The 62,937-nt window shown below is 47.0% G+C and overlaps 1 protein-coding gene across 1 annotated transcript; it reads left to right on the forward strand.

Annotated features, from left to right (window-relative positions):
- The first annotated feature begins 5,572 nt into the window (after nucleotides 1-5,572).
- Nucleotides 5,573-48,862, forward strand: LOC137212559 (myosin-13-like). The gene is given in 36 exon segments (XM_067716057.1): nucleotides 5,573-5,833; nucleotides 7,877-8,020; nucleotides 8,106-8,262; nucleotides 10,071-10,098; nucleotides 10,853-10,964; nucleotides 11,997-12,089; nucleotides 13,509-13,572; nucleotides 13,664-13,762; nucleotides 13,867-13,970; nucleotides 16,667-16,805; nucleotides 19,517-19,635; nucleotides 20,334-20,483; nucleotides 20,602-20,772; nucleotides 22,714-23,023; nucleotides 26,589-26,662; nucleotides 26,758-26,836; nucleotides 30,241-30,307; nucleotides 30,392-30,651; nucleotides 32,485-32,653; nucleotides 32,655-32,721; nucleotides 34,764-34,940; nucleotides 35,868-35,994; nucleotides 36,084-36,202; nucleotides 37,898-38,108; nucleotides 38,443-38,627; nucleotides 39,016-39,181; nucleotides 40,386-40,467; nucleotides 40,469-40,508; nucleotides 41,394-41,696; nucleotides 41,777-41,980; nucleotides 43,813-43,938; nucleotides 44,239-44,409; nucleotides 46,507-46,605; nucleotides 46,700-46,795; nucleotides 48,234-48,368; nucleotides 48,770-48,862. Coding segments are annotated over 36 exon segments (4,923 nt in total). The 3' UTR covers nucleotides 48,785-48,862.
- The last annotated feature ends 14,075 nt before the right edge of the window (nucleotides 48,863-62,937 follow it).

Below are 62,937 nucleotides of genomic sequence, written 5' to 3' on the forward strand. Positions count from 1 at the left end.
CATGTGGCCTGGATGTCACACTTAAGAGATTAACAGGAGTGAGCTCACTGTGATGGTAAAGGAGATGCAGAAGCATATCATGGAAGAAACAGATGAAGACAGCACTGGGGCTACTTAGCTGGAAAAGAAAAAGCTAAGGAGGGACTTCCCTGGAGGTCCAGTGGTTAAGAGTTCGCCTTCCAGGCTCAATCCCTGGTCGGGGAGCTAAGAACCTACATGCCTTGCAGCCAAAAAACCAAAACGTAAAACAGAAGCAATACTGTAACAAATTCAATAAAGACTTTAAAAATGGTCCACATTGGGCTTCCCTGGTGGCGCAGTGGCTGAGAGTCTGCCTGCCGATGCAGGGGACACGGGTTCGTGCCCCGGTCCGGGAAGATCCCACATGCCGTGGAGCGGCTGGGCCCGTGAGCCATGGCCACTGAGCCTGCGCGTCCGGAGCCTGTGCTCTGCAGAGGGAGAGGCCACAACAGTGAGAGGCCCGCGTACCGGAAAAAAAAAAAAACAGCTAAGGAGAACCCAGAGGAGCCATCAAATGGGTGAAGAGTTGTCTTGTGGGGAGAAGGTTTGAACTCTTTCTGTTGTTACCAAGAGCCGAAAGGAGGATCAAACATCCTGAATCACAGAGAGCCAGATCTCAGTTTCAAGCAGGAAGTATCTTTGGCCTCCAGAAACTACCCCAAATGATTTTCCAAAATTTCCGAAAGGGAAAAAAGTCACCTTGAAGGCATCTGAGTAGGCTGGACAACACTTTTGCAAGAATATCGCTGAGACAACTCAGGCATCATCTAGGCAGTAAAACTAGGAGATACTGGATTCTGAGTCATGGTGAGAGCTGTGGGTGGAAGAAGAAAAATCTCCACCTCAACACACGCAGTGACTTGAATCCCAGACGGAAAGTCTTGTTTTTCTAAGAGACCTAAAGGTATAGTTTGACCGTGAGTCACTGTAGGCTTTCCCCAACTTCAGACTTCATTCTTACACTACTACCACAAATTTTGCAATACCCATTTAAGACCAGTACTGCTAATTCACTTAATAGTTTGATTTACCTTGATTCCTTTTTCTTCTTAGATGTGTTTTTCAAAGTTACCCTATATGTTTGCTACGAAAGTCTGGACCGTCTATCTCAGCATCAGCGGAGACATTTAGATATTCAAAATCTCAAACTCTACTCCAGATCTGCTGAATCAGAATATCTATTTCAACAAGATTCCCAGCTAGATTCCCTATATCCACCAAAGTTTGAGAAACACTGCTTTATATCACCACTATAAACAGATATTTCACTGTCTCTAAGTGGTTAGCACATATTATTCTATTTTATTCTAACTTTCTTCACATTTTCACAAAATATTATCTCTAAACTTGGGATGCATCTTATAATCAATGAAAGGAGTATTGTAATTAGCAGGGTGTTTTCCTTTATTAGTGGGACACAAAATAGTTTATCTTACAATTGATGGCATCTTACATTTTGCTAAAATAAGGTAATAGACTTTAATATAACTATCAAAATTAAGAAATAGTTGCCTATAATCATTTTGTATTTGACCATTGGGACCACGCCACGGTTTTGGAAAAAGTGGCTTTATGAAAGCAAATTAATGCTCCCAAACATCACTGTGTTTGAGGCCCTTGAGAACAATTCAGTTTCCTCAGTCCCAACCACAGAGATTCTGTTGCAGATGATTTTGATGTGGGTCAACTTTCAACACATTGGGTAGCAGGCTGAACACTAAGTCAAGCTAAATGACATCAGATCGTAAACTTGCGGCCTGACGAGATTCCCTCACACTATAGTGCAACCATTCTCAAACTGTGGCCCGTGGATCCTTGGAGATTCTTAAGAACTTTTCAAGAGGTACATGAGGTCAAAACAATTTTCATAATAATACCCAGATGCCATGTGCTTTCTTCACTGTGTTAACTTAATGATGCAAAAGCAAGGATGGATAGGAGTTCTGTAATAAAGTTCACTTTATTACAAATCAAGACATGACACCAAGCTGTACTAGTAGTCATAGTATTCTTCACAGCCATACACTGACAGTGAAAAAACATTTTTTTTAGTTTAAAAAGCCAGCTTCGGGACTTCCCTGGTGGCACAGTGGCTAAGAATCCACCTGCCAATGCAGGGGACAAGGGTTCGAGCCCTGGTCCGGGAAGATCCCACATGCTGCGGAGCAACTAAGCCCGTGTGCCACAACTACTGAGCCTGCGCTCTAGAGCCCGTGAGCCACAACCACTGAGCCCGTGTGCCACAACTACTGAAGCCCGCACGCCTAGAGCCCATGCTCCACGACAAGAGAAGCCACCGCAATTAGAAGCCCGCGCACCGCAACGAAGAGTAGCGCTCGCCGCAACTAGAGGAAGCCCGCACACAGCAACGAAGACCCAATGCAGCCAAAAATAAATATAAATAAATAAATAAATTTTTTAAAAAACCAGATTCATTGAAAAATGACCTAAAATTTGCAGCAGTGGAAAGTATTAATTTCATTACATCTCAATTTTATCCACATCTTTATAATATTCTACATGATCAAACAGGAAGTCCATGAAAATCACTCCCTCTGCACACTGGACTTTGACATTTCTCTCAAGGAAAAACACATGTGCAGTTGTCTGAGCTGCAAGATGAACCAGCCACTTGATTCATGAAGCACCATTTTTACTTGAAAGAACGACGAGCGGACAAACTATTGCTTCTCAGACTTGGATAGCTGCCAGACAGTTTCTCAAAAAGCAGTGAAGTGTGTTTATCCTTTCAAGGAAAACTACTGACAGTATCTTTTACTAATGATATAGTTGAGTTTTCAAGCAAAAATTAAAATTTTGGAAGACTTGTATCTACTATCATTAGCTTGACAACTTCCTAATATTTGAATTTTCTAATGAGATCAGTACTTATATTAATGATTGTGATTTTTTTATACTGTATAATGAAACGTGCCAATATTTGGAAGTTCCGTATAATTCAGTGAACAATATTTTCCAAATGATCAATGTATGATGTTTACACATGGGTAAAAGTTTCATTCAAAGTTCAACACAGACCAACAGATCATAATGTTTGCTGATATGGTTTCAGATTCCACATTGCAACTAGCCTTTAAGGAACTACCACAGAAACTACCACGTGTCAAGATTTGGTATAGTATCTTAAAAGAATATCTGCAATTATTTGAAAGGGCAATTAAAATACTCTTTCCTTTTCTAAATTATATATCTGTGAAAGATTTTCTATATCTACTTTAACCAAAAAACAAAAAAAAAAACAAAAAAACCATACAGCAACAGACTGAATACAGAAGCAGGCATGAAAATCCATCCATCTTCTACTCAGCAGACATTAAAGTGAGTTGCAAAAATGAAAAACAATGGTACTCTTGCCACTAATTTTTTTGTTTTGGAAAATATACTCATTTTCATAAAAATATGTCATTAATGTTAACAGGCAATGAAGTTGATAGGAATTTTAAATGAATTAGATTTTCGCAATTTTGACTTCTAATATCATAAATATTGGTAGATATGACCTGCATAAACCAAACTCACTGGGTTCTCAATGATTTTTAAGAGTGTGAAGGGGTTCTGAGAGAACAAAGTTTGAGAACTGCTACTGTCGTAAAACTCACTTAAGCCACAAAAGAAGGGACTATCTTCACAGATGAGGAAACAATATGGATGAATTCTTCCTCTCCACCATGAAGCCTGCAAGCCAGAGGTCCTCTTTGTGGTGCTATATTGAGCTCCAATCTCTTAACTATGAAAACTTAACCACGAGCACACAGATGGTTCAGCAGCAGATGAGGAAACAATATGGATGAATTCTTCCTCTCCACCATGAAGCCTGCAAGCCAGAGGTCCTCTTTGTGGTGCTATATTGAGCTCCAATCTCTTAACTATGAAAACTTAACCACGAGCACACAGATGGTTCAGCAGAGCCGCTGGCCAAAGTAAAATCGAAATGCAACTTATCCTGAATAAGATCCAGAGGGAAGCAGTTGCTCCTCTTTCTGTAGGACTAGATCCCCCCAGAATCTCAAGGAGGGATATTGAAACAACAGTCAGTTACCAATGAAGAGTAATTTCATAAAGTGTAAGATTGGGGGCAGGGGAAGTTCCAAGAGACAACTATCAAATGTTCAATTTTCCCACTTTTAATAGGAAACATAAAAGGCCTTATTCAAAACATATGAACTACTTCTTAAGAGAGATATGGGGATACATGTGTGTAATTGAACTCCATTTTATGGTCACTTACAGAAGAATGTATGTAAAAGAAAAAGCAGAGAAAGAAAGGGAGAAGGGGGAGAGTTGTGGGGAAAAGAAGTAGAGGGTCAGGAAGGATGCGGGAAGAGGCCCAGAGGGAACAGGAAAAGCAAATGCAGATGAGGAAAAGGAACCAGAAAGGTCACACAACCTGCAGGGGCCTTAGAAATGAGCTAGGCTTGCTTCTTCATTTTAAGTGAAATTAGTGGCCCAAAGAAGGTAAGTGGTTTGACCAAGTTCAGTGCCGGGACTTTAAGCCAAAATTTCTAGCTTCTAAGCAAGGAAAACACATAAAGAGAAGGTCTGTGAAAGGGGATGGTTTGGAAAGAAGTGATGGGAGGGATGAGCGGGAGGGTGGACAGAGAGAGAGAGGCAGAAAGATACATAAATACACGCACATGCACACACACACACACACTCACACACACACGCTAAGCAGTGAGTTCTAAAGCAGGTGTTTAATTAAACACTGTTTGTCACACCCTGACACTGCTACACATAACTAAAGTTTGGAGACCCCTGCCTTAAGCCCAGGATTTCTCAACTCTACGGTGCCTAGAAATCACCTGGGGATCTTGTTAAAGTGCAGATTCTGGTTTTGTAATGCGGGGTGGTTCTGAGATTCTGAATGTCTAACAACTCCTCCGTGATGCTGATGCAACATGTTCAAGGATCACAAGGACCACACACAAGTTCCATTGCCTAGGAACGTGCTAGAAATGCATATTCTCAGGCAACATCCCATACCTACTGAATCAGAAGCTCTGGGGGTGAGGCCCAGAAATCTGTGTTTAAACAAGCTCTCCAGGTAATTCTGCTGCATATTAAAGTTTGGAACCATTGCACTAGGCCATAATGTCTCCTATCACCTTGTTGCCTGTAATTGGCTAAACAAGTGTGGCAGTACTTTATGTTCAAGTCATTACTTTTCACTGGGCTATCTGAACTTTCTACTAGGAATTATCAACATTCCAATCATTCTTTTCAGACACCCTTAAGATTTGGGAATGCCACCGAGCTCATGAGGCTCACATGTGATGTGTGATTAAGGAAGTATTTTCTGAGGCCTCCTTTATTAGGCTCAGCTTGGCTTCCTCTAATTGGTTTAGACTTCCACACCTGGAGCTGGACTAAGCGCTGTCCCCTCAAACCTTTTTCTTGGAGTAAAATATCCCCTTTAGCTCACCCCCACTTGCCCACTCTAGGCCCCTATACCAGGTCTTGGATTCCTCAGAACGTAGGTTAACCCCAGGAACTTTTGAATCTGGCCCCCTGTCTGAATGGAAATAACAGGATGGAGCTCCCCAAAGCTCCAGACTCAGCAGCCCTGGTCTTCCCAGCCCCTGCAGTCACGAGCTCTGATGCGGAGATGGTCATTTTTGGAGAAGCAGCTCCCTACCCGCGGAAATCAGAGAAGGAGAGAATCGAGGCTCAAAATCGCCCATTTGATTCTAAGAAGGCTTGCTTTGCAGTGGATGATAAGGAATTTTATGTGAAAGGTATGATCCAGAGCAAGGAAGATGACAAAGTCACAGTCAAGACCCTTGACGACCGGGTAAGTGTTGATCTCAGATGTCCTTGCTAACATGGGCATCCTTCTTTTCCTTTGGAGTAGAATAGTAGAAATTGCACGCTGGTCCACAGGAATCTGAAGATAGCACAAGCCTCACTGACCTCCTCTGAGTGAAGCCGCAGGTAAAAACTGCCATGGCACGTACCTCTGCTCTGGCTCTTTCCTTCGAGGACTTGGGCTTTGAGAGTTTTTATGATGTTTGCTTTGGAGAAAGGGGAAGGTGGTGGTGGAAGCGTTTGGACTGTTTAAGGGAGAGACTGATACAGGTTGCTGCTGGATGGGCGAATATACCGAATAGAACTCTCTAGGCTGCAGAGGGACTTACAGAGGGAGCTCCAGAGGCAATGCCTAATTTAATGCAGAGAATTACAGAGCACCATTCAATTCAACACTTACTGGACACCCATCATGTCTAGGTCACCGTGTCTATCACTTTGCAAATGTGAGCACATCTCAGTCCTGCTTCCCCAAAGTTTATCATCTAGTGTAGGAATCAAGAGTACACGGTGGGTATGGGGACTTCCCTGGTGGCACAGAGGTTAAGAATCTGCCTGCCGATGCAGGGGACATGGGGTCAATCCCTGGGCCCAGAAGATCCCACATGCCGCGGAGCGACTAAGCCCGTGCGCCACAACTACTGAGCCTGCGCTCTAGAGCCTGTGCTCTGCAACAAGAGAAGCCATGACAATGAGAAGACCGCGCACCGCTCACCACAACTGGAGAAAAGCCCGTGCGCAGCGAGGAAGACCCAACGCAGCCAAAAATAAATTAATAAAATAGTTTTTAAAAAAAAGAGTACATGGTGGGTATGAATCGCAGTTCACAAATTCAAGCATACGAGACAGATGATGATGATGATGATGATGATGATGATGATGATGATGATGACGATGATGATTGTTATTATTAAACTTAACCTCTGGTGTCAGCCCCTTTTCACAGGGCCGGAAATAAATTTTCTGGAGTTACTATTGGAGTCCCCTCCCCAGAGCCATGCCACGTTTTCAGTAATACCACATGGGGTGTCACTGCCCCCCTGAAGGATGTACTAAGAAACAAGCCCCATTTTCTGAATCTTCAGGACACACAGTTCCATCTCCCTTATGCTATTTTGGGTGTTTCTCTCTCTCTCTCTAGTTTAGGGCAGTGGGGCAGAAGGGCTTCCTTTCCTCAAGAGATTTGGTCCATATCAACAAATCTCCCTTTTATCTTTTCGGTAAAACCCTCAAAGCTCTCCTAAGGATTTGGGCTTTTGGAAAACAAACGCTAGAAAGGCTTACAGGCTTTCTTACTTTTATGCCTTATTTTCTACCTTTCCTGAGTAATGGAGTGCCAGTTGTATGCTTAAAGGGAAGGGAAAGCAGAGAGGGGGAAATTAGGTAATAGTCTCAAAATACTGTTCAGCCATGGACCGTGCTTCAAGTCCAAGTGTTTTAACTATTAGAGCAGCGGTGCAAGGAATTCTGGAAGCCTTGAAAAGACAGGGGAGAGCAGAAACAGGTCATGGAAGAGGTGGCACTTAAGAAGAGCTTTGAAGGTTGCTAGATGTAATTTCAATGTAGATATATTCCAGACAAAGGGACCCACATGAGCAGAGGTATTGAGGTGGAGATGCACAGAATACACTGGAAGAGTTTTTTCCAATATTCCAAGCTTGAGCTCATTGCAGCACTCATAGCAAATGGGGTTAACACAGGCAAGCTGCCGTGGCCTTGGCCATGCTGAGTTCCACCGGCCACCCTGAGGCTGAAGGGCTCTCAACGTTGCACACCTCTAACCCGCTTCTGGCACACAGAATGGCACGCTGACGTGGGGGCATCAGACCAGAATTGGTTACACACTTTGACCAGACTTAGATTTATCAGGAACAGTTATTTACGGATCATCTCTGGGCACAGAAATGATCCATAAAGTTAACCACAGTAATGGGGTAATCTCACCACAATATCTCACCGTTTTCACCACACTGGTAGCTCACCACATCGGCTCTCCCACTCATCACGTGATTTTCCTCTCAATATCCAGACACTCACTCTGAACAGTGAACAGGTGTTCCCCATGAACCCTCCCAAATTTGACAAGATCGAGGACATGGTCATGATGACCCACCTGCACGAGCCAGCAGTGCTGTACAACCTCAAAGAGCGTTACGCAGCCTGGATGATCTATGTGAGCGCCTTTCAACATCTCTTTATTCCACCTATCTCTCCAAGTAAAAACAAATCCCACATGTTGAATATTCTGATTTTCTCAGACCTACTCGGGCCTCTTCTGCGTCACCGTCAACCCCTACAAGCGGCTGCTGGTGTACAACCCCGAGGTGGTGATGGCCTACAGAGGCAAAAAGCGCCAGGAGGCCCCGCCCCACCTCTTCTCCATCTCTGACAACGCCTATCAGTTCATGCTGACTGGTGAGTCATTTCTTTAATGCATATTAAAAAGAATAGTTTTAGTGAAGTATTCAAGTCCTTTACCTGTACTGGTTCTTAGTTCATTACTCGAGCCCGTCACAGGCTTTGGTCATCCAAATGGTGCCATGACCAAAGTGACCTCAGGAGATTCAGAGGATGTCAGGATGGAAAGCCAGGGGCGCAGCATCTTCCATTACCAGTCACGGTTCTTGAAGCCACGCTAAGTACATGCTTCTCTGGGGGTGGATGTGGAGCACAAGGACATGCGCTGCCCCCACCTCCAAAGAAACCCCCAACATGAACACACTTGGAAGAGAGACTATATTAGTAGCCACTTAGGAAAGCAAAGTTGGAGAAACGGGCACAGCAACTTCCCTTCACCTGTTTTCTCAGGCTCCCTCTTTCTCCTCCTTAAATTCCCAGAATAGCAGATGAAATAGCAGAGATGTGGTAATACCGTCACCCTGTCATGCCTAACATCACTTCAGTCTGTTCAACTCTCACCTGATTTGACTTGGTGCAGAGAGAAGAAGTAGAAGCAATCATCTGAGATCTGAAGATGCTTAAAAGTCATCCAGGACAATGTTGCCCAAACTTCAGCCATGCCAATTTCACATTCGCGATCCTGGCCATTTCTGCATATTTAAAATCTTTCCTTATAGTGACTGAAGTTCCGTCCATTTCAAAAAGGAAGAATAGGGACTTCCCTGGCGGTCCAATGGTTAAGACTCTGTGCTTCCACTGCAGGGGACACGGATTCGATACCTGCTCAGGGAACTAAGACCCCCCTTGCCACACGGCGTGGCCAAAAATAAAAATAAAATAGGAACCGAACAAATCTGCCTTTTGATCCGGAGGAAAACTATTTTTTTAAAAAAAGGAAGAATAATATCACTATTAGTATTAGTTTCTTAGGACTGCCGTAACCAAGTACTACACACTGGGTGGCCTAAGCAACAGAAATGCATTGTGACAACAGCTCTGGAGCCTGGGAGTCTGAGATTAAGGTGTCAGCAGGGTTGGTTCCTTCTGAGGGCCGAGAGGGAGAATGTGTTCCAGGCCACGCTCCCAGTTTCCAACGGTTTGCTGGCCAGCTTTGGCATCCCTTGGCTTATAAAATCATCACCTTGATCTGCAATTTCATCTTCACATTGTGTTCTCACCTGTCTCCAAATTTGTCTTTTTATAAGGACACCAGTCATATTGGATTAGGGGCCCACCTACCCCAGTGTGACCTCATCTTAACTAATTACATCTGCCATGACCCTATTTCCAAATAAGGTCACATTTTGAGGTACTGGGGGTTAGTTAGGGCCTCAACATATTAATTTGTTGGGGGGAACACAATTCAACCTATAACACTCTTGTCAATGGAAAACCGCGGTCACTATCCACAAGTAGAAAGTAAAGGTGACAGAAAAATGCAATGACAACAAACCAGTGTCCAGAAATTCTAATTAGAAGCTGTGGCTTCTTACAAGTTCTAAGTCTGAGACTTGCTTTCTTTGTTGAAAAGGGAGATAAGAAAGTGCTAGAGAGGAGGTAAAGATCTGTGAACGTGAATAACTTTCACACTGTGGGACTCACCGTTCACTTCCCATGCTGCCCACGTTACACATCCAGCATTTGGGAAATCTGCCCAAATTGTCTCAGAGAAGACTAGACATGACCAAATCATCACACCACTAGTTAATGGTGAAGCCAGAACTAGAACTCATGGGCTCTGTCTACCCCCAATGTTGCCTGATTTGTATATCCTGCCTATATGTTGTTTATTTACTCCATCCTGCTTCCTTCTGCTTTTCTAGATCGAGACAACGAGTCCATCCTCGTCACGTGAGTAAACTGTTTTTGCCATGATGACTTGGAAGGGGCTGTCCATTCCTTCTGCTCTCCTTTACCTCACTTACTTTTTAAAAAAAAAATATTTTATTGAAGTATAGCTGGTTTACAATGCTGTATTAGTTTCTGCTGTACAGCAAAGTGATTCAGTTATACATATATATTCCTTTTCATATTCTTTTCCATTACGTTTTATCACAAGGTATTGAATATAGTTCCCTGTGCAATGCAGTAGGACCTTGGTGGCTATGCATTCTATATATAATAGTTTGCATCTACTAATCCTAAACTCTCAATCCATTTGTCCTCCATTCCCCCTTTCCTTGGTCCCCTTGGCAATTACAAGTCTGTTCCCTATGTTTGTGTATCTCACTTTATTTTATTTTACTTTATTTTATTTATTTTTGGGTGCGTCGGGTCTTAGTTGCAGCACTCGGGATCTTTTGTTGGGGCACGTGGGCTCTTCGTTGTGGCGCACAGGCTTCTCTCTAGTTGTGGCGTGCGGGTTTCCTCTTCTCTAGTTGTGGCACGCAGGCTCCAGAGTGCGTGGGCTCTGTAGTTGTGGCACGTGGGCTCTAATTGAGGCGCGCAAGCTCAGTAGTTATGGCGTGCGGGCTTGGTTGCCCCACGGCATGTGGGATCTTAGTTCCCTGACCAGGGATCGAACCCGCGTCCCTTGCATTGCAAGCCGGATTCTTTACCGCTGGACCACCAGGGAAGTCCCTCTCACTTACTTTTAAATCAACAGCGGAAAATCCGGGGCTGGGAAGACAGTGAACACCCAGCGTGTCGTCCAGTACTTTGCAACAATTGCGGTCACTGGGGAGAAGAGGAAGGAGCAGCGGCCGGGCAAGATGCAGGTGAGCAGCTTCCTGCACCTGGAAGGCTTGCTGGAATAAGTATACCTTAACTCCCAGGTGAGCACCAAGTGTTTGCAGGGCTTTGTGCCCAGCAGAGATGCACAGCACGAGGTCCTGCCCCAGGGGGTGTTTACGGGGCAAGGCGGGAAATGGCTCCACCTCGTGGACTCAGGCTCTAGCACCAGCTCCATCAACAACAGCCGAGTGACCTTGAGCAACTCCACATCCTCCTTTGGAGAAGGAATGGTTTAGGCCAGTGGTTCTCAAGCTGGAGTGCACATCAGAATCACCAGGAGGGCTCGTTAACAACCGATTGCTGGTCCCCAGGCCCAGAATTTCTGACTGAAATTCCTATCTCATGTTCAAAATCCTGGCATGTTGCATTTCTGTCGTGTTCCCATTGTTCATGCTGCCGGTCCAGGGATCACACTTCGAGAACCACTGGGCTGGACAGCTCTGACGTCAGAAAGGCAAGCACTCGTGTGGGGAAGGGGGGGAAGGTGAAAACTCTGCTTGCTATAAGTGGATTTCTACGTAATAATTTTCACAAAATATTTTATGCAACTTAAAAATTTTTTTGAGAACCACTGTTTCTATCATATGGGTCACTTTCATTGCTCACAGTCTATTTCTACTTCTGAACCCGAATATCTATATAAATGGGTCCTGGTGCGTGCAGGAACAGAGGTCTATATTTTACAAATCCATGATTTATAATAAAATGTTATCAGAGAAGAAAGGCCGTCTGGGAGATTGAGATGTAGCAGGTAGTGCTCCAACCTGGAATCTGGTGTGGCCAGAAGCCACTTTGATGCTGTGCTAAGACCCCTTCTACGATGGGACCTTGAAACCTCCTTGGGTGGGGTGGGGATGGGCCTGTGGGTACTCAGCACAACTGCACCTGCCACCAGCCTGAGCAGGGCGACATCCCTCCCTGGGTCCTTCCCAGAGCATCCACACTTTTGAGTCACTGGGAAGTTACTTCAGAAGACGTCCAAAGTCCTCTCTTTTCCTCTTCTCACTTTTTATTAGGGAACCCTGGAAGACCAGATCATGCAGGCCAACCCCCTCCTGGAGGCCTTTAGAAAGGCCAAGACCGTGAGGAACGACAACTCCTCGAGATTCGTAAGACTCGGTCCAATTGTCAATGACCCCCAGAAAGAAAACGCTCTCCTCCAATGCTGCATATGAAAAATGGCCACAAAAACTAGGATATACCTGGCCTTAGTCTACCCCCAAGTAGACTGACTATACCGCGATATTCTGATAACCCTTCAAAGAACATTTTGTCTTGTTCCCAGCCGAAGGAAGATTTAGCGGTCCTTCCCTAACTAATCCGCATCGCCTCAGAGCATCCTGAAGGTACAATGATTCCAGATTCAAATTCCACAAGTACAAAATGACTTCTCTGTGCTAAAATTGGTCTCTTCAGGTGGAAGCATTTTAAAATACCTAAGTCTGTTGAAAGGTATCCACTGACTTATTAGCCATGAAAGACATAGTGTGAAGTTAGTTAGCAGATCTGACCTTCTCCAGGTCAGGGGGTGCTGGGAGGAGGGAAAACCTGGTGGAGGCAGCAGAGCTCAAAAACTGGGAAGAAGTTGATACTAGAGATATTGAAGGATACGTCCCATCCTTCAACGTTTCACTTGGGTTTAGCTCAACCAAAGAGGCCTTTACTTCCGACACTGGCAAATAAACAAGTATCCAGCCTCCTATCTAATTTCACCGGCCAGTAGAGCAGGTACCCAGAGGCATTTCCATTCAGCAGCTAGAACTCCTGAAGAGCGAACACATAATTCACATCAACCTCCACTGGTCCTTCGTTAATTCTTCATTAATTCTTCTTAGGTTTCATTCAGAAAATACTGAGAAAACTACTGAGTACGTACTACATTCCAGGGTCTGTGGGTGAACAAGCAAGGCAATATTTTTGCCCTCATATTGGCTCACAGGGTGGTAGCGACCAATTAAGCAGGTGATGTAAGAAGGGAGTATACACACACACACATATGCTATATATAATTTCACCTCTCACTCCCCAAGACTGGGGGAACCCAAGGGCTGAGTGGGTCTTTTGGGAGCCAGGAGGCCTGGCCTGGGAGCTAGGTTTGCATGTAGTAAGTAGTAAGGAAAACTGAGGCAAGAAATCTCAGAAGTAACATTCAGAGGCAAAAAAAAAAAGTCAGATAGTCCAACCAGGTTATCAGTTCAAAGGTGTTATAAAGAGTTTGAGCGGGATAAAGACCAAGGAGACAGTCAGGTGTGAGGTAGTCCCGAACAGAGACCTGAGAGGGAGCCTGCAGGCATCCTCAGAGCTGTAGGAACAGGGCCAGGTGCTTTGGGCAGAGCTACCTGAGTCTTAGCTAAGCCGGCGTGGGGACCAGATGCCAAGCAAACAGAGAGGAGGAAAGACCTCATGCTTCTGGCATCACCTTCTCCGTGACCCAACACATCCCACCCATCCTCAGTAGTACCTAACAGAAGCTGGCTACAGTACCACATAAAGAAAATAACTGTGTTTTTCAATCTGTCTTTGGACGGGGGAAGCTCATTCGCATTCACTTTGGGGCCACAGGAAAGCTGGCATCAGTGGACATTGAAACCTGTGAGTCCAAACACTCTATCTGGCACCTTGGACTTGGCCACAGAGGCATCTCCTGGGGACCCTAAAATCACATCGTTTTTTGTTATCTCAGATCTCTTAGAAAAATCCAGGGTGACATTTCAGTTATCCCGTGAGAGAAACTATCATATTTTTTACCAAATCATGTCAAACAAGAAGCCGGAACTTATCGGTAAGTTCCTTGGTTATCATTCTCATCTTCCAAATCGATCACATTGGAAAAAAACGTAGAGTCAGTTGTGCATAAGATGCTGAAGGGATCCTTCTGCTTCACAGACCTGCTTCTCATTTCAACCTACCCCTTTGACGTCCCCTTTGTGAGCCAAGGAGAGGTCACCGTGGCCACTATTGACGACAGTGAGGAACTGTTGGCCACTGATGTATTTTGTGTCTTTATTTACTTAAGTAAGGAATTGTTGAATTTATGAACCGAGAGGTACCCATGATCTCAGGAGGCAGCTGGGATGCAGGGATGCTCAGCGATTAGACCCAAGAGCTCAGAGAATTAGTACAGATCACACCCCTCCCCCACTTGGTTCCATTTCAGAAGATTCCAGAAATGGGAATACAGAAAGTTCTCCAAAATAGGCCTTCAGTTCCACTCGCCAGCTTTTTAGAGTAAATGTTTGCATGGATAAGGTCTTTAAAGGTTTTGTTGGAAGGTTTCAGGGCGCAAAACCATCTACATGGCTCTTTAAGAAAATCTGGAAAATACAGGAAAGTCTAACGCAGGAGAAAAAGAGTCCCGCCCTGCAGCAGCCGTTCCATTCCTCCGGCTACCTGCCACCTCGGGCTCACACACCTGTCAGGCCTCTGGCCTTTAGCTTTGGGGAGTATCTCCAGGGTCAATAACTATAATATTAACTAAGTGCGTTGAGCACTTACGCGCGCTGGGAACTGAGAAAAGAGCTTTGCCTCAACGAAACCTCTGGCATCAGCACCACTGTTACACCCGTTTCATAAAGGTAGAAGTTGAGTCTTAGGAAAAAAACATACAACTTGCTCGAAGACAGTTTGTAAACGACAGTCGGAACCCAGATCTGCCCAACCCCAGAACTTGCATTTTTAACTAAAATACACCATCTCAGTGCAATTAATCTCTACCCCTGCTGGCTCTGCCCTCACGGAAGCTCTAAAAGCTTTTGGAAAGCAGTCTCGCCCAACACCCCAGGGGCTCCTGCCCAGGGCCCAGCTCCCTGGCCTTCATTCTGTGACATTTCCAGGTGATGCTAATTGTTTTAAGGCAAGGAGAAAATGTTCATGGTCAAACAAACTTCATTTTACATTAGTCTGGCTATTATATATTCTTAACCAGCTTTCCCCAGTCTTTACCAGCTGGGGAGGAGGGTTAGTGACGGATACAAGGCCTCCAGCCACCCTCCCCCACCCCCCCGAAAGGCCCTCCTAAGGAATTCTCAAAGTCCCCAGAGTATCTCAGGTCCTCACCAGAGATCCCTGCCGTCAGGGCTTCTGTTGCTCCTTCCTCCCACGGAGCTTCTCCAGGGTGATGGTTTACGGCCAGATGGAGGGGGATTGTTGCCTCCGAGTGACTGCGTTCTCCAGAAGGCTCCCACGCAGTCGCGCTCTCACCTGCTTCCTTTCAGCACTTAGCGAAAGAAAGTTCTTTCTCTAGTTTCCCGCAGCCGCCCGTTCCTAGGACACAGATATGCATCAGCTGGGATGGGATACAATTCAGGGCCTCAGAATCTCTCCTCCCCTCTGTCAGCTCCTGGAGTGGACTCTCCCTCCCCCACAAGGGGGCGCCACCCCAAGAGTGCCTCACGTTTCAATACCACGGTCTGTCCCACCAGCTTACCCGACACATCCAGACATGTTTCAACTCCACCCCTGGGCATTGCTTAGGCTTGGGCTGCAAACCCTGCTACACAATCATATGTATACCCCAGAGAAGGATTTTCCAGTTTAAAACCATTGTGGCAGAACAAGAGGTTATAAAATCAAATCAGCATCAGCTATAGGCTTTGAAGTGACCCAGTGCTGCTCCCATCCCCTTTTTATCACATCCTCCCTGCAGGGAGGTCCCTCAGAACCTCAGTTCTTCACCCAGAAATTTGGAAAAAATTTGCACACCTATAACGTTCTCATAGGGACTTAATGAGATAACATAGGGATGGTGCTGTCGACTTTAAAAATATTCACAACCTAAAGGTTGAGAGTTATGTTTTATTTGGTGGGAATTTTTAGGACTTCCAAGCTCAGGAGGCAGCATCTCAAGTAACCCTGAGAGAAGTGCCCCGAGGAGGTGAGGGGGGAGCCAGGTTATACAGAAGTTTTGCCACAAAGGGCAGGTAGTCTGAACATCAAAAGGTTACTGTTCGTTAAAGAAAACCAGCAATCCCAAGTTAAGGAATTTAGCACTTTTCTGTGTGTGGGAAGATGCAAGAGTCTGAGCTCACCGAAATCACTCCTTCGATATGCACCTCAGCCATCTGGGGCCAGTGTCCCGTGTTTTCACATCCTGAGTTTCCTCAGGGCTCACCGGGAGAGCGGCTGCCGTCTGATGGCTACTAGGTGGCACCATCGTTGGAGGGCTGCAATCGCTGATGACTGTGACATCCTCTGTTTACTGATATGGCAGGAAATATTCCATTTCTCAGGGCCTAGCCCCCTACCTAGCTCCTTTCCCATTTGAAAACTATCTTCCCTTCCAGTTCTAATAGTCTACGGCGCTATATTATCTCCATGCTGAACTACACTGTAATTCCTGGGGTGCAATGCAGAGTTCGCAAGCTCTGGTATGGGGCCGTGAAAGTACATCCTCCCAGCATCACACAATGTTTCCCAGTGTTCTCATCCAGGAAACAGTGCCCACATCTATGCACAGTGGGAAAGGATTAAAATCAGATTATTCACATTTTCTTCCCATAATCTTCACCCACCCACACAAACATGTTCAATTAAGACACGGTTTTTAAGCCCTAACTTGTCATACCCCACCTGTCATCCACTTACTGGGGTAAATGCTGTCTCACGTGCTATACAAAATGCCGGGGAAAAGCAGCATTTGGGTCCCTGAGGCCTGCTGTGACGGCTGTCCTTTTCTTCTAACTCCCAGAATGACACTGACATCCTGGGCCTCAGCTCAGAGGAGGAAGTTGGGATCTACAAGCTCACAGGCGCCATGATGCACTGCGGGAACGTGAAATTCAAGCAGAAACAGCGGGAAGTGCAGGCAGAGCCAGACGGCACCGAAGGTACCACATCTGGGAACGGGACAGAGGTTTGCCTCTCCCCCTGCGTTCACATGTGGACTGGGCCACAGGAGATAAACCTTGTGTTCATCTCAAGAGCTGCTCTTGGAAAACCATACAAACTGAATTTGGGTTGTCCACAGCTTTTTGAACATGTGCTGGGGAAGTCCATTGACTTGGTCAAGGAATCATTTAGTGGAGATTCCTTAGCAAACAAGAGCATCATCTCATAAGTAAATAATCTCTGTCCACTATCTCTCACCGTCAGTTTACCTGTTATTTTAGGGTGGACATTTATGATGGTTGAGTGAATTTCACTTTCTTTCTGTGCTTACATATCATTATTAATATCCAGAATATCGTCCTACTCACTAAGCCTAAAATAAGAACCTTGGTTAGGCAGCCATTAATTCAGGTTAATAAATTAATTAACCTGAATTAATTAGCTGCCAGTTTAGGTGGCAGATAAATTTCTCCCTCCTATCACTGTCTCTTCCGCCTCCTACATCTGTTGAACTGACCCTGAAACAAGGACTGGTGAACAAATCTTCCTCCCCACGACTCTCACCTGAATGACCTCACCACCTGCCTCTGCCTTCATCCCAAACAGGCCTGGAAACAGAGTAGAGGGCAGTGTAGGGGCCGACGGCCAGACCCATCGCCATATACCCTGCATGCCACATGCCTCTAGCACTTCATCTTACAAGCTCCCAGAGTCAAAGGCTGGTTCATCCCTAATAATTCTACCTTTTGATAACATCCCCACACTGCATGAAGCAGTGCGTCTGGCACCCCAGCTGATAAAAAGGAATGATAGCCATGAGTTAAAGGCCAGGAAAATATACATGACTTTATCACTGTCCATAAAGGCTCTCCTGATCCGCTTAGGTTTGTCCAGGATGGTCTCCCTTGTTATGAACTCAAAGTCAACTGATTAGTAACCTCATCCTGGGAGTGATATCTCATTACATTCACAGGTTCCACCCACACTCAAGTGAAGGGGATTATACAGGAAATGTACACCCACGGGTGCATTGTCCTCCCAATGGTGCATGGGAAGTAACAGGAGAAAAATTCAACGTGTTCAGAGCAGGGAGCCCTTCTGATTGGGGTAGTCAGGGAAGGCTTCCTGGGGGAGGTGGGGTCATTGACTTGGACTTTGAAAGATGGGTAGGATCCTAAAAGGTGGGGGGGCAGGCAGTCTAAGCAGAAGAAATGATGAGCAAGGGGGCTAAGGAAGGGATGTGATGGGGACAGAGAAGCAGAGAGCGGTCCACTTTGGCTATAGAAGACGATATGTGTAGTGGATTTGTAAGAGATGGGAATTAAAAAGCGATTATTTTGGCCTCAGTTTGGAAAGGCCTTGAGTGCCAGGATAAATGGTTTAGAATGTATGTGATAGACACCAGAAGCCGCTGGCACTCCAAGCAGCAGCGGAGTATGTGTGACAGCCTGGAATCAATCCATCTGTAGTCATGCTCACCCAGAGTGTGGAATATAGGGAAAAAATGCCTCAGGCTCCTCAGCGCAGGCGGACCATATGGATATGTATCACGGCAAGGTCCCACACCCTCTTCCAGCCCTGGCAGCCACGTGTGCAGTGTTGAGAAGCAGAAAGAGCCTGGCAAAGGGGAAAACGGTGGCTGTAACCGGGGCCTGAGCTCCTCTGATGATGCTACCCACCCAAGTCAGAGTTTGCTGAGTGCTTACTGTATACCAGGACTGCTTCACAGCCACCCGGTAACATAAGTACTGTCACTGTCCCCCATTTGACAGATGGCAAGACTGAGGCATAAAGGAGCAAAGCCTAAATTTGAACCCAGGCTCTTTGCCACTTTACTATTCTACAGTCTTAGAAACCATAGAGATGCAAGCTGTTTTTAAGGTGAAATGAACAGGACCTAGATGCCTCTCTCAACACTGCATGTCGGGGGTGAAAAAGAAGGATGGACCACCCCAAGCTTTCAAGTTTAAGTAACCAGAAGAATAATGGTAAATGGGCAAAGTAGGAAGAAGGGGTGGTTTGAGCAAAGAGTAAAACACACAACTGGTCTCTTACTAAGTCCTTAACAAACACTGCCCTGGATTTTTATTATCTTGGCTCCCGAACCAGCAATGAGGCGACGGTCCCAACCAAGGAGGAGCTGTCCTTGGGAAGCAGCATTTCTTTACCTTTTCTATGAGCTCAGTGCAGGCAGCCCGGTCCATCCCAAAGTCAACTGAACTCCTAGTGAACTATATGAAATTGCCCACATTCAACTGAGCTTGACCATCTCCAAATACTTGCAGGTGGGGTGAAGGTTTCGTACTTCTCTCTCAGCTATTAGCAGGGCACTTTGCAGAAATTAGGAAGGTGCTGAACTTATATTAACTGTCCAAATGGTACTTCCTTTACTCATATACCATGTTGCTGTATTATCAGACTCCAACAATACTACATAACAATATGTTTTTTAATGAAATTTAAATATCAGTAAGTCAAGATCAACCTATTTCTAAAGATTGTATCTAGAAGGCAAAGTGAAAGTTCTCGAAAACCCAGGACCCTGGATTATGGGGTCGAAACTCCATTAGTCAAGTCCAGGCCTGGGGCGTGTAGGAAAACATAAAAACATCCCAAAGGATTATAGAAAATACTTCTAGGAGGACCCAGGGCCTAATTGGCTGTTTTAGCAGCTGCTGTCTGTGTGACACCATTTCTCCTCCTCCTTCAGTGGCTGACAAAGCTGGGTACCTGATGGGTCTGAATTCTGCAGAAATGCTGAAAGGCCTGTGCTGTCCAAGGGTGAAGGTTGGGAACGAATATGTCACTAAAGGGCAAAATGTCCAGCAGGTAATGGAGATGCTCTGAATCCGAATGACTCATGTATTTTGCTATTTTAACCACCATCCTAAAGTTCTTTCGGTCGCAGGAATCAGAAACACATATGAAACTGGCCTCACCATGAAGGGGGGATTCATTCTCAGGCCTCAGGGGTAACTCAAGGAGTGCCTTGGGTGCCATGAGGGTCTGGAGCCAGGAAGTGAAGAGCCCTCTGGAGCCAGGCAGCCTCTCTGGCAAGACAGCTCCAGGCTGTCTTCTCTCTCCTGCTCTGTTGTGTTCTCACTAGGTGGGTAAGCTTTCTCCACCTCTCCTGCCCGTGGCCACCCCAGAACTCCCAAGTTTACATCTCCGTGGTTCCAGCCTCACCCTGAGACTGAGACCAGCATCTTTTGATCCCAATTCCAAATTCTCAGGAGAGACACTCTGTTTAGCCCAACTTGGACCAAATGTCCACCTCTGGTTCAATGAGGTGTGGCCGGGGATAGAGTCACGTGTTATAACCAAGGTTGGTAGAAAACGATCTTTGTAAATGGGATAGACCTCATGGAACGGAGCAGATGTCTCAAGACAGATGTAATATTAGACTGAAATATATGAAATTGCCAATCTCCAGCTGCTTTTGACTTTCAAGATGTGAACTTTGTCTGTTTCAACTTAATACAACCATAAAAACATTCGAGGGTTGAGTGGATGTTCGTTTTTTCAAGGTGACCAATTCGGTGGGCGCTCTGGCCAAAGCCGTCTACAAGAAGATGTTCCTGTGGGTGGTCACCTGCATCAACCAGCAGCTGGACACCAAGCAACCCAGGCAGTACTTCACTGGGGTCTTGGACATCACTGGCTTTGAGATCTTTGACGCGAGTTGTTTGCATCAATGACAAGCCTCAAAGCACCCTTCCGCTTTGTGTCTGCTTTGCTGAGTCTCCATTGGATTTTCCAAACTCACTCAAAGTCTTTAGTATTCGAAATACCCAGTTCAACAGCCTGGAGCAGCTGTGCATCAACTTCATCAATGAGAAGCTGCAGCAGTTCTTCAACCACCACATGTTCGTGCTGGAGCAGGAGGAGGACAAGAAGGAGGGCATCGAGTGGGAGTTCATCGACTTCCGGATGGACCCGGCCGCCTGCATGGAGCTCCTCGAGAAGGTAAAGAAACGCTGCTCTCCAGGGACAGCTCCGCCTTGGTTGGACGACCACCTCTCTGCTCTAACTCTTTTCTGCTAATGGATTGGCTCCCCTAAACCCACTCCCCCAGGCTCTGAGCCTTCAGATAGCTGAATTCCCTGTGCAGAAAGGGTAAATGTTTGGAAGGCACACAGAATCTGTTCAGACGCTTAAAGAGGTGTGTGGGTGATTAACATCCCAGGGCTCAGTTACCCCTGAGAATGTGCATGGAGCCCAGGGGTGACTGGGCATTTCATACATACCTGACTTGTCCAAAGACCCCAGGAGGAGGACCATGGAGCAGTGGGCTTCCTGGAGGAATGTTACTATGAAAAAAGCAAGGGCTTCCCTGGTGGCACAGTGGTTAAGAATCCACCTGCCAATGCAGGGGACATGGGTTCGAGCCCTGGTCCGGGAAGATCCCACATGCGGCGAAGCAACTAAGCCCGTGCGCCACAACTACTGAGCCTGAGCTCTAGAGCCCGCGTGCCACAACTACAGAAGCCCGCGTGCCTAGAGCCCATGCCCCACAACAAGAGAAGCCCACGCACGGCCACAAAGAGTAGCCCCCGCTCGCCGCAACTAGAGAAAGCCCATGCGCAGCAACGAAGACCCAATGCAGCCAAAAAAAAAAAAAAAAAAGCAGATGACATACATTTTTAAAAAGGAATTCCCATCACATTTTGAGCACTGGTCATGTTGGAAGCCTATCTTCCTAAGGTGGCTACTGAGAAACCCAGATTTTATTGCTTAAACTATTACTCATGTGATTTTATGTCTAAGTATCCAACTTTACATTTTTGGTAAATCTATTGCTAAAAGTGAGTAAGTTGGGGAAACCTCAGCTTTTTTCCTTCCTACGTAGGGAAAAACCCAGTTCTTTCCTACTGCGTGTTTCTTTCCTGTGAACTTCCTTTACCACTCACATAGACGCTTCGTTTTCGATACTTCTGGTCACCAAATGTGTGGAGGTTTTTCCTCACAACGACAAGCAATTCTCTGCAACACCAGCTGGGCGTCCTACAATTTAAGTCAATTCGGACACTATCTACCCAGAGATGCCAAGTGCAAGCAGTAGGTCCCTGGTGCCCTACAACCTCTGACCTACTGGGCTACAAATCGAACGTTCCCACAACCCCGTCCTCAGGTTTAATTAATTTGCTAAAGGGGCTCAGAATTCAGGAAAACACTCACGTTTACCAGTTTATTAAAGGATATGATAAAGGATACAGATGAACAGCCAGATGAAGAGATACAGGGGGCAAGGGAGGGTCCCAAGTGCAGGAGCTTCCGTTCCCATCGGGCTGGCGTGTGTCACCCTATCGGTATGTGGATGTGTTCTCCAACCCGGAAGCTCTCAGAACCACCTACGATCGGGATTTTATGGAGGCTTCCCATGTAGGCACGATCGATCATTAACTCCATTTCCAGCCCCTCTCCCCTCTCTGGAGGATGAGAGGAGAGGACTGAAAATCCCAAGCTTCTAATCGTGGCTTGGTCTTTCTGGTGACCAGCCCCCATCCAGGAGCGCACCCAGAGTCACCTCAACAGAACAACAGATGCTCCTAGTACGCTTATCACTAAGGAAAATTACAAAGGCTTTAGAAGTTCTGTGCCAGGAAACAGGGACAGAGACCAATATATATATTTTCTATTACCTCACAATGAGCTACATTTATATACATGCAATTTCATTCCATGCTCTTTTGTTCAACAAATACTAAATTAGCACCTACCATATGTCGAGCACTGTTCTGTCATCGCACCAAACAGACCAACAGCCTTGTTCTCACAGTACTTACATCCCAGCGTTCCTAGTAACAGAGTGACAGCACCAAAGAAGTTGTCCTTGACTCCTACAGATGACAGAGTCATTGGGATGTACTAGTAAACACTGAGGATAATCTGTTATCCTCCTTCCAGCCACTGGGCATCTTCTCCATCCTGGAAAAGGAGTGCATGTTCCCCAAGGCCACAGACACCTCCTTCAAGAACAAGCTGTATGACCAGGACTTGGGCAAGTCCAACAACTTCCAGAAGCCCAAGCCTGCCAAAGGCAAGGCTGAGGCCCACTTCTCCCTGATCCACTACGCAGGCACTGTGGACTACAACGTTGCCGGGTGGCTGGACCAGAACAAGGAACCCCTGAACGAGACGGTGGTCGGCCTGTACCAGAAGTCTTCGCTGAAGCTGCTGTCCTTCCTTTTTTCCAACTATGCTGGTGCAGAAGCAGGTGAATTTTTTTTTTAATTCCCCCTGTGGAAACTCTGTGTAATTACTCATAACTCATGAAGAACCAGTAGCTGGACATGAGCTTCAAGTTGAGCTTGATTTATTTGTCTGTCTCTGATCTCTGTTTTTCTTTCTCCTACTTCTATTCTTCCTCTTCCTTAAGAGATCAAGCTCTAACCATATGACCCAGCATTTCCACTCCTGGGTATATATCCAAAAAAAAACAAAAACACTAATTGGAAAAGATACATGCACTCCAATATTCATAGCAGCATTATTTACAATTGCCAAGGTATGGAAGCAACCTAAGTGTCCATCACCAGATAAATGGATAAATAAGATGGGATATATATACATATAATGGAATATTACTCAGCCATAGAAAAGAATGAAATTCTGCCATTTGCAGCAACATGGATGGACTTGGAGGGCATTATGCTAAGTGAAATAAGTCAGACAGAGAAAGATAAATACTGTATGATATCACTTACATGTGGAATCTAAAAAATACAACCAACTGGTGAATAAAACAAATAAGAAGCAGACTCACAGATACAGAGAACAAACTAGTGGTTACCAGTGGAGAGGGAAGAGGGAGCGGCAATACAAGGGTGGGAGGGAAAAAGGGTTATTATGGGATTATATGAAATCACGTTGTGAAACTTGTGAAAATTGTAAAGCACTGTAGAATTTAAAGGAATTTTCATTCAATAAAAAATAAATTAATGTTTTTAAGTCGAAAAAAAAATTTTTTTAAAGAGATTAGGTTCTATGGAGGTGAACAGGGCCTCCCAGTGGACACAATAGCCAATACCACATTCTTTAATAGGTTTTCTTTTTACTGAGATATAATTCATATAGCATAAAATTCACCCTTTAAAAAATTCAGTGGTGGGACTTCCCTGGTGGCGCAGTGGTTAAGAATCCGCCTGCCAATGCAGGCGACACGGGTTTGAACCCTGGTCCGGGAAGATCCCACATGCCGCGGAGCGACTAAGCCCCTGCGCCACAGCTACTGAGCCTGCACTCTAGAGCCCATGCTCCGCAAGGAGAGAAGCCACCGCAATGAGAAGCCCACGCACCACCATGAAGGGGAGCCCCCGCTCACCACAGCTAGTGAAAGCCCGTGCACAGCAACGAAGACCCAACAGAGCCAAAAATAAAATAAATAAATAAATTTATCAAAAAAAAAAATTCAGCGGTTTTTGGTATATTTATGGGTTGTGCAACCATTACCACTACGTAATTGCAGAACATTTTCATCACACCAGTAACACTTTAGCAGTCACTTTCCACCTGCCTCCTTCCCAGCTTGTGGCAGTGGCCAAACTACTTTCTGTCTCTACGAATTTGCCCATGCTGGATGTTTCATGTAAGTGGAATCATACACTGTATGGTCTTTTGTGTCTGGCTTCTTTCACTTAGCTTAACGTTCTTCAGCTGTCCACGCTGCGGCAAGTGTCAGCAATTCATTTCTTTCTATAGGTGAATAATATTCCACTGCGTGGATCTTAACACAGTTTTGTCTATCCACTCATCAGTTGATGGACCTTTATGTTTTCTCTACTTTTGGGTACTATGAATACTGCTGCTATGAACATTTTATAGAAGTTTCTATGTGGACATTGTTAATGCTTTGGGGTACATACCTGGGGATGGAACTACTGAATCATATGGTAACTCTGTGTTTAACTTTTGGAGGAACTTCCAGACCATTTTCCCAAATGGCTGCACAAGCCAGTATCACTTGTTAAGATTACCTATATATTTTTAAAGTAATTTCCAGAATAAGGTTTAAAAATTATGGACTATTTTAAATGCATTAATTTAACAAATTAATGCTTTTAATTCATGCAATATAATCATTCATTAGATAATTTTTTACAATTAATGTCTAGTGTATTGGGCGGTATAATATAAACATGGGCATAACTTTAAACTTGAATGATGAACACCATCGTCTTCAAATCTAATTAGGGCATCTCTATAACTGTATTGCATAACCTGACTTAGCAATGATGCCAGGACTCTAAACGTAAGTTCCTGTGTAGGCATGAACCTGGGGAAGTGGCTCTCCTGCCTCTCCTCCCCACCCAAACACATGGTCATGCTAGACCCTGGGGACAAAAGGGTGGAGTGAGAGGAGGGTGGGGGAAATGAGACATGAAATTTCCCCAAGGGCTGAATCTTGATTACATATCAGAAGATAAATCTGAAATTGAGCCATTCAGAAAAAGTAGACCCAATATCACTGATGCCTCATTAAGTTGGGCTGTTCCTTTTAGACAAGAAAAAAAATTGACTTGTAGAATATTCTGAGAAACTTCAGTTGTTATTACTTTCAGTTACTTCCTCAGGAAGAGATAAACAGGGACTCAAGAATTTTTAAAAGGGACACTCATGAAAGAAACCACACTCACCAAGAGGAACATCTCAATCTTGCCAACTATTCAGTTGGATTTCATGTCTGAGGTCTAAAGGAAAAGATTCTCCTTGGATACAGAGAGTCTAAATTATACTCCCAGTTAAATGCCACCCATATCCCACCCCACTCCGTTCCCACAGTGATAAAAATCAGTGTTCCCAAATCTGAGTAGTTTGGAGGAATTTTAAGAAGCAGAATACAGAAATGAACAAACCAAAAAACCCTCAGCTCTCCTATGTCAAAAGAAAACCAAACTCTCACTTCAGGGTTTGGAGGAAGTGGTTTAGAAAGGCCACCACTGACAAAACGGCGCACTGTTAGTGGAGATGTAAATTTGTGAAGCCACTACAGAAAACAGTATGGAGATTCCTTTAAAAATTAAAAATAGAACTACCATATGATCCAGCAACTCCACTTCTGGGTATATACCCAGAGGAAATGAAATGACTATCCCAAAGAGATACCCCCATGTGCACTGCAGCATTATTTAGAATAGCCAAGACATGGAAATGATCTAAGTGTCCATTGATGGATAAATGGATAAAGAAAAGGTCATATATAATGGAATATTATTCAGCCATAGAAAAGAATGAAATCTTGCCATTGGCAACAATGGACCTTGAGGGCATTATGCTATGTGAAATAAATCAGACACAGAAAGACAGATCCTGTATAATCTCATGTATATGTGGAATCTTAAAAAACCAAACTCATAGAAACAGAGATCAGATCTGTGGTTGCCAGAGGTGGCGGGTGAGAGGTGGGAGAACTGGGTGAAAGGGGTTAAAAGGTACAAACTTCCAGTTATGACATAAATAAGTTCTGCGGTTGTAAAGTACAGCATGGTAACTGTAGTTAATTACACTGTGCTGTATATTTGAAAGTTGCTAAGAGAGTAGAGCTTAAAAGCTCTCATCATAAGAAAAAGAAACTGTAAGTGAAGGGATAGATGTTAAGTAGACTTAATGCTGTGATCATTCTGCAATATATACATATATCAAATCATTATGTTATACACCTTAAACATATACAGTGTTCTATGTCAGTTACATCTCAATAAAACTGGTGGGGCAGGTGGGTAGGAAAGGCCACCACTATGTCCTCAGGACTCACCGGACACACCCTCTGTGTCCGTCTCCAGGCGACGCCAGGGTGAGCGAGAAGGGCGGGAAGAAGAAGGGCTCCTCTTTCCAGACCGTGTCCGCTGTGTTCAGGGTTTGTTTTTTGGCGACTTCCACATTCGGTTGTATTTCTACCCAGTGCAACGGCGTTTGCTAAGGTAAATGTGCTTCTTCTGGTTTGTGTCCCAGGAAAATTTAAACAAATTGATGGCCAATTTAAGAAGCACCCGTCCTCACTTTGTGCGATGTCTGATTCCCAAGACTCCTGGTGAGTGAGAATCCCTCAGAGCAGGACTCCCTGAAATGTATGCAAAATTCTGTGGGTGTGGGTATGGGTGTACATGTGTCTGTGTGCACGCGCGTGTGTGTTTCCCTGGGGACAGGATCATGATAGCCTTTATCACTTCTCAGTCTATGAAACAGGGCCGCCAGATTTAGCAAATTAAAACCACGAGACGCCCCATTAAATTCGAATTTCAGATGAGACAGTGAAAAATTTCTTAGTATAAATATGACCCATGCAATATTTGGGATATACTTATACTAAAAAAAAAAAGTATTTACTGTTTCTCTGAAATTCAAATTCAACTGGGCAGCCTGGGCATATTTTATCTGGCATCCCTACTACGAAATTATATCCAAAATGTTATGTACATATATAGGTGCATTAAATCCATACCTTTCATAAGATTCTCAAAAACCTTTCCCCCCAAAGTGAAGAGCCACTATATTTGGCAAATAATCAGCTTAGGTGTTCCATAATAAAAACAGCGTCAATAACAACTGTTTTCTGAGCCTAGTGCAGTCCCATTATTATGTTATCTCTACTGTTTACAGCAGTTCACTGCAAGAAAAACATAATCATCTCCATTTTATAAATGAGAAAACTGAGAGTCAGAGACCAGATATATAGACATAGAACACCATGTGGTACAGCAGACCTTTAACCATCAACAATCCTGGATGCACAGATATGGCTGAGTTTCAGGGCCATTTGTCACAAAGGAAAGAACAAACCGTCACACAGACTGTGGCTACGAGGCAGCTCTCTCATCAGCCAAGCTGTTGAATCCCAAAGGCTGGGCTTCTGGCATCAAGGTCCTGCTTCAGCAATGTTACAGGAGAGCAGAGGAATTAGATGATCAAAGAAAAGATCCCAGCTCCACCTACTACTGCCCAAGGGACCACAGCTGAGTTCTGGTCTATAAAAGGAGGATTAAAATGGCATTTTCTTTAGGCATTCGCTTAGTTATTAATTCATTTATTTATTGAGTGAGCGCTTATAAAGTGTTGACTCATTTTGTAAATATTAAGACATTTAACCCGCCTTAGAGGGCTGTTGTGAGGATTAAATAAGCCAGTACACGTAAAGCATTTGAAACAGGTCCCATCACAGGAACAAAACAATTGTAACTATGTATGTGGACGGACGTTAACCAGACTTATTTTGGTGATCATCTCACAATATATACAAATATCGAATCAATACGTTGTACAGCTGAAACTAGTAAAATGTTACATGCCAATTACACCTCAATGTTTTTTAAATGCTGGTAGACAGCACTACAACAATAGCTGTAGGTGAATTTAAATAAACTCTGTCAGTTCATGATTAAAGAGGTAGACCAAAATATATAAGAGTGGGGGCTTCCCTGGTGGCTCAGTAGTTGAGAGTCCGCCTGCCGATGCAGGGGACACGTGCCCCGGTCTGGGAAGATCCCACATGCCGCGGAGCGGCTGGGCCCGTGAGCCATGGCCGCTGAGCCTGCGCGTCCGGAGCCTGTGCTCCGCAACAGGAGAGACCACAACAGTGAGAGGCCCACGTACCGCAAAAATAAAAAAAATAAAAAAAAAAAGATTATGAAGAGGAGGTGACGCAGACTCTCACCTCCCCACCCTCTTCCTTGGAGCTGACTATGGCTTCCTGCTCTTGTCTGGGGATATTAATTTACTCGGTCACCCCTTTAACCCACATTTACTGAGCTGCAGTTCTGTGCTAGGGCCTCTGCTTGGCACTGGGGATGCAGAAATGAGCCCTGGCCTCCAGGAACCCGTAGAGGAGCAGAAAGCAGACACGTGCGTGGCTAGCTTTAACGCCTATGACAAGCGCAACGTCAGTTATATTCGGGGCGGGGGGGACTCGTTGGGGTTGGCGTGAAAGGGTCAGCAAGAAAGAACTTTCTGAAGGAGGCTTTGCATGGCCTGAGAAAAGGTGGCCTGGGGGGAAGGAGACCGACAAGCAGGTCACATGCCTGGGGTGAGGCGTGGAGGTCCCCACATGCCACATTAAAGAGCCCAGGTTAAATCTTCTAGTTGATGAGGAGCCATGGAGGAGACGAGTGAGAGGATCAGGTTTATAGCTCAGAGCAGTCACTCTGGGGGACTTCCCTGGTGGTCCAGTGGTTAAGACTCCACGCTTCCACGGCAGGGACCATGGGTTCGATCCCTGGTCGGGGAACTAAGATCCCGTGTGCTGCACGGCACAGCCAAACACACACACACACACACACACAGACACACACACACACACACACTGAGAGGTTGCTCTGGCAGCTACAAGAAGAGCAGGCCTGAGAGCACAAGAGGGGCCAAGACCAGGCTGTAACAGAAGTCCAAATAAAAGATGACAAGGACCTGAATTAGGAAACAGATCATGGGGGAGAGAAGGGGAGGCACTGAAAAAAGCTTGAAGGGCCTTAGGCCTTCAGTAATTCAACAGGAGGAACAGCAGCTCTGATGGCTGGTCCTGTGTGGGAATGTCAGGGAGAGGGGAATTTGATGGAAGCACCTTGTCCCGATTCCCCGACATCCCATACGGCTCTACCGTTGTCATCGCCATAACACGCCACCATTACATATTAGTCAAGAATACCTCCCGGGCATCTGTCCCGGCGAAGGGAAAGGAAGCCAGCATGGAAACGAAAAAAATCTCAGAGAAGGGACCAGTTTAATGGAAAGAAAAGCGAGTTTTCAGGTTCACGTGAGTTCGATACGAAGCTGTGGAGGATGAAGATTAGGAAACAGTGTCTGTGTCACTGGGACGTAGGCTACAGTCTAAGTTCGGAAAAAAGATCAGTCCTAGAAAGGCAAGAGTCTGGGAGGTGACCAGTGGGCTGGAGACAGGTCCTAGGTGGACACCAACACTTCAGCAGGAAGCAGGAGCCCATATGGCAAAACACAGTGAAACAAGAAAACTGTCTTATCAGGGAATCAAGGGCAAAAGGATTGGGATTGACATATACACACTACTATATATTATAAAATAGATAATAAGAACCTACTATATAGCATGGGGAACTCTACTCAGTGCTCTGTCATGACCTATATGGGAAAAGAATCTAAAAAAGAGTGGATATATGTATATGCATAACTGATTCACTTTGCTGTACAGCAGAAACTAACACAACATTGTAAATCAACTATATTCCAATAAAAATTCATAAAAAAAAAAAGGTGAGAGTTAACAACTCAAATGTGGGAGAAAGACCCAATAAAATGGGAATGAAAGAAGCTCATCACATTGTAATTGGAGGCCACTGACCACCTTACGCTGAGCATTTTCAGTAGGGTAGTGGGGATGGAGGCCAGGTGGATGGGAGACCCTCAGTGGCCCTGGACCCTCGCTCCCCTCCCAGATTTGCATGTGCTGTTTCCTCTGCTTTTCATTTGCAGAAGGGACTCTGGAGTCCATAGAAGCTGCACAGCTTGGCTGTACCTCCTTCCCACCTGGACGGGAAAGGTGAAGGTCATGGGGCCTGGGGGGCAGGTGAGCGGAGACTGGGCCTTGCTATGGCCCATTAACCCCAGTCCTAACGATGCACAGGGACTCCATCTTCTGCATCCAGCACAACATCTGATGTTTTATGAACGTCAAGCACTGGCCCTGGATGAACCTGTTCTTCGAGATCAAGCCCCTGCTGAAGAGTGCAGAGGCCGAGAAGGAGATGGCCACCATGAAGGAAGAATCTGAGAGAGCCAACGAAGAACTGGCCACAGCTGAGGCTCATCGGAAGGAACTGGAGGAGAAAATGGTGTCCCTGCGGCAGGAAAATAATGACCTCCAGCTGCACGTCCAGTCTGTGAGTATCTCCCTGAGACCAGGAGGCCCCACCAGTGTCTATTCAAGAGACAGCAGTGCCACTCAGTGGGCCTACAGCGTATTGCATGACTACCCTGCCAGGGAAGGAGGCCAGCCCTCAGATCACCCTGGAAAACACATCTGCAAAGAGAATTTCTGCTCGCTCTGATTTCTCCCTGTCTTCCATAGCGGAGCAAGATGTATTTTGCTGTGGGCATTAGGGGGATGTGTCTGTCATCAGAATAAAAAGCTGTCAGGAATGCACCAGGTCTTTTTAAAAACTGTAAATAAAAAGACATCACTGGAAGTTCCCTGGTTGCCTAGTGGTTAGGATTCCGGGCTTGCACTGCCGTGGCCTGGGTTCAATCACTGGTCAGGGAACTGCGATCCTGCAAGCCGCACAGCGCGGCAATAAATAAACAAATGTTTAAAATTAAATCATTCAATTCAATGTAGAAACAGTAACTTTCTATACGTGATTTTCAAGAAAATAATTATACTCTAAAAATGCTTTATATATACGTAATTCATAAATTACTGTTCATTTCCTTTACAACAAATATAAAATAAAATAAAAATGCTTTAAAGATATGCATTTTTTATCAAAGAAATAGGGAAAATGAAACCATACAACCAGTAGGTAACACTCTGGCAGCATAATGGTCTCTTTTCACAGAGTTAAGACATTGATCGTTTGCCCTTTTTAATAAACCCCCAACATTTTACTGCTCCCCTTTTCACTTTCCCAGTCAGTACGTGCAGCTGTTAGGAACCCTTTCCCAAGCACAGCGGGCAGAACAAGGTTTGGAATCAGATCTCTTGGTTTACATCCCAGATCCCCCACTTGGGAGCTGTGTGACCTTCGGCAGGTGACATCCTTTTTGTGCCTCAGTCTTCTGTAAAATGGGCACAGCAAGAGTAGCCACCTCGCAGGGTTGCTGGGAAGATCAGGTGAGTTCGTGCTTGTACAATGCCAGCACACAGCACACGTTCAACAAACACAGAGGCTATTCCCGCCAGACTCTTTTCATCCTTTACCTCGAAATGTGTGTCCAGTTCTTACAATACTCTGGTAGGAGAAGACACAGTCTCATTACGTTTAAGAGCATAATTAGCTAACCCTGGCCACTCCAAGAGACTCAATACAGAGTCTTCTGGGACATGTATGTATTAAGCGATGACACAATCACTCATTTTTGTCTATTTGGAGTTTTCAGTTCCGTGGCTTGAGGAGGCAGGGCTGAGGAGACACAGGGTGCACTTTTCTGTGGAGACTCTAAAAAGGTAGTCATGGTTGGGAACTATTAGTTAGCTTGTGAAAGCACAGAGGAGATGAGTTGTTTTTCAACTCCTGGTAGAAGGAAGAGTAAAATGGCTGGGGGTCCAAACGTGGCAAATTTGCAGAGGCTCTATGAATGCCATGAACGCCTTTGCTTGAGATTAGCTTAGGTGATTTTCTATTCAGTAGATGACATCCTTAGTGGTTAATAAAAAAAGGACTTGGATGATATATATGTGCGAGTGTGTGCGTGGCCATGACTCACTCCTTGACTTGGGCCCAGGTAATGGCCTTTTGGAGGGCAAAGCCCTTCCCTTCTGGGGTTGGTCAAGAGGCTGATCCAAAAATAACAATCTGTAAACAACAAGACGCTACTGTAGAGCACAGGGAACTCTATTCAATATCTGGTAATAAACCATAATGGAAAAGAATATGAAAAAGAATATACATGTATAACTGAATCACTTTGCCGTAGAGCAGACACTCACATGACACTGTAAATCAACTATACTTCAATAAATTCAATTTTTTAAAAGACATCACGATCTGGTTCTTTCAGGAAACAGCCTGATGGATGCCGAGGAACGGTGCGAGGGGCTCATCAAAAGGAAGATTCAGCTGGAGGCCAAAGTGAAGGAGCTAAATGAGAGGCTGGAAGAGGAGGGGGGGATGAATTCTGAACTGGTTGTCAAGAAGAGGAACCTGGAAGATAAATGCTCCTCCCTCAAGAGACACTGACGACCTGGCGCTGACCCTTACCGAGGTGGAGAAGGAGAAGCACGCCACGGAGAACAAGGTGAGCACGCCCAGCCCCCGCCAGGAGGAGAGAGGCGGGGAAGGAGCCCGTTCACCCAACATTGTCCAGAAGTGAGAGGGGAGCCAGTGGACGGGCAGTTACATCCCAGCGAGTCCGCCTCTGCCCTGTTCTAGACCCCATGGGCTCTTCCCCCGCTCCGGCTGCCTGCCTGGTTGCACCACAAACTTCTAGCCCTAACCCTTCCTCCACAAGCCAAGAGATGCTTCAGGAGAAGCATGTGGCACAGGGGGAGCCGACAAATGTGCCTACAGGGCCAGGCAGATGATGAGGGAAGGAGGTGATGAAGAAGGCAGAAAGTGGACCACACCAGGGATTGGCAGGGAGGTTAGAGGCACAGGGACCCTCGTGCATTACTGGTAGAATGTAGACTGATGCGGCCTTCGGGAATGCCATCTGGAAATTCTTAGTCGAATGAAGAATCCACACATCCGGACTTCCCTGGTGGCGCAGTGGTTACGAAGCCACCTGCTGATGCAGGGGACACGGGTTTGAGCCCTGGTCTGGGAAGCTCCCACAGGCCGTGGAGCAACTAAGCCCGTGCGCCACAACTACTGAGCCTGCGCTCTACAGCCCGCGAGCCACAACTACTGCAGCCCGCGTGCCACAACTACTGTGCCCCTGCGCCTAGAGTCCGTGCTCTGCAACAAAGAGAAGCCACCGCAATGAGAAGCCCATGCACTGCAACGAAGAGTAGCCCCTGCTCGCCACAACTAGAGAAAGCCCGTGCACAGCAACGAAGACCCGACACAGCCAAAAATAAATTAATTAATTAATTAAAAAAAAAACGAATCCTTCAACCCAGTGATTCTGCTCCTGGGTATACAGACCAGGGAATTCTTCTGCCAGGTCCACGAGGGGACATGTATGAGGATGTTCATGGCAGTGTGGCTTGTGGTGGGGGGTGCTGGAGGCAAGATTGGGGTCCACCCTGGAGGGATGGAGAGGTACGGGGCAGAGGACGCATGGCAGGGTATACTACACAGCCATCAGGGCAACAAGATGGATGCAAAAGAGGACAAAGGAAGAAAGAGAAATATACAGCATGGTACCATTTATGTAGACTAAAATCACACGCACACAAAATCACATACACTTTACAAAAGTAAATGAAAAACACAATCCATGATTCACACCATAATGGTTGCCAGTGAGACAGAGGCAAGGATGAGGTTGGCCAGGTGTGAGATGACCCGCGTCAGTGTGGGACAGACAACCGGGCGTTGATAGGGAGGTGATAGGGAGGGGTGGGGACTGCGGCGAACTGGAGAGCACTTGCCCTGCCCCCAGGTGGCAGCCAGGGCCCAGCGCCAGCCAGCTGGTGCCCGGTAGCCATGTGAGTCCAGCACTGCCAGAGCTTCCAATTTTCCTTGAGAAACCAGACATCCCAGATTTTAAGTGAAATCTCATGTTTTTTCAACTTTTATTCAAAAGTTGTAAACTATTATGTGGCCAGATTCGGCCCATAGGTCAGGAATTACCAACCTCTGAGCTGGCAGAGCGTCATACATGGAAAAAAGTTCAATTTAACGCCTTAAAATCTCTGCGGTTGGTGCCGCTGTCCTGCTTCCTGACACCCAGGACTCCTGTTCTGGATTTTCCTGCGTAGCACCTCATGCCTGTCCTTCTTCCCCTTCCTGCCTCATTCTAAACCCCGGGTCAGCTAATAAACAATTCCACTGGATGTATTGCGATGAATATAGACTGTTGTGTTCCTTCCAGCGGCGGCATATTTGCATTTATCCGTGTCCTTCCTTGTACCATATAACACCCTCTTTAAAGGAATCAGCCTTTAGGGGAGGGTTTGAGGCTCTGTGATAGGCCAGTGAGGACTGAAAAAACCCAGAGGCTGCCAATTTCAGGATGATGCAGCCAACACTGTGAGCACCTGCTGCGGAGGCAAAGAAGCAGTAGCCAAAAAACAAAAAAGTCACAGAAAAGGGAAAAAAAAAGAATCAACAGCCTTTGCCAGAAGCTTCTGGTTTAATTGTCTGAACTTTCAATTGGTGTTGATACTCTCTTAGGTAAAGAATCTTTCAGAAGAAATGACAGCGCTTGAAGAAAACATTTCCAAACTGACCAAAGAGAAGAAATCTCTGCAGGAAGCCCATCAGCAAACATTGGAGGATCTTCAGGTTGAAGAAGACAAAGCCCGTGGTCTCACCAAAATAAAAGTCAGGCTGGAGCAGCAAGCAGACGACGTGAGGATATTTTATTACTACGCCCTAACATTGATTACTTGTGGAAGCGCAGGCAGGATGGGGTCTACACAGGACGCAGGGGTTGAGAGTTCCGACTCTAGAGCCAGAATCCCTGAGTTCAGATCTCAGCCCATTCCAAATGAATCTAGAATGCTGAGTGAGCCACTTAACTCATGAAGCCTCAGTCCCCACCTTGTGAAATGGAGATACAATTAGCTCTACCTCGGAGGGTTTGCATGGAAAGCTCTACCTCGGAGGGTATGCGTGGAAAGCTCAGCACGTAGAGGGTGTTCAGTAAAATGTTAGCTGCTAGTGTCATCATCATCACTAGCACCCACTTGAATGTAGCTCTTTGGGTTCCGAAAGCTCCAATCCTGTTCTAATTTTGTTAAAAGTGAGTTCCAGGGCTTCCCTGGTGGCGCAGTGGTTGAGAGTCCGCCTGCTGATGCAGGGGACACGGGTTCGTGCCCCGGTCCGGGAAGATCCCACAGGCCGCGGAGCGGCTGGGCCCGTGAGCCATGGCCGCTGAGCCTGCGCATCCGGAGCCTGTGCTCCGCAACGGGAGAGGCCACAACAGTGAGAGGCCCGCGTACCGCAAAAAAAAAAAAAAAAAAAAAAAAATTACTATACTTTAAGAAGATCCCATGGTTCCTTTGAGTGTCATCTTCTCAAAAGTTTGTTTACAAACCAGTAAATACTTATCTATTAAAAGCTGATGGTCTAAGATATTGGTGATTAAGCAGCAATCACACATAAAAATAAAGAAAACCTGAAATGACCAATTTTTTAAACTGACCTTTATGTGTTCTGTATTTTTATTCTTATTTTACCTAATGAGAAGCTAAACTGTCAAACGGTTCAATACTGGGCACCAGGGACCCATGTTTCCCATTCATGTTGGCTTTTTCTTTTCTTTTCTTTTTAAAGAGTAACGTGGAAAGAACGTGCCGGACTGTGGAAGACCAATTTAATGAAGTCAAAGCCAAGGATGACCAACAGACACAGTTAATCCATGATCTGAACATGCAGAAGGCGAGGCTGCAGACCCAAAATGGTGAGGACGGGCAGGGCCCGGTGGTGGGACCACTGGGCCGTGGGAGAGGGTGGTCCAAACTCTGACGTGGGGCCACATCTGTTTGCCAGGGGAGCTGAGCCACCAAGTGGAAGACAAGAAGGCTCTGATTTCACAGCTAACCGAAAGCAAGCAGGCCCTCACCCAGCAGCTGGAGGAGCTTAAGAGGCAGCTAGAAGAAGAAACCAAGGTAAGGGTGGTTGCCTCTGTTCAGGAAGGCAGAGTCAGGTGGAACCTGAGAAGTCACCAGGCCGGCTGGGGGCACTGCTGCCTCATGAAGCGTGATGTTCCTCTTCCTTGTAGTAGAAGGAACCTGTTCTTGGAGGTTACAGGACCTTGGCATTGGATCTCCTTCTTCAGAGCTAGAAAACTCTACCAGGGTGCTCCATCCTCAGAGCTCCTCTGTGCCCCCCTGGAGGGGCTGATAAACGCCCCTCCCCAGCCAGGGGCATCCCCTCCCCATCACTGTACTAGCTTGGGCATCTCTGCCTCTGTGCATTCTTTGTGCATTCTTTCACTCTGCCCAGCAATTCATCCCAGCCCCTTGAAAGGCCCTCCTCTTTCTCCTTCATCACTCTTTGTGTATCACCAGCTACAACACCCACATTTAAGCCCCCCTCCTCCAAGAGACCACATTTGGAGCACCCTTGGGACATCTGCATAAACATGGACACCATTATCACCTTCTTGACGTCAATATCAAGCTATTTACGTTTATAATTCATGTCTCCCCACTAATCTGTAAACTTCTAAAGGGCAAGAATTATTTTGCCCCGCTGTAACAGTAAACAGTAAGTACAGAACAGTGCACACAGTAGGTGCTTAGTAAATGCTGTTGATGGGTGTTCGAGCACTAGAATAGGAATCTAGAAGTCCGCAAACCTGCATGAGTGTAATTCTGAGGTTACCATGTGCCAGCTAAAACTTACAGGGCAGTCTCTTGGAACTCCACCAAGCTCCATCTGCCCCTTCCAAAAAGGAAGTGCTATATTAGTCTCCCATCTTCCTATTATAGGGTAGGGGTATTTGGTGGACTGGATGGAGGCAGGGGGAGTGGAGAGAACCAGAACCTGAGAAGGTCCATTACAGGAGCAAGGCTGTCCTCTGGCCAGGATACAGCTAAGCTTTCCTTCCTGGGCAAAGTTTTGTTGTTTATTTGTGTCTTTAAAAGGATAAAAATGTATGAGTTATTGCACCGGGTTGACCAGAAAGTATTTTGTGACCATTATAATGAGAGCTACATTGTCTTCCCGACCAGGTGGGAGTGAGTGATGGAGGCCTCTGGGCATGTCCCCCTCCTGCTTGGGAAGAGGTGGCAGAGCTGTGGAAACGGCATAGCTCATGTCAGAGTTCCCGGGCGGGGACACAGCCCACTGGTGACACCAAAAGATGTTTTTGGGGTTTTCATGGTCACAGTACTCCATAACACTGCATTAAGTAGTGAGAAAATTATTCTCTTTCCAATTCTACTTCAATTCTTCTGATTAAATAAGGAAAAGGTCTCGCTTTGGATACCATCTCTCTAACACTGATGTATCTTCCTCACTAAGACGCAGAGAGTAGGCCTCAGACACAGAGGCACAGCAGCGAAGTACTTCATTAGAAGGTGAAAACACCGCCTTACCTCCATTGCATTTATTATAGTTATCATCTGTTTATGGCAAATGTTAATGGTTTTCCATTTAAATAAATATATTTAAATATAATAAAGGAGTCAACTTTTTAAAAAATAAAGTAAATAAAACAGGAGATATACTGCTACAGCAAAGTTTGTGAAGGCAGCAAGGGAGTGATACAAGTTGGGAAACACTGGTTGAAACAAAAATACCTTAACTTGGAAAATGGCCACACGTTTTTGCAATCTGTCACCACTGTGATTCCGCAGGCCAAGAGCGCCCTGGCCCACGCCCTGCGGTCCTCCCGCCACGACTGTGACCTGCTGCGGGAACAGTATGAGGAGGAGCAGGAAGCCAAGGCCGAGATGCAGAGGGCGCTGTCCAAGGCCAACAGCGAGGTGACCCAGTGGAGGACCAAATACGAGACGGACGCCATCCAGCACACGGAGCAGCTGGAGGAGGCCAAGTAGGGGCTCCCAGGTTACGGTAGGAGAGTCGACCCTAAGACACAAGGGAAGGGACAGAGGACAGACCTTCTCTTCCTCCCCAGGCCTTTGAGTTTTCTTAAACACGCAGACCTGGTCTCCCTGCCCCTCTCCCAGGGTACTGTCCATTCCGCCTGGTCCCCTCGGCGCCTCCTAGGTGACTGCTTTGCCCATCTGGGGACTCTTCAGGTGATACGTACTGTCCAATCGTCAAACTCTAGGTCTTCTCAAATTCCAGTCCTTTATAGATGGCTCAATTCCCTTCCGATCTGATAATTACTTCTGAAATGGTCCACCTTTGTCAACAACAACAAACCTGGTTCTCTCAGGAAAAAAACTGGCCCAGAGGCTCCAGGAAGCAGAGGAAAACACAGAGGCTGTGAGCTCCAAGTGTGCTTCCTTGGAGAAAACCAAGCAGAGGCTCCAGGGAGACGTGGACGACCTGATGCTGGATTTGGAGCAGGCCAACACCGCCTGCGCCTGCCTGGACAAGAAGCGGAGGAACTTCGATGAGGTCCTTCCCCACCGCTTGACGGCAGCCACAATGCAAGAGATGTGTGAGATGCACACCTTCGGGGAGGCCCTCGAGCATCAACTCCCAGTGTGGAGGGTTTGGGGCTTTGCGCTGTCTCTTTACTTTTGCGGCAGTCCCTCCAAAATGAATTTTATTTTTCGTTAAAGTTAATTCAACTTACTTTGAGATCAACATATCTTTCAAGAATACAGCAGATCTCTGTAGTGATATCAGAGTTTGGAACCCCTGAGTTTGGGGCTCACCCTGTTTCTTTGGTCCCTAAGGATAGAAGGGTCCAACCTTGTCATTGCTGACGGCCCTTGTTGACATGACTCGTCCAAGTCCCTGGCCCTTTCGGCTTCTCACGTGTCCCTCTGTCACCTCCTAGGTCCTCACAGAGCGGAAACAAAAATTGGATGAGAGTCAAGCTGAGTTGGAAGCTGCTCAGAAAGAGTCCGGGTCACTTAGTACTGAAATCTTCAAGATGCGCAATGCCTACGAGCAGGTGGTGGGTCAGCTAGAGACACTGAGACCGGAGAACAAAATTCTGCAAGGTGAGCGCTCCCCATCACAGGGGTGTGACAGTCCCCAGCTCTCTCCCCATCACAGGTGACAGCCCCCAGCTCTCTCCCCCCAACAGGTGTGTGACAGCCCCCAGCTCTCTCCCCATCACAGGGGTGTGACAGTCCCCAGCTCTCTCCCCCCAACAGGTGTGTGACAGTCCCCATCTCTCTCCCCATCACAGGGGTGTGACAGTCCCCAGCTCTCTCCCCATCACAGGGGTGTGACAGCCCCCAGCTCTCTCCCCATCACAGGTATGTAACAGTACCCAGCTCTCTCCCCATCACAGGTGTGTGACAGCCCCCAGCTCTCTCCCCATCACAGGGGTGTGACAGTCCCCAGCTCTCTCCCCATCACAGGGGTGTGACAGTCCCCAGCTCTCTCCCCATCACAGGTGTGTGACAGCCCCCAGCTCTCTCCCCATCACAGGGGTGTGACAGCCCCCAGCTCTCTCCCCATCACAGGTGACAGCCCCCAGCTCTCTCCCCCCAACAGGTGTGTGACAGCCCCCAGCTCTCTCCCCCCAACAGGTGACAGCCCCCAGCTCTCTCCCCCCAACAGGTGTGTGACAGTCCCCCTTCTCTTCTGGCCACCCCTCCCCCATTTGGCCACAGCATCCTCCTTCCTGCTGCCCCACAAAATCCTCACATCTACTCAGTTTACCCTGAGACCCAAACTCCCCCGATGTGAGGCATACTCACAGCCAAGCCTTGCTCTTGAGAACAGAGGGCTCCCTGGGCTGCTAAGCTCCCTGCTCTTCTACAGAACACATCTTCCATGGATTCTGTCTCTACATGGCTTTGTGTCCTTGACCCTGTCACTAGATCGCTTAGGATCTCAGACTGCTGACTATAAAACTAGACCAGACCCAGTGCCCCCTAAAGCCCCTTCTGTTTCCGAGACCATGATTCGATGTGTTTTCTCCACAGCTCTCTCCCCCGGTCCTCTCTGTGCCCATTCTGTGTCCTGTGTGAAGGTTCAGGGTCATACAGGTGTTCTGTTGCTTCTCCCCATGCATCTTCAGGTGAGGCCACACACCTGGGTCTTGTCCACACCTTCCCCGAAAGGTTTCACTGTACTTGTTCTCTCCTATATGAATGTCATGAATGAATCACCAATCCCCAAATTCCCTGGCAAATGCCTGTGCTATCAGACAGAGCCTGTGAAAACAGCCTAGATCAGGCCTGTCCTTTGCAGAAGAGATTTCCGACTTAACCATGCAGATTGCGGAAATGAGCACGAATCTTCAGGAAGTGGAGAAGACCAAGAAGCAAGTGGAAAGAAAAGTCAGACCTCCAGGCTGCCCTAGAAGAGGTGCAGGCAAGTGTCTGGGATGTGAAGGAGGGCGGGGCACTGAGGAAGGGGACTAGACCACCCCCAGGGGCCCTTCCTGCAGGAGGCACTGGGGCTCCAATGGGAAGAATCCAGCCCCACCCCCGCCGGGGGGGGGGGACCAGCTGCTCTCTGCTGCTTCGTCTCCTGGGTGTCCTCTAGTCCATCATATTTCTCCTACTGAATAAATAAACTTGTTCATTATGTCCTCAACGTCTTCCTCTCAGAAAGCAAGAACTCAATCACCAAACATCCTGAGAGCCAGCTCAGAATGCCTTAGTTTAAACAGAGAGTTATACACAGTCATCTTTGGCTGTTGGGAATTCTGTGTGGTCCAAAGAGTGCAGTATCCTGATGTAATCATCAGTTGTGGCCAGTGAGGGGTTTGGGGCTTTGCGCTGTCTCTTTACTTTTGTGACAGTCCCTCCAAAAGGAATTTTGTTTTTCGTTAAAGTTAATTCAACTTACTTTGAGATCAAAGTACTTACTTTGAGATCTTAAGACATTCTAGGGAAATCTGCACTATGCAGGATAACAGGAGAGCAATTCCTCTGTCTTTCTCTGTCTTTTTTGAGAAGAGGTTGGCTCCTGACTTATGGTCACTATTTAAAAAGACTCAGTAATCAAAATTTTTACTAATTGAAAACGATGCTCTGTCCTCCTCAAGACATAAGATTGTTAACAACAAAGCTTCAGTTCTAGTTTCATTACTAGTAACAACTTGGAAGCAAACTGTTTGACCTTTTTGAGTACTGTTCTATTTATTTGTAAAATGAGTCTAATAATACCCATTTTATCATAATGCGGATGAAAAACCTCATTCGAGAAGGTGGCTGCCCCCGGCAATCCCAAGCACTCCTTGACTTTTATCAGGGTTCCTTGGAGCACGAAGAGAGCAAGATTTTGCGTGTCCAGCTAGAGTTGAACCAGGTGAAATCTGAGCCTGAGATCACTGAGAAGGATGGAGAAATCGAGCAGCTGAAAAGAAACAGCCAGCGGGCAGCAGAGGCCATGCAGAGCGTGCTGGACGCTGAGATCCGGAGCCGGAATGATGCTCTGAGGCTGAAGAAGAAGATGGAGGGGGACCTCAGTGAGATGGAGATTCAGCTGCGTCACTCCGACCGCCAGGTGGCACAGACCCAGAAACACCTGTGCTCAGTCCGGAGCCAGCTCAAGGTGAGTGCACGGCCCCTGGAGGACCTGGCGGGACCTCAGCCTGCCCTGGGCTCCGGTCTCACCCCTGGTTTCTCATGAAGGACTCCCAGCTGCATCTGGATGATGCCCTGAGGGGCAATGAGGACCTCACGGGGCAGCCGGCCATCGTGGAGCGCAGGAATGGCCTCTTGCCGGAGGAGCCGGAGGAGAGCAAGGTGGCCCTGGAGCAGACAGAGCGGACCCGTAAGCTGTCGGAGCAGGGGCTGCTGGCGGGCAGCGACCGCGTGCAGCTTCTTCACTCCCAGGTGTGTCCATCCTCACTCCACCCAGGGTCCACCCTTGAGGCAGGCAGGACCCAGGCTTGATGGAAAGGAGTTCCCACCACTCCTTCCAGGCTAGTGGTCAAGACAAACTTTCATTAGGCCTAGTTCTTGGAATAACTTTGTCTCTAGATGGACAGATTGCTAAGCTTTCTTTTATCTGAAGATAAAAGATCATGGGGAAATCGGAGCAAGGAATGACGAATTATTGCATAAAAGGGCTGGAAAAGGCTTCACAGAGGCAGTAACATATAAGCTGCAAGCTTAGAAAATTAGGATTGTCTTTTGAAATAATTACTTTTAGGAAAGTTGAAGAATTCCTTGTTTCATTTTTTACTTTTTTGGACCACACCACATGGCATAGGGGATCTTAGTTCCCCAACCAGGGATCGAACCCGCGCCCTGCGCGGTGGAAACACAAAGCCCTAATCACTGGACCGCCAGGGAATTCCCCCAAAATTCCTTGCTTTAAAAACTATTTTTTGAATTAGCCAAAAAAAATAGAAAAATACCAACCATATTGTTAGCATTTTGGGATCTCTTATTCTAGGCTCTTGTTTCTATACAAATATGATATTTTTTGTAAACGTGATCAATCCTTTTGCAACTTTTTTTCATTTAACAACGTGTTGTGAACATATTTCTATATTTTAGGGGTTTTTGGGGGTGTTTTTGGTTTTTGTTTTGCGGTACGTGGGCCTCTCACTGCTGTGGCCTCTCCCGTTGTGGAGCACAGGCTCCGGACGCACAGGCTCAGCGGCCACGGCTCATGGGCCCAGGCGCTCCGCGGCATGTGGGATCTTCCCAGACCGGGGCACGAACCCGTGTCTCCCGCATCGGCAGGCGGACTCTCAACCACTGCGCCACCAGGGAAGCCCATATTTCTATATTTTAAAATAGTTTTCTACGATACAGTTTTTTAATGGCAGAAAAGCAGTCCACTTTAGTTGTGTATTATGACACTTTTATTTAATCAGTCTTCTATGGTTGGATATTTTTAGACTGTTCCCAATAAAAATTTTTATGATTAGAAGATTGTATGACAAACTTCTTCATAACTAAATTTTCACATATATCCATGATTACTATTTCCTTAATATTCCTGGAAGTATATATTCATGGTCAAAACAGCAAAGACATTTATGATATGTTGTAAACTGGTCTTTAAACAAAGTTGTCCCAACTTTTATTCCCATGGGGAAAATATGTGAGCGTGCTTAGCTATTATTTTTTTAATCTTCACCAATTTTATGGTTGAAAATGCCTCATTTAAAAATTCTTGTTTCTTTGATTACTAATGAGGTGGAACATTTTGTCGTATTTGTTGGCTACTTGTATTTCTTCTGGTGTGTCTTAGCTATTTGTACTTTTGCCCTTTTTTCTTAATGATTTGTCTTTTTTACATATTAAGGAAGGAAATATTTTTTCAGTAATGCACACTGCAAATGTTTTCTCGTTTGTCATCATCCTAACAACTCTATGTACAATGTTTTGATCATGAGAATTATTTTTCATTTCACAGTTATGTCCACCATTTCCTTGTTCCAGCACGTTTAACTAAATAATCTATCCTTCCTCAAATATTTGAATGTCCACATTTATCATTTACTCAGTTCTTTTCTGTACAATTCTCGGGCCTGTTTTGGGATAGCTGTCCTATCAAAAATGAAAGCGTCTTTTTCATTTTTTTCACCTGTGTGAAAAATAAGAAATGGAACGTTCTCGAGATTGACTTCTTTCCCCACCCAACCCTCTCCCTTCCAATCGTTGTACGTGTCCAAAGGTAGCCCGAACCTCTTCTCTAATTTTTCTTGTAGAACACGTGCCTGATAAATAGCAAGAAAAAACTGGAAGCTGACATAGCCCAATGCCAGGCAGAGGTGGAGAACTCTATCCAGGAGTCCAAAAATGCAGAGGAGAAGGCCAGGAAGGCCATCACGGATGTGAGCTCCATTCTTTCTTATCAGAGATGCTGTCTGGAGATGAGAAAGGGGCTTCTAAGCCGGGACCTGCAAGTAGGTTTCCTCTCCTCACCCCTGCATTCAGTCAGTGGTGGCTTCCTGGAGAGACGGAAGGAGATGGAGCCTCAGCAGAGGCCAAGCGGGAGGGGAGCCATGCAGAATCAGCGGCGGCTGCGGGAAGGAGGAAAGCATCAGCATGCCTAGTACCAGCCTCACAGCATCCTCCGTGTGCCCGCATAGGAGGGGTGGGTGGCCCACTGATGCTCCTGTGGACTTAACCAGGCGGCCATGATGGCCGAGGAGCTGAAGAAGGGGCAGGACACCAGCGCCCACCTGGGGCGGATGAAGAAGAACCTGGAGCAGACGGTGAAGGACCTGCAGCACCGCCTGGACGAGGCTGAGCAGCTGGCCCTGAAGGGCGGGAAGAAGCAGATCCAGAAGCTGGAGGTGCGGGTAGAATGGCGGGAGAGGACTCTCACTCCCAGAGTGACACCAGTTCAGCCGCCCCTGGCAGAACCACAGTCCAGAAACTTAGGTGGCGGGGAATTGGGCACTGAGTCGACTGTAGGTTCAGTTTGAGGACCACTTGTGAAACTCCCTGTGAGCCAAATGTCCCCCCTACTTCTCCCTCTCTGGTCCCTACGCCCCAAGACACACACAAACCCATTTTTGAACGCGTATCCCTCGATACCTACAATATAAGGACGTTTCAAATGTTCACATTCTGTTTTTATACAGATTCAGATCTACATAAATGGAAGGGGAAACATACCTTACAATCATAAGATTACACATTTTGGTGCAATTTACATTTTGGACCAGGCTCCACTTTGATAAACAATGGCCCATCCTACATAAGATATGCAGTCTCCCTTGCCCTCCCATTCCGGGATCTCATTCCCTTCCCAGATTTCCTAATGTCGAAACACAACTTGCAATTCTGCTGCTTTCCTCAACTCCATCCTAAATGCAGGGTGACTGGCGTTTCCCCCAGGCTAACTCGCCAGCAAAGTGCGATCCACACACAGGACAGTCCTGATTTTTCTTTACCTGGGAGCGTAGTTTTTAGTTTCTTTGCTGGTGGTTCCCTTTGTTTCCTATACCCCTTGCTTTTCCCGTTAGACCCTGGATGGTTTATTTGTTTTTCTAAACAGGCTGCATTACCCATTTGCAGTTTGGAGAAGGGCTAGGAGGAAGAGGATGTTAAACTGTCTCTGCTGTCCCCCAGAGAAGGGGCACGAAAGAGGGAAAGAGGATGAAGGGGAGGAGAAGAGAGGGAAACAACTTCTCCCAGCAGGAAAGACCCGAACACATTCTTCATGCCAGCCTCCCAAGGATGTGGTCACCAGCACTTGTACACTTTAAATGTGAAACAATTTTTTGGCTAAAAACTACAAGGCTGTAGACACATGAGTAACAAAAGTAAACACCAGGGAAGTCAGAGCTCCCTCCAGAATTCTTTAAATGCTTATTTTTAATTATTCCCAGTCCTCTTCTATTAAAACAAACTTGGGCTTGTCCTTCACACGGACCCCTCCCTGGACGGAGGAATTAGATCCCATGCCACCCTCTTTGATACTTTGATTCCTGGGTTGGCAGGGAACCCTCCTCCAACCTCCCCTCTGTCGTGGTGAGGCACCTTGACTGTCCTCCAATCCCCAGCTGCCCAGTTATCTTAGCTCCATGAACCTTACAGAGGCCTAGAGAGAATTCCCAGGGAAGCTGATGGAAGACAGCTTCCCGGGGCGGTGGGTGGGGTCTTCTCTGGAACAGTGCCCAGAGCTGCCTGTTCCACTGGTAGATTTCAAGGTTGATCCAGTGGGTCTGCAGGCCCAGAGCCGCCCTCTCTGTGGCTACTGGGATGCCCAGGGATTGGCTGCCAGCTCCACCACTGGGCTCTCCCTGGATTGAGGAATCGGGCCCCAGGTGGTGACCTGCACTCTCAGTGGCTGTCCTGCCCCCTCACGACTTCAGGAAACGCAGACACAGCTATGAAATCAACAATACCTGTGTAGTGCTTTATCATCAAAAAATACTTCCACAGACTTTGTCTCATCTGATCCCCACATTCAAGGTGGTTTGGGCAGGAATTATCATCACCATTCTAAATACACGGAAACTCATACTCAGTGATGACAACGGGCTTACTTTGGATGGATCAGCTGGACGGGGGGCTGAAACACACCTTGGACTCTACCTGGCCCAGGTTCTCTCCATGACCCCTGCCACCTTCCTTGATCAGGAAGCCCTCACCGAGCTGCACGGCCCCAGGGGAGGCGTCACTTTTTTGCAAAGCCTGGTCCACTAGGCGAGGCGCGTGCACCCGGGGTGCTCCTGCCCAAAGACGGCGTCTCGTTGTCACTTGCACAAAGCCACGGCACGGACTAGTGGCGGCCTTGGGAACCACATGTGTTCCTGAGCCCTAGGAGGAGTCATCTGCGCAAAATATAAGTAGAGCATCTTGAGTTTACCCTAAAACAACCGGCACGTGAGTGGGTGAGAAAAGCCTGGGAGGCGTGACCTGACCTCTGTGCTCTCTTCTGGGAGCAGGAGTCACATAGCAGGCTAGAGGCTGAGCAGAAGAGGGGAGCCCAGGCCCTGAAGGGCGCGCACAGATACGAAAGGAAGGTCAAGGAAATGACTTACCAGGTAGGCAACGGCTCTCCTGCATCCCCTGGATCTGACCCAGCAGAAGCAGCGGGGGAGGGGGTCTGGGGCCCTGGCAACGACGCTGTGTTGGCAGGCCGAGGAGGGCCGCAAGAACATACTCAGGCTCCAGGACCTGGTGGACAAGCTGCAGGCCAAAGTGAAGGCTTCCAGGAAGCAGGCGGAGGAGGCCGTGAGCAGGGGGGTCCCGGGGAGTGCGGGGGGAGGCGCCCTGGCCCCGAGCAGGAGTCCGTCCCTGTTTCACAGCGCCCGCGGCAGCTGAGGCCTGAGTTTTCATTTGCAGGCTATAAACACAAGCTCAGGACGCCTGCCCTTTCCCTCCCCGGTCTGCATTATGCAAACCTGCCCCACCTCCCCCTCCCCTGGGCCTCCTGCCTCACTAGTCCTGGCCCCGCCCCTCCATCCCTTCCCTCTGCCTCAGCCCACCTGGCTTTAATCCCACCCACACTGGCTGACTCCACCCACCCCCAACTTACTCAGAATTCCCTGCCCAGTGAGCTAACCTTGAACACCTGGCCTTAATTCACATCATCACATCTCAGCCCTGGCCCTGGCTTCTACCACATCCATCCCTCCCTGGCCTCCCTAGCTCCCACCCTCCAGTTCACCCTTTTTGATCTGCCCTTGAGCAAACAGGTGAAACCAACAGTGAGGAAATAGTTTGGGCTGAAACCAACATTTCCCAAATATCTTCTGGGGCCACTAGGTCTGGAGGATGTTAATAGCAGGAAGTTGGGGCAGCAGGTGGGGGGAGGGGGAGGTATTTTACAGAAAAGAAATCGTTTGGGAAACTCTGGGTTACACAAAGTTGGACTGTGGGTGGCTTTACTTCAAGGATTTCTCAGATTTTGCAGGGAATACGGGATGGACTCCAGAGTGGAAAAGGCGTTCTAGATTGTAGCATCTCCCACCCTTTAGTGGACCTTGGCATCTTTGTATTGGAGGCAGAGCCTCCCACAGGACCAGTGTCCTGAGGAACAAAACCTGGGGGAGTCTGGCCTAGATAAATGACGGAGGGTGTGGCCTCTCCCCTGTCCTTTTTACTCCCCGCCCAAGAGCCTGGTGCTTCTGTGCTGACCTCTGGGAAGCAGATCTGAACTGGTTAAGGTGGGGGAGGATCAGTACAGTCGCAGCAGGACTGGCCAGGCTGGAGGGGCCCCAGGAGGCCACCCTCATCAGAAATGCTTGGATGGCTCTCAGACCCGTACAATGCCCGGGCTGCAGGCAGACAGTACGGGGAGCAGGCCCAGGCGGGGGCGGGGGGGGGCGGGGGCTGGCCCTTTGGTGTCTGACAGCTCCACATGCCTTGGGACACTTGGATTTCCTCCCAAGAGCTCCGGGGTTGGGGGGATGGCAGAGAGGCGGGGTGCAGGGGAACATGCAGGCATCCTGGGGGCAGCAGACCTGCGAGGTAACCAGGCAGTGCACACAGGCGCCAGGGGCATCGTCTTCACCGCTGCAGAGCTCAGCTTTCCCTCCTCTGCCGCCAGGGAATTGGGGGCCCAAGCTCTCCTGGTTCCACGGCTCCCCAGAGGCCACCAGGGACCGGGGGCCTCAGCGCCAGAGTGAGGGACTTCCTCAGCCTCCTGCCCCCTCCACCTTCCGTTCAGGAGGAGCAGGCCAACACACGGCTGTCCAGGTGCCGGAGGGTCCAGCGCAGGCTGGAGGAGGCCGAGGAACGGGCGGACATCGCCGAGTCCCAGGTCAACAAGCTGCGGGCCAAGAGCCGCGACATGGGGGCCCCAGTGAGAGCAGACTTCCTCCCCAGACGTCCTAGGACCCAGGACCAGGCAGCACCCAGGAGAGTTTGGAGGGTGCCTGTCAGTGCGCCTTCCCCGCTGCTGGTCGTGCAGCCACAAGACCCCGTGGTTCCAGGCTCACAGGAGCAGTGCAGGACCAGGGGCCAGACCACCCTATCATGCCCGCCACTCCCTGTTGCAAGAGGCGCTGCCCAAGAAGCCTCTGCTTTGGGGGGGATTCACCCCAACTCCGGGAGCTCGACTGGTTTGTTTTTACAACGCGCGAAGGGAGATAAAGCCACGCCTGAATATTTTCCTGAGGCTCCAGCTGCCCCCACTTGAAGACAGTGCCCAGCCTCACCTTTGGTTTGACTCATTTCCTGTGTACAATTCTTTTTCTCCCCCAGAAGATGGAAGAATGAGCCCTTCCCCCCCGTTGCCATGGGACACCTCGGGAAAACGGAGAGAAGGTGTGAGAAATAAATTCCCCGGACTACTCGGGTCCCTGGCTCTGCTGTGTTTATCATCACGGTCCATTCCTCCTCTGTGGGGTGGTTTGCAGATTCTTGCCAGGTCTGTTTATAAACTATAAAGAAAGTAAGGGACGTGAAAGCACACCCTCCTGGCCCTGAGAAGGAAAGGTGGAAATCCAACCATCTGGAGATATATCACCAGCTCCCCAGCAGTTAAAAATAAAAACCCTTTCAGATAAGCACACCCCTTTTTCTGCCTAGGAACTCATAATTCTTTCCAATTCAGTTCCCCTAAATTTACAGCCAGGGAAACTGGTCCCAGATAGACTAAGCACTCTGACTGTAGTTGTCCAGGGTGGTGGGAGACTAGACCCCAAGATCCCAGGCCCCCCAAGCAGGGCTCTTTCCACCAAGCAGCTCTGCTTTTCCATCCCGTCCCCCCCCAGCGGCCGTGTCTCCACTCCTCTCAGACCACCCACAGCTCCCAGAACATCTTTGGAGGCAGTAGGCGCTCCTGAACCTGGGATGCATTCCTGGGAGGACAGATGCTTCGGGAAGGACTGCCTAGGGGCTGGCCTGTCCGGCAAGCCCTGCCCCTCCTTCGGGTCCCTCCTCTCCACGCACATGGACCCTCCCCCTGGTGCTTGAGCCGAGGGTGAGGGGCGCAGCTAGTCTCAGGGTCGCTCCCAGATCCCAGCCAGATCTTGCTGAGTGTCATTATGTTGGTTTGCTTACCCTGAAGGGTCGTAAAGCAGCAGGACAAACAAGGACAGGATCAGAAGCCGAGACGAAATCTGAGCCTCAGCCTGACCCCTTCGTAGCAGCAGCTGTGTGGCCTGGGTTGGCCGCATACATTCTCTGAACCTGAGTTGCCTCAATGGTCAGACTGACCCATGTGGTCAGGGGCATGGACTTTGGGTTCCAGCAAACCGGGATGGAATCCCAATATTATCACATACCAACTGTGTGGCCTCGGGCAACTTAAGACTAACGGTCTGAGCCTCAATTTCCTTATTCTGTCAGGCAGAGATACCAATAAAAATCCCCGCTGTCCCGGGACAGATGGGGGGTTGGGGTGTTGGCAAGGCGTGCAGGGCTCCTGGCTTACTATGTGCCAGGCACTGAGATGCACTCTCCTCTGACCTCTGAGATCGTCCCTTCTCTCTGGCCTTCTAGGTCCTCCTTTCCATCTCATCACCAGCCCACCCCTTGTGCCTTTGACACAGTGGGGCTGGAAGTCAACGATGGGTGGCACCAGTCGTGGTGGCAGGAAATGATTCTGAGGTCGGGTGATCTCAGATGTCTGACATCGCCACCACCATCATCACCATCATCCCCATTCTCATCATCACCATCATCCCCATTCTCATCATCACCATCATCATGGCTAAACTTGAGGACTGAAAGGGTCATTAAAAATGATCTCTTCGGGGGCTTCCCTGGTGGCGCAGTGGTTGGGAGTCCACTTGCCGATGCAGGGGACACAGGTTCGTGCCCCGGTCCGGGAAGATCCCACATGTCGTGGAGCAACTAGGCCCGTGAGCCATGGCCGCTGAGCCTGCGCGTCCGGAGACTGTGCTCCGCAACGGGAGAGGCTGCGACAGTGAGAGGCCTGAGCACCGCGATGAAGAGTGGCCCCCGCTCGCCGCAACTAGAGAAAGCCCACGCACAGAAACGAAGACCCAACACAGCCAAAAATAAAATAAATAAATAAATAAAAAATTTTAAAAAGCTAAAAAAAAAAATGATCTCTTCAATCTCCTCAGTTTTACAGGCAAGGAAACCAAGGCTGTTCTCAAAGTCCCCAGATACCAGATCCTAATCCTAAATTTCTGCCACCCTACTGCATCGCCCTCCCAATAAAAGTAATACAATTTCAAATACACGAACAATTTTGTATGATGCTGAGTATTTATGGGACCGTTTTCCTCTTTTCCATCCTGGCCTCCCAACAAGCCCATCAGGAGGTCAGGCAGATATTAATACCTTCACTTTCTGACGGGGCTGCAGATGGACTGTGGCTTTTCCAATGCTGAGGAGGAACTGACATGGCAGCTCTTCAGACTCACCGTGCAGCACGGAGTCTCACACAGTGGCCTTTCCCTCTGTGTGGGCATGGGCTTTCGTGGTGAGAGCCCTGGGGCCAACCTGCCGGGGTCCCAGTCTTGCCCTGCCATTCATAGCTGTGTGATTGGGAACAAGTTACTCCATGGCTTTAAGCCTCAGCATCCTCACGTATAAAACGGGATGTAACAATGTACTTTAGAGGGTTATACTGAGAAGTAAGTAAGAATATGCAAGGAACGCCCTTGGTCTGGAGCCAGACACACAGTTTGTACCCTGGTAGCCTGGCATCATGGTGGGCAGAGGTAACACATGGTCTAAGGGCACAGGTGGAGTGTAAGACAGGGGCCCAGATGGGCTGGGGCTTTCACTGTGTCTCTAAGGAGCTTCCTCTGGTTTGAGGGGCTAACACACCATGCATTTGAGGGTCATCAAAAAATTTTCCTGTGGAATCACTCCTGACACCCCAACAAAAGCAGATCTGGATTCCATCTGCTCAAACACTCCCCAGGTCACCTGGAGCTGCCTAGCATCTCTGCACTTACCTGGTCCCCCACCTCCCCACCCTGGGCCCTCAGATCTCTGGCACATCATACTTTCCAGAAGGCCTTGGGCAAGTAAGGGAATGTCCCTGAGCCCCAACATGGGGTAGGAAGTCCTGGAACTTCCTACCTCAGGATGAAGTTGTTGAAAGATTCCCACGTGGTGCTGCGCAAGAGATTTCCCCAGAAACGCGGTACTGCGCAAATTGGAGATGTTTTACTAACAAGAATGATAATAATAATGAGATCGTTGTTGTTGTTATTATTATTATCATTCAGCAGTGAAACCTAGCCACCAAACCTGGGCTTCGAGTTCTGGGGCCTGGGAGAACAGAACCTACCCTGACCCACAGGCCTCTTCAAAACAGAGCTTTGCTGCCACCTCCTGGCTATGGAAAGACATGCTTTTCATTTTGCAAATGACCTAGGGATTGCACCCCTGAAGTCTTGACATTAGACGTTCAGAGTCAGAGGTGTCCTTGGGAATCAGGATCATGCCATCCAGGCCCCTGCTTTTGCAGATGAGAAAATTCAGATTCGTGATAGGATCTGGTAACCCCACAGGATGAAGTGTCACAGCCAGACGCCCAGGTCTCGGGGCTCCCAGACCAGGGCCCCCTCAACTGAGTGTCCGTAGAAGAGGACCCTGCAGAATCTGAGATGGAGGCCTAGGACCGGACAGGCAGCGAGCGGGCCCCAGCGATGGCCCTGGCAGCAGAGGGTGGGACCATGGCCAAGGGTCTTCTCCCAGACCTCACTGCCCTCATCCCAGGAACCACCAGACTGCAAGAGAAGTGTTGGCCCCAGAGTGGAAGGCAGTGGACCTCCACAAACAGCCCCCTGCCCCTAGCAGGGGTGGGTGATCAGACCCCGGGTTTCTCTGGGACGAAGGTGGCCCATGGAGTTTCCAAAAGTGAGTCTCTTGGCCCTTTTCCTAGGCCCAAGACAAAGAACCAGGGCGTCCACTCCACAGTGAGATACCCAAGTCAAGACCTTTGCCATCTGATCCTTCACACCCCTCCCACCTTTCTCCTGTCCCAAAAGGGGTCGAAACAACGGGTTTCCTTGCCCTCTGGCCTTTGGGTGGATCCAGCCAACAGGGAGCTGAGACAGAAAAGCAGAGGGGAAGAGGAGAGAGAGGCCCTTTATTCCCTGCAAGCAAAGGTCCCATTCCCTTCAGGCATCGCACTCCCCAGCCCTCTCTGTGTCCATCTCCAGCGACCGGTCCCCTCACCTTGCTTGCACCTGGAGCTCTGCCCTACCCCTGTGGCCTCCCTAAACCTGCCCACACCTCCCTAAAGAGTCTCTCCCTCAAACACCCCACACATTGTGCTGATCTGAGTGTGTCGCCTGCTTCCTGCCGGAGCCCTGGCTGATACACACCCTGCCCTGCACATCTATTTCCCTGCTCCACGGCCCTCCTATGGAGCGGGGCCAGCTGACCATGCAAAGCACCACTACCTCGCTGCGGCCAGCGTACATCTCCAGGTCATAAATCCCACTCGGATCGCTAATGACCCATTCCGTGTCACTGCACACTTCCACTTGATGCAGACCTCCCCTCAAATGACGCTTTTAGGATTGCATCCAGGTCCTTTTTTTCATTTAAACTCATAGCTCTTAAACCCAGGAAGAAGCAGTCCTTTCCTGCTGAGATCTAAGTGGCATCGGTGGTGTCCTGGAACCAGCCCGTACCGGTTCGCAAGAGCCAATTATAAAACTTTTTAGGAATTCTGTGAACCAGTTCTTACAATTAAATTTCATAATTCACTTACTATTAAAATTAAATTTTGTAATATTACAATGAGATAAATTACAGATCTTCCTCGACTTACGATGGAGTCACATCCCAGTAAACCCACTGTAAATTGAAAACACTATTAAGTCAAAAATGCATTTAATACATCAAACCTACCAAACATTGTAGCTTAGCCCAGCCCTCCTTGAACGCGGTCAGAACCCTTACATTAGCCTACAGTTGGGGAAAATCATCTAACACAAAGCCTATTCGATAGTAAAGTGTAGACTGTCTCGTGGAATGTATTGAATACGGTACTGAAAGCGAAAAATACAATACTCGTCTGGGTGCAGAATGGCTGTAAGTGTATCAGTTGTTCCCCCTTGTGACTGCATGGCTGCCTAGGAGCTGTGGCTGCTGCCCTGCCAGCATCACCAGAGGATCAGACTGCATTCCACTAGGCCGGGGAAAAGGTCCAAACTCAAACCTCAAAGCACAGTTTCTACCAAATGCATATTGCTTTCCTAAAGTTGAAAAACTGTGAGTCGAACCATCTTAAGTCAGGGAGGACCTGTATACTAAAAACAAAGGGACTAAAAAATCAATACATATAACTAATTTACTACATTTTGTTACGAGCTATGATTTATGACTATTACATCCGTGTGGTAGAAATACTCTCCAATGGGGTGCTACTTAACATCTCTTCCTGTCTCCACATTCAGTGATGTCACGGGGGATCCTGAACCTGGCCGTGGTGGAAATATTTACACCACGGAAACTGGCAAACAGGTCAATGCAGGGCTTTTTTTATTTGTTAGCTTGTTAAACATTTACCAGCACACCACTAAGTGGAACCCATGAAACCCAAGTAAAAACAAATGTGCAATTCTGTATATAAAGATATTGGAGTATGTAGGGCCAAGCCCACCCTCCATGTTCCCACAGGTCCTACCAGGTCAACTGATTCAAGGCAGCAAATTGAGAGGATTTCTCGGGGCTAAGAACTGCACCCTGCAGAGTGTAGGGAAGTTGGGGAGGACGGGAAGGCAATGTGGACCTTGCCATCCAAGTCCCAATTCCACGGCTAGGGCATAGGAACTCATTCAGCTGTGACAGAAGTTCAGCTCCAATGTCTAGGCAAAAAAGAAGATTTATTGGTTCACCTAAATGAAAATTTCAAGGGTAGTCAATCTTCATGCTGACTGGGCCCACAGACATGTAGTTGGATCTAGGTTTTCAGATGACTTATTTTTCTCTTTCCATCTCTCCATTCTGATTTCCTCTAAATTAACTTTATTCCCAGGAAGGCTGCCCCTCTGTGATTACAAAATGGCCAGGCTTATATCCTGTATCTTACCATCTTATGCCAGAGCTTCTCTTGCCCAGTAGTTCCTGCAAAAGCCAAAGGGCTGGTTTTCATTGGCTGTAATTGCCCGGATGGTCAGGCCCCTGGTCGGGAGATGGTAGGAGGATGTGAGGCTTTGACTGGTCAGTTCTCAGTCAAGGGGGACCAGCTGCACCCAAACCCCATGAACCCAGAGTCAGGAGGGGTGTTTCCTATTCCTCCTACTAGGTCAAGCTCCTATTCCCAGAAGCGGTGTCGGGGGAAAAAGGGCACCGACTCTTCATTACGAGGGCTCACGAGCACAGGGCCACGGGCTTTGCTGAGTCTGCTTCTGCTTTCGGAACTGGGCTGCCTTCCCACAGGGTCACTGTGTGGACAAACCCATACAACAGCTGTAAACCCCCTGGCACAAAGTGCGCTTCTAAAATGCCAGTTGGCATTTTCCTTTCTTCCTTACTTATCGCGTTCCCACCAAAGAGGCACCACTGCTGACACAAATTTCTCAGTCATAGGGTATGTATAGGATCTCTCTTCACTCGCTGTGGACCCAGCTGGCACGGCAGACACCCCTCGTCCTTCAACACTCTGCTAGAGTGCAGCTTCTCGTAACATCACATCATTTCCTCCCCCACCAGTGACCTGAATTCCACTTAGGGCCTCTTACTGCTGACGGGAGAAGGAAAAGCCCGGAGCTCAGAGGCACTGCCCCAAGGCCAGGAGCTTCCTGTCTCATGCATCGGGGTGGGGGGAGAGCTCTGGGTGGAGCCAGACAAGACATCTGGACCCAGATCAGGACACGGCTGGGATCTGGACCCAGGGCCAGCCCACAGCAGGCTGGTGGCACTGCCGGGGCATTGCTCCTTCTGGAGAGCAAGCAGACAACGCAACCAGCCAACAGTGAATTGACGGAGGGCCCGTGACATGCCAGGAGCTGTTCTAAGCTCTGGGAACAAAGTGGGGAAATAAACAACAAGCCTGAGAAGTGCCTTCCTCCCAAAGGTATTACAAGTTCATCTCAAACCTCCAGCGCTCCACCGAGCAGCTCCTGACTCTCACCTGCCCCACCTGCCCTCTCGCATTCCTCTCTGGCCCCTTGAATTATCGTAATCCTCCACTTCCTGGTTTCTCAGCATCACTAAACTGCCCTCTCTTCAAGGGCCAGCACCCTCTTCATCATCTTAGAATCCTCTAGTGCAGGTGAGGCAGTCCATAGAGGTTGCTGGAAAGGATGAACATTCATAACAGCATTTTCACAATAATAAAATAATTGCAAATAACCTAAAACGCTTACTAATCGAGGGCTCCCTGAATACCTTATGGGAATAGTTATAACAGCAGCTGACATTAATTGAGCACGTTTTATGTGTTAGATGCTGTTTTAAGAAACTGACATGCATCATCTCATTTAATACTTACAAAACTTCTCTGCTACTGGCTCTTATTTTCTCCTCATTTTATAAGTGTGGCTCAGAGAGGTTAAGAATTTGCTTAATGTCACACAGCTAGTAAGTGGTAGCGCCCGAGCTTGCAATCACCACGCTAGTCTAGGATTACTTGGAGGGTTATGTATCCTTTAACAGGCAACAGCACAAACAGCATTTGACTACATGAAGATGTAGATATTAACATATTTACTCAAAGAAGTTAAATGAAAGAAGCTTAAGTTAATATATACATGCTGATGACAGCCCTGTGTCAGACAAGCCCACAATCAGGGTGATGAAATGGAGTTTCTCATATCTTTGAGGTTTCATTTTCTATTAAGCTGTGTATAATTTTTTAAAGTTATCTACCTGTGAGTTTTATGTCCTGGGGGCTGGGCAACCTATTCCCTAATTTGATAGACGAATCCTGGCTGAGATGTTAGGACATGAGACTGACTCAGTTCTGCTCCTTCCCAGCAAACAAAGATCTTCTGAAACAAAGCCCTGGCTGAAGGCCGGCTTTGGGGGGGTCCTGAGAGATGGAGGAGGGGGCTTCCGGGCGGTGGGCGTGGGGGATCCTTGTAGAGAGGGTCACAAAAGTGTCAACTTGGTCACAAAAGCATCCCCTGGGCGCTCAGAAGTGCAGAATCCCAGGCGCTCCCAGATGCAGTGGATCCAAATGTGCCCCTGAACAGGATCTCCAGGTGATCTGTAAGCACATTCAATCTGAGAAGCACAGATCTGGAGCGATTCGACTCTCATTGTGGTTCAGAGGCCACTGCCCATCTCTGAACTGTTTGTTAACGGTCTCCCGCAGGACAAGTACAGAAATTGAGAGTGTTTGCAGGCTTCTAAAGCCATGTGACAACTGCAGTGATATCCAATCTCCTGATCCGCGGACCACACTCTGACCATCTTTGGTGTTGCAGAACCGGGGCGATGAGTTGCATCTGGTGTGAGTGGAGGACTCGTCCTGCCCGGTAGGGCTCAGAATCACCAGGAGGGCTTGTTAAAGTGCAGCCAGCTGAGCCCCATGCCCAGCATTTCTGATTCATTAGCTCCGGGGTGAGGCCTGGGAGTCTGCATTTCTAACACACCCCCAGACGATGCTGACACTGCTGGTCCTGGGATCACATAGTGAGAAGACAGGTCCCGACCAGTGGGAAAGAGTTACAGGACGCATATCCTTGCTCAAGAGAAAGAAGAAAGTTCCAACAATGTTGTGTAGCGCAGAAACAGGTGAGCTCACTGTTTACGAAATGCTTTAACATTCCTTACTTCCCTTGGACCTCACGATAGCCCTGTGGGCCAAGTTGTTACATTACCATTTCTATTCTAGAGATGAGGAAACTGACTTGTCCAAGGTCAAGTGGCAGAACAGGTCCACATCACCTGGTGGTTCAGATGGAGCCTGCGTGGGAGTTTGGGTCTGCTGGTTTTAAGACCCCTCCTACCTTAAAGAAACTGGGGCCTCTTCTTTCATGAATTCTAGCCAGCTGGCTTCACTGGAGCTCATGCAGATTGCTCATCCTTTCTTCCCCAGAGCTGAGGCTCTCCTTTCACTGGGGGTCAGGCTCTGGACTAAAGTGCTCAACCACGGTGAGCCTCAGACCCTACAGGGGTGATTGTTGTTAATGGGTTAATTGTGGTTATTTTAGATGAATTAAATATTTTTAAGTGCCTCAGTTTTATTTTCTAGCACAGTAAATATCCCTAGATAGGATCCACATAGACAAAAGCCCTTTGGGGTCCTCAATAATTTTTTAAAGTATAAAAAAAGGTCCAGGGACGTCCCTGGTGGCGCAGTGGTTAAGAATCCACCTGCCAATGCAGGGGACACGGGTTCGAGCCCTGGTCCGGGAAGATCACACATACCGCGGAGCAACTAAGCCCGTGCGCCACAACTACTGAGCCGGCGCTCTAGAACCCACGAGCCACAACTACTGAGCCTGCGTGCCACAACTACTGAAGCCCGCGTGCCTGGAGCCCGTGCTCCTCAACAAGAGAAGCCACCGCAGTGAGAAGGCCGTGCACAGCAACGAAGAGTAGCCACCGCTCGCCGCAAACAGAGAATGCCCGTGCGCAGCAACAAAGACCCAACGCAGCCAAAAATTAATTAATTTTTTTAAAAGGTCCAGAGAACAAGACTTTTGAGAATGGCTAGCATAGGACTTTAGCTAAACCTTCAGGGGTCTGTTGAGGACAGAGCTTTGGAAAGGAAAGTAGATTCTCCTTCTACTCCTCTGCCAGCACAACCTCAACCTGCCTCCAGGACAGCAAACCTCCCCAGGATGCAGGACAGGAAGAGGCAAAAGGAACCCTTCTCTCTTGCTTCCTTTCCTGGAATGTGCCCCGCCAGCCTCCCCACTGGTGTCACACCCTGTCCTTCCAAACAAATGCCCCTGGAGGTTCCCCCATCAAGGAAGATGATACTGAGAATGCCTTGGCCAGTGGGAGAAGAGAGGGTTAAAGGGAGGAAGCGGAGCTGGAGAGCGTGGACGACTGTCTGTCCTCCATGCTTCTACACTGATTCTGCTGCTTCTGGACAAACATCCAAGGAATAGCTTTGAAGTCTAGGTGAATTTCCCTGCTGCACTGGGTGCCTGGGGCTCTACACCCTGGCTTTCTGTAATCCCCCATCTCCTCCCCACCCACCCATCACATATATTGAGCCTAAAGAACGACTGACTGGTGTAAATGATCTGCGATCAGCCCATTGCCTCCAGTGTTGCAAAGCCCAGAGAGGATGAGCCACACATGCTCTCCTCCTGGCTGTAAAGGGTTAGTGTAACTCACGAGGGGTGCTCCAGGGCTCTGGAGAGAAACATACAGCAAAATGGTTGTGAGACACTCAAGTCAGGATCCTGTATTTCCTGGCCGTAGACACTCATGGGAGTGAAATATTTAAGGAAGAAATAATTCCAAACTTACCCAAACCCTTCCAGAGGAAGACACACACACACACACACACACACACACACACACACACACACACACACACACACACACACACACCAGCTCCTTTTATGAAGTCAGTGTATAAACTTTGATATCAAAACAAAAATTATAGGTTAATCTCAATCATGAACATGAACACCAATGCAAAAAATTCTAAAACATGTATTATCAAACGGAATCCAGCAACATATAAGAAAGATAGTGTATCCTGGGATAAGACTGGGTTTATTCCAGGATTGTAAATTTGATGGAACGTTATAAAATCAATTAGTGTTAACACTCTACATACACAGATTAAAGGAGAAAAATCATATGATCGTTTCAATGCATGTGGGACAGGAAGGGGGCAGGGCACAACCGTTAAAAGAATGACAGCCATGGAGGACAGACATAAACTGGTTAGAACCTACTAGGACCAAGATAAAGAACAATCTGACTTCCAGTGGACCTTGAGTCTCATTATATACTCATTGTAATACAACAGCATGCTAAATGACACACCCACCAGCGCCATGACGGTTCCAAGGCTGACCATAAAAGGCCAAAAAGTGGGCGGTGACCCAATTCCCGGAAATCTCCACCCCTTTCCCAAAATAGTTGGAATAATCTTCCCACTCATTAGCCTATGAAATGACCGAGCCCATAAAAACTAACAACCTCGTACCCTGGGGCTTCTTGCCTTCTGAGATGGCCCACACTCTGTCTATGGAGTGTGTATCTCCCTGAATAAACCTTTCACTTTACTACGGCTCACTCTTGAATTCTTTCCTACTCGAAGCCAGGAACCCACACTGGCAGCCCATCCCAGGGACTCGCCAGAGACCTGGGACGTGATCATCCTCTCGCACCCCACCACTTTTCCCTGAAACAGGTGCAGAAAAAAAAAGTGTTTGACAAACATTCAACACCCATTTACCACGTTAAGCATGTGCTATTACTAGTGTCCCTCCATATACCTTTTTTTAAATGCTTCTTCTTAAACTATAAATAAAAGGGAATGTCCATGATTGTACAACGAGTTTTTATACATGCTTGTAAAAAAAATCAGACTTAATGGTAAAATATTGAAAGATTTTCCTTTGAGATCAAGAATAAGACATGTAGGGACTTCCCTGGAGGTCCAGTGGTTAAGATACTTCCATTGCAGGGGGCGAGGGTTCCATCCCTGTTTGGGGAATGAAGATCCTGCATGCCACATGGTGTGACCCCCCCAAAAAAATTAGAGAAAACTGGATGAGGGGTATACAGGAATTCTGTACTATCTTTGCAACCTTTCTCTAAATCTAAAATTAATCCAAAATTAAAAGTTTATTTATAAAAATTTAAAAATAAAAATACAAAAGTAAATTATACTTGTATATTCCAGCACCAAACAGGTAGAAAATGATTTTTTAATTATCCTATTTATAATTGAAATTTAAAAATCAATTTCCTAGCATCAAATAAAACAAAGCACATACAAGACCTCTACAGAGAAAATTATAGAACTATTAGACCTTAGATCATTAATAACTACTAAAAAAAAACCCCTAAAACAGAGATACAGCATGTTAATTGATGAGAAGACTCCATAGAATAAAGGTATCATTTCCTTCCAAATCAATTTATAGACTCAGTACAATCCAAAGTAAACATTTCTATAGCCTTCCTTCTTCCTTCCTTCCTCCCTCATACCCTTCCTCTCCCCACCCCCCTTCCTTTTCCAGAAGTTAACAAGTTAATCCATTTTATAAGGAAATGCAAAAGATCAAGAATCTCCAGTGTATTCTTGAAGAAGAAAAAAAAAAGTGAAAAGATTTGCTTGCCCTACCAAAAGGGACCCAAGGGGCATAGGAAAGGATGGATTTCTTAAAAAAGAAGCAGTTTAGAGGGCAGACAGCAGAAGCAAGAAGAACTACAATCCTGCAGCCAGTGGAACAAAAACCACATTTACAGAAAGATAGACAAGATGAAAAGACAGAGGGCTATGTACCAGCTGAAGGAACAAGATAAAACCCCAGAAAAACAACTACATGAAGTGGAGATAGGAAACCTTCCAGAAAAAGAATTCAGAATAATGATAGCGAAGATGATCCAGGACCTTGGAAAAAGAATGGAGGCAAAGATCAGGAAGATGCAAGAAATGTTTAACAAAGACCTAGAAGAATTAAAGAACAAACAAACAGAGATGAACAATACAATAGCTGAAATGAAGACTACACGAGAAGGAATCAATAGCAGAATAACTGAGGCAGAAGAACAGATAAGTGACCTGGAAGACAGAATGGTGGAATTCTCTGCTGTGGAACAGAATAAAGAAAAAAAGAATGAAAAGAAATGAAAACAGCCTAAGAGACTTCTGGGACAACATTAAACACAACAACATTCACATTATAGGGGTCCCAGAAGGAGAAGAGAGAGAGAAAGGACCTGAGAAAATATTTGAAGAGATTATAGTTGAAAACTTCCCTAACATGGGAAAGGAAATAGCCACCCAAGTCCAGGAAGCGCAGACAGTCCCATACAGGACAAACCCAAGGAGAAACACACCGAGACACATAGTAATCAAATTGGCAAAAATTAAAGACAAAGAAAAATTACTGAAAGCAGTAAGGGGAAAATGACAACATACAAGGGAACTCCCATAAGGTTAACAGCTGATTTCTCAGCAGAAACTCTACAAGCCAGAAGGGAGTGGCATGATATACTTAAAGTGATGAAAGGGAAGAACCTACAACCAAGATTACTCTACCCAGCAATGATCTCATTCAGATTTGATGGAGAAATCAAAAACTTTACAGACAGGCAAAAGCTAAGAGAATTCAGCACCACCAAACCAGCTCTACAACAAATGCTAAAGGAACTTCTCTAAGTGGGAAACACAAGACAAGAAAAGGACCTACAAAAATAAACCCAAAACAATTAAGAAAATGGTCATAGGAACATACATATCAATAATTACCTTAAACGTGAATGGATTAAATGCTCCAACCAAAAGACACAGGCTTGCTGGATGGATACAAAAACAAGGCCCATATATATGCTGTTTACAAGAGACCCACTTCAGACCTAGGGACACATTCAGACTGAAAGTGAGGGGATGGAAAAAGATACTCCATGCAAATGGAAATCAAAAGAAAGCTGGAGTAGCAATACTCATATCAGATAAAATGGACTTTAAAATAGAGAATGTTACAAGAGACAAGGAAGGACACTACATAATGATCAAGGGATCAATCCAAGAAGAAGATATAACAATTATAAATATATATGCACCCAACATAGGAGCACCTCAACATATAAGGCAACTGCTAACAGCTATAAAAGAGAAAATCGACAGTAACACAAAAATAGTGGGGGACTTTAACACCTCACTTACACCAATGGACAGATCATCCAAAATGAAAATAAATAAGAAAACAGAAGATTTAAATGACACAATAGACCAGATAGATTTAATTGATATTTATAGGACATTCCATCCAAAAACAGCAGATTACACTTTCTTCTCAAGTGCGCACAGAACAATCTCCAGGATAGATCACATCTTGGGTGACAAATCAACCCTCACTAAATTTATGAAAATTGAAATCATATCAAGCAACTTTTCTGACCACAACGCTATGAGATTAGAAAGGAATTACAGGGGAAAAAACATAAAAAACACAAACACATGGAGGCTAAACAATACGTTACTAAATAACCAAGAGATCACTGAAGAAATCAAAGAGGAAATCAAAAAATACCTAGAGACAAATGACAATGAAAACACGATGATCCAAAACCTACGGGATGCAGCAAAAGCAGTTCTAAGAGGGAAGTTTATAGCTATACAAGCCTACCTCAAGAAACAAGAAAAATCTCAAATAAACAATCTAACCTTACACCTAGAGGAACTAGAGAAAGAAGAACAAACAAAATCCAAAGTTAGCAGAAGAAAAGAAATCATAAAGATCAGAGCAGAAATAAATGAAATAGAAACAAAGAAAACAATAGCAAAGATCAATAAAACTAAAAGCTAAAAACAAAATTGATAAACCATTAGCCAG

The sequence above is a fragment of the Pseudorca crassidens genome, chromosome 19 (assembly GCF_039906515.1).
Source record: "Pseudorca crassidens isolate mPseCra1 chromosome 19, mPseCra1.hap1, whole genome shotgun sequence".
Classification (NCBI taxonomy): Eukaryota; Metazoa; Chordata; class Mammalia; order Artiodactyla; family Delphinidae; genus Pseudorca; species Pseudorca crassidens.